Source organism: Sus scrofa, chromosome X (assembly GCF_000003025.6).
Source record: "Sus scrofa isolate TJ Tabasco breed Duroc chromosome X, Sscrofa11.1, whole genome shotgun sequence".
In the NCBI taxonomy this organism is placed as follows: Eukaryota; Metazoa; Chordata; class Mammalia; order Artiodactyla; family Suidae; genus Sus; species Sus scrofa.
This window is the reverse complement of record NC_010461.5, coordinates 48366684-48438772: the sequence shown is the minus strand read 5'-3', so window position 1 is coordinate 48438772 and position 72089 is coordinate 48366684. Positions and strand designations below refer to the sequence as shown.

The window sequence follows — 72089 nt, the reverse complement described above, 5'->3', positions numbered from 1 at the left end:
GGGTTCCCTTTTCTCCACACCCTCTCCAGCATTTATTATATTTAGACAATAATGATGGTCATTCTGACCAGTGTAAGGTGGTACCTCATTGTAGTTGCGATTTGAATCTCTCCAATAAATAGTGATGTTGACCATCTTTTCGTTGCTTACTGGCCATCCGTATATCTTATTTGGAGAAATGTCCAGTTTCAGTTGGGTTTTTCTTTTTTTGTGGTTGAGCCGGATAAGTTGTTTGTATATTTTAGAGATAAGGGCCCTGTTGGTTGCATCATTTGGAATGAGCTTACACCATTCTGTGTGTTGTCTTTTAATTTTTTTAATAGCTTCCTTTGTTGTGCAAAAGTTTTGAGTTTAATTAAGTCCCATTGCATTATTTTTGTTTCTATTGTCATTACTCTAGGAGGTGGATGAATCAAGATGTTGCCATGATTTATGTCAAAGAATGTTCTACCTATGTTTTCCCCCAGGAGTTTAAGAGTATCTGGCCTTACATTTAGGTCTCTAATCCATTTTTAGTTTATTTTTGTGTATGTTGCAGAGAGTGCTCTAGTTTCATTATTTTACATGTAGCTGTTCAGTTTTCCCAAATCCACCTATTGAAGAAACTATCTTTCTTCAACTGTATGTTCTTCTTTCTTGTCATAGATTATTTGACCATAGGTGCTTGTGTTTATTTCTGGGCTTTCTATCCTGGTCTATTGAACTATATTTCTGTTTTTGTGCCAGTACCATGCTGTTTTGATGACTGTAGCTTTCTAGTAGAGTCTGAAGTCAGGGAGCCGAATTCCTCCAGTTCCATTTTTCTTATTCAAAATTGCTTTGATTATTCAGGGTCTTTTGTGTTTCCATACAAATTCCAAAATATTTTGTCCTATTTCTGTGAAGAATATCATTGGTAATTTGACAGTGATTGCATTGAGTCTGTAGAATGTCTTGGATAGTATTGTCATTTTGACTATATAGATTCTTCCAATCCAAGAGTATAGTATATCTTTTCACATGTTTGTGTCATCTTTGATTTTTTTCATCAGTGTCTTACAAGTTTTAAGTGTACAGGTCTTTTTGTCTCTTTATTACTAGGTATTTTATTCTTTTTGTTGTGATGGTAAATGGGATGGAATCCCCAATTTCTTTTTTTTTCTTTTTTTTTTTTTTGTCTTTTTGCCATTTCTTGGGCTGCTCCCACAGCATATGGAGGTTCCCAGGCCAGGGGTCCAATTGGAGCTGTAGCCACCAGCCTACACCACAGCCACAGCAATACGGGGATCTGAGCTGTGTCTGCAAACTACACCACAGCTCATGGCAACACCAGATTCTCAACCCACTGAGCAAGGCCAGGAATCAAACCCGCAACCCCATGGTTCCTAGTCAGATTTGTTAACCACTGAGCCACAATGGGAACTCCCCCAATTTCTCTTTCTGATTTTACATTGTTAGTATATAGACATACAATTGATTTCTGTGCATTAATTTTGCATGCTTCAAATTTACCAAATTCATTAATGAGTTCTAACAGTTTTCTGGTAGTATCTTTAGGATTTTCTAGGTATACTTACATGTCATCTACAAATAGTGATAGTTTTACTTGTTCTTTTTCAATTGGGATTTATTCTATTTCTTTTTATTCTCTGATTGCCATGGCTAGGACTTCCAAGACTATGTTGAATAACAGTGGTGAAAATAGATATCCCTGTCTGGTCATGATCTTAGCAGAGATGTTTTCAGTTTTTCACCACTTCAGATGATGTTATCTATGGGCTTGTCATATATGGCCTTTATTATGTTGAGGTAGGTTCCCTCTATTCCCACTTTCTGGAGAGTTTTTATCAGAATTGGGTTTTGAATTTTGTCAAAAGCTTTTTCTGCATCTATTGAGATGAATATATGGGTTTTTTTTTTGTCTTTTTTTTTTTTTTTGCCTTTTCTTGAGCCACTCCCATGGCATGTGGAGGTTCCCAGGCTAGAGGTCTAATGAGAGCTGTTGCCGCTGGCCTACACCACAGCCACAGCAACTCAGGATCTGAGCCGTGTCTGCGACCTACACCACAGTTCATGGCAATGCTGAATCCTTAACCCACTGAGCAAGGGTAGGGATCGAACCCACAACCTCATGGTTCCTAGTCAGATTCGTTAACCACTGTGCCACGATGGGAACTCCACATATGGTTTTTATTCTTCAGTTTGTTGATGTTGTTATCACACTGATTGATTTGCAGATATTTAAGAATCCTTATATCCTTGAGATAAATCCCACCTGATCATGGTGTATGATCCTTTTAATATAAGTTTGGATTTGGTGGCTAATACTTTGCTGAGGATTTTTGCATCTATGTTCATTAGTGATATTGGACTATAATTTGCTGTTGTTGTTGTATATTGGCCTGGTTTTGGCATCAGGGTGATGATGGCCTCATAGAATGAGCTTGGGAGTGTTCCTTCCTCTGCAATTTTTGGAAGAGTTTCAGAAGAATAAGAGTTAACTCTTCTCTGACTCTTTGGTGGAATTCGACTGTGAAGCCATCAGGTCCTAGATTTTTGTTCTGGGGAAGTTTTCTAATAAGTTTCAATTTCAGTACTTGTGACTGGTTTATTCATATTTTCTCTTTCTTCCTGTTTTAGTCTTGGTAGGTTGCACTTTTATAGGAGTCTGCCCATTTCTTCAAGGTTGTCCATTTTATTGGTATACAGTTGCTTAAAATAATTCCTAATGATCCTTTTTATTTCTGTGCTGTCAGTTGTAACTTCTTATTTTTCATTTCTAATCTTATTGACTTGAACACTCTCCCCTTTTATCTTGGGTGACAAAAGGTTTATCAATTCTGTTGATCTTTTCAGAGAACCACATTTTGGTTTCATTGATCTTTTCTATTGTTTTATTTCTCTATATATCATGAATTTCTGCTCTGATCTTTATGATTTCTCTCTTCCTATTATTTTTCAGTTATTTGATCTCACTTCTCTAGAGGTTTTAGGTATATATTTAGGTTGTTTATTTGAGATTTTTCTTGTTATCTGAGATAAGATTGTATTGTTATAAACTTCCCTCTCAGAACTGTTCTTGCTATGTCCTATATGTTCTGGACAATTGTATCTTTTTTGTCATTTGTCTCTAAGTATCTTTTGATTTCCTCTACGATTTTTTTTCTGCGATCCATTTGCCATTTAGCAGCACATTATTTAGCTTCCAGGAGATTTTGTTTTTACTATTTATTTTCTTGTTATTGGATTTCTAGTTTCATAGCTTTTTGGTCAGAGAAAATTCTTGAAGAAATTTCAATTTTTGAATCTTACCAAGGCTTGATCTGTGGCCCAAGACATGACTGATCCTGAAGAATGGCCCATTTGCACTTGAGAATAATGTATATTCTGTGGCTTTGGGATGGAATGTTTTAAAAATGTCACTTAAGTCTTTCTGATCTGGGTGTCATTTAAGTCCTGTGTTTCCTTGTTGATTTTCTGTCTGGATGATCTGTCTGTTGATGGAAGTGGGGTGTGAAAGTCACCATTAATCTGTAGCTTTCAATTTTGACTTTTATGGCTATTAGCAACTGCCTTATATATTGTGGTGCTTCTATGATGTGTGTATATATATTTACAATTTTAATATCTTCTTCTTGGATTGATCCTTTGATCATTATAGTGTCTTTCTTTGTCTCTTGTGACCATCTTTATTTTAAATTCTATTTTTTATATAAGTATTGCTAGTTCCACTTTTCTATGATTTCCATTTGCATGTAATACCTTCAATCATCCCCTCACTTTCAGTCTTATATGCCCTTTAGTCTGAAGTGGGCCTCTTAAAAACAGCATACATATGGATGTTGTGTTTGTATCCATTCAGCCCATCTGTGTCTTTTTGTTTGGACACTTAATCTGTATACATTCAGTGAAATTATGCATAAGTATGAATTTATTGCCATATTCTTAATTGGATAGGGTTGTTATTTTGGGTCTTTTTTGCCTTCCTCTTTTGTTGTTTTCTCTATTTACTGACAACATTTAGTGTATTGTTTGGATTGCTTTTTCTTTTTCATCTGTGCATCCATTATAGTTTTTTAGTTTATGATTACCATTAGATTTTGATATCCCATTAGATCTTGATATATACAGAATTGTTTTTGGTTGCTAGTCTCTTAATTTCAACTGCGTTTTCAATATCCTGCCTCCAACCTCTCTTTTCATGCTTGCTAGTTTTGATATCATATTTGTCAATCAGTGATTTCATAATTTTTTGTGGTCCCAATAAAACATTTCATTTGCTTATTTTTTTATTTCCCCATTACATTATTTTTTCTACTGGAGAGAATGGTGACCCAGTTACACATACATATATACATTCTTTTTACTCACATTATCATGCTTCATCATAAGTGACTAGACAGAGTTCCCAGTGCTACACAGGATCCCATTGCTAATCCATCCCAAGGGCAACATTCTGCATCTATTTACCCCAAGCTTCTAATCCATCCCACTCCCTCCCCTTGCCCCTTGGCAACCAAAAGCCTATTCACAAAGGCCATGGTTTTCTTTTCTGTGGAAATGTTCATTTGTGCTATACATTAGATTCCAGATATAAGTGATATCATACGGTATTTGCCTTTCTCTTTCTGACTTACTTCACTCAGGATGAGAGTCTCTATTTCCATCCACGTTGCTTCAAATGGCATTCTTTTGTTCTTTTTTATGGGTGAATAGTATTCCACTGTGTATATATATAAAACCTCTTCCTAATCCAATCATCTGTTGATGGACATTTGGGTTGTTTCCATGTCTTGGCTATTGTGAATAGAGCTGCAATGAATGTGTGGGTGCATGTGTCTATTTTAAGGAAAGTGTTGTCTGGATATATGCCCAAGAAAGGGATTGCTGGGTCATATGGTAGTTCTATGTATAGTTTTCTAAGGTACCTCCATACTGTTTTCCATAGTGGTTGTACCAGCTTACATTGCCACCAACAGTGCAGGAGGGTTCCCTTTTCCCCACACCCTCCAGCATTCGTTATTTGTGGACTTATTAATGATGGCCATTTTGACTGGTGTGAGTTGGTATCTTGTGGTAGTTTTGATTTGCATTTCTCTGATCATCAGGGATGTTGAGCATTTTTTTTCATGTGCTTGTTGGCCATCTGTATATCTTCCTTGGAGAAATGTTTCTTCAGGTCTTTTGCCCATTTTTCCATGGGGTTGTTGGCTTTTTTGCTGTTGAGTTGTATATATTGTTTTTATATTTTAGAGACTAAGCCCTTGTCACTTGCATCATTCAAAAGTATTTTCTCCCATTCTGTAAGTTGTCTTTTTGCTTTCTTTTTGTTTTCCCTTGCCTTGCTGTGCAAAACTTGTCATTTTGATTAGGTCCCGTTGGTTTATTTTTGCTTTTATTTCATACTCTTATATTCCACTTGCCTTTACCAGTGAGCTTTCTCATTTGTAATTTTCTTGTTTCTAATGTTGGCTTTTTCTTTTCTGCTTAGAGAAATTCCTTTAATAGTTCTTGTATAGCTCATTTGGAGGTGCTGAATTCTGCTAGCTTATGTTTATCTGAAAATCTTTTTCTGTCTCCAAATCTCAATGATGGCCTTGCTGTGTAGATTATTAATTCTAGGTTCCTCCCCTTTATCACCTTAAATATATCTTGTCACTCACTCCTAGCTTGCAGTTTCTGCTGAAAAATCAGATCTTATCCTTATGTGGGTTCCCTTGTAGGTTATTTGTTGTTTTTCCCTTTTGATTTTTAAATATTTTTTCTTTGTATTTAATTTTTATCAGTTTGATTAGCATGTGTCTTGCTGGGTTTCTCCTTGGGTTTCTCATGTATGGCATTCTCTGCTTCCTCAACTTGTGTGTTTCCTTTTCCATATTAGGGAAATTTTCAGCTATAATCTCTTAAAATATTTTCTGTGGCCCTTTCTCTCTTCTCCTTCTGGAATCCCTATTGTGTGGCTGTTGGTACATTTAATGTCCCAGAGGTCTCTTAGAGTCTCATCAGTTCTTTTCATTCTTTCTCCTTTATTATTTTTGTGGCAGTGATTTTCACCACTCTGCCTTCCAACTTTTTATGTGATCTTTTCACTCCATTATCCTTATGTTTATTCCTTCTAGTGTATTTTTCTTTTCAGATATTGTGCCCTTAATCTTAGTTTTCCTCCTTGTAAATCCTCTAGCTTTTTGTTAAACATTTCTTTTAACTTCTAGATCTGTGTCTCCATTCTTTTTTCTGAGACCTTGGATCAACTTTACTATCATCACTCTGAATTCTTTTTCAGGTAGGTTGCCTAACTCTTTTTCATTCAGTTGTTTTTGTGTATTTTTATCTTGTTTATTTGTTCAAAGGCTATTTCTTTGTTGTCTCATATTGTTTAAATTTCTATGTTTATCATCCCTTTGATAGCAGGTGTGTAGATGCAGCAGCAGGTGCTCAGTTCTGGAGTTCTCATGGGTGGTAGTGGCCTATATGTACTCAAAGGATGTGTTGGGAGCAGCAATATCATGCTACCTCTCCTGGATCCAGGTGGATCTAGGGACAAGGTCCAGGAGGGATATGGCAGTGATTCATGATTCATGAGAATGTGTTTGTAGCAGAGGAGGTAGCAGTGGTTCCTGTGACCCCTCCAGCTATCAGGTAGATCTCAGGACCACCTCCTATAGGTGGCAATGGCAGAAGTGGTTCCTACAGCCCCTCCCTTTGCTGGAGAGGCTCTTGGGACTTCTCTCTATAACTGCAAGGCAGGTAAAGATCCATAGTCACTCCTTTGTTTGGCTGCTCTTGGGAGACCTATCTGTAACACCAAGGGCAGGGGTTGAGTCCTCACTGTTGCTAAACGGCTCTCTCTCTAGCCACAGGACATATCCCATTCCTGCTGCCCCTCCCCCTGATGGAGTTTCTGGCAGGAGTGCTCTCTGTAGCCACTACAGAGCGTGTTCTATTCCCATGGTCAATCCACCCCCTCTGGATTCCTTGCAGATCCTGTCCCAAGCCATGTAAAGTACGTACACTGGCAGGTTGCTCATGGTTCCTTTGTCCAGCCATGGAATATTACTGGCATGCTGCTTGTGTCTGCTTGTGGCCAGCAACCCATATGTGGCACTCCTTTGGTCTCCTGGCAGGAGCTGCAGAACTTGTTGCTATTCCCATGGTCACTCCACCCACTCCATGTTCTCTATAGCCCTAAGTGTAGGCAGCAGCTGCTCCTGAGAGGCTCAGGGAGCCAGAACATTAGGTTTACAGCAGCCTGAGAGCATACACAGGAACAAAGCTGTAGTGGTGGATCCCACCTCTTCCCTCCAACACACCCAAACAATGTCACACAGCCTCCAAGCTTATACCCTCGAATGTGATCACCCTAGATTCTAGTCCCTCCAGGCTTTTTCCACATGGCCAACCCGTTTCTTCCCATGTAGCCAGTCCCAGCTCTCTCTGAGTCTAATCTTCAAAGCCAGAGGTTCAGTTCCTGACTTCTGCTCATATCAGCTTATGGTTGAGAAGTGCAGGGCGGTAGCACTGACCACTTATACAGGACTTTTCCATTTTAACTTCTTCGTATGAATTGCTCTGTTCTCTTCCAATACTCTAAAGTTCCTTCTCTATTCTGGCTGATCTCTTCACTAGTGGGGGGACTTCCCATGGTGGAGGAGCTTTTCCTCTTTCCTGCTCCCTCTTAGGGGTGCAGGTCCTCTTCCTTTCTCAATTTCTCCCTGTCTTCTTTCTTATTTTGTCCTACCCAGTTTGGTGAAGTTTTTCTTGCTCTATCAGAATCCAAAGGTCTTTTGTCAGTGCTCAGCAAGTTTCCTGTGTGAATAGTTCCACATGTAGATGCATTCTCAATGTATTTGTGTAAGAAGAACAAAAAAGACCTAAAGTCAGCAGAAGGAAGGAAATCAATGTATTTGTGGGAGTAAGTGAGCCTAACATCCTACTACTTCTTCATCTTCTCTCCTTGCTCCTACACTGTCAATTTATTTTTTGATATTTCCAAAAATAAAAGGTTGGAATAAAAAAAATGTCTTATAGAGTTAGGGTTTAATAAAAGCAGTGATATATGAACATATAGGTACTGCTGCCAATATAATGTAATTAATTAAATAGTTAAATTCCCGAACTATGACTACTAAATATTGTTCTGGAGAAGTTATTTTCTTATCCAGAAAACTAAGTGGATTGCAATATTCCCTCAATCACCTACTTTTGAATATTGCCATTATTTAAAATAATTTTTTTGTCTATTTAGGGTTACACCCAAGGTCTATGGAAGTTCCCAGACTAGGGGTCGAATCAGAGCTGCAGCTGCTGGCCTGCACCACAGCCAAAGCAATGCCAGATCTGAGCTGCATCTGTGACCTACACTGTAGCTCACAGCAATACTAGATCCTTTAACCCACTGAATGAGGTCAGGGATCGAACCCACATCCTCATGGATACTAGTCAGATCCTTAATCCGCTGATCCACAATGGGAATTCCACTTAAAATAGTCTCATCTCAAAACCTCAAGTTATAAATAGAGGTAGTGGGTTGTAGTTAAAAAAAAAAAAAAAGAGCCTGAGCTTTAAGGACAAATAGCAGCTCAAACATTTATTAGTTGCACCATGTGCCCTCAAAGCCCATACTCTACTACATGGCACTGCTTCCTTTTAGATTGCAAAAATGAGGAATGATACTGTGGTCTTAAGAACAATTGGTTCAACCATGCCTTTCAGCCTAGGAATTATTAAGCCGAACCTAAAATGTAGGATTCTGTAGTCATTTGTCATTTCCCATAGTGGCATCCAAGTATGCAGTATGAAGACTGCCAGGGGCAAGGATGACATTCAAAATATTTAATTTAATGTAATTTAATTTAATTTAATTTAATTGAGCATTAACCAATCAGAATTTATATCACAGGGTATATCAGTGTATACTAATCTGCCTCAGAGCAGAAATGACCCCAAGCTCAATATGACCCAAACCGAGTTCATCATTCCCTCTACTCCAGCTCCAAATCTTACTTTTGTTACACTTCCTATGTATGATCAGATTGTCCCCATATGAGGGGTTAACTATGTGAGACTCAGAGAAATTTATATCTATCGAGAAATAAGTGAGTTAAATTATTTCTGACTTATAACAAGCACTCAGTAAATACTAGTTTTTCTTCTCATTTCCTGAAACTATTGTTACTACACAGTCTTATCCTCCTAAACTCCTAAATTCTCCCACTGAGCCTCTCCCACAATGCCTCCTTTTAGTTATTATTCTGATTTCCAGTCCCTCAGCATGTGCCAGTTCCATCAGTTAATCAGCCCTATTGAAGCCTCACTTGCCTTCCTTCTAGCACAGGATTAGTTACTTCAAAGGTATACTTACTTGCACCTTATAATCCTTTCTACTTTGACTCTCCCCAAGCTCTGAGTAACTGATTCTGTTGGTATTGCCTATTCCTGTCTGATGAATATTGACATGGAGGATCTGTGAAGAGCCAACTTTCTCATGGTGTCTCCATCTTAGTGCATGTCTGCAGTATCTATGCAGTCAAAAATCTGTGTTATTCTTTACTCTATCTCAGCTTTCACATCAAATTTGTCATGAAATCCTGTTGAGTCAATATCAAAATATCTCTTAAATCCAACCTTTCTCCATTCCCACAGCCACTGTCCTACTCTTAGAAACCATCTCTTTCTGGACTATAGTGGTGATTTCCTAACCAACTGCCCTGCCTGCAGCCTCAGTTCCTCTTATCCAGTCTCCATACTGATGACTTATAAAGGGTAATCTTATTAAAGCTGGCCATACCAATTGCTTAAAATTTATCAATATTTATTTGCTACCTATAAAGATACTACAAAGTCCCAAATAAACCATACAGGGTTCTCTGTGATTTGATCACCTTCTTTCTATATTTTACATCTTTTTTTTTGTCTTTTTGCATTTTTCTAGGACCACACCCACAGCATAGGTGTCGAATCAGAGCTGTAGCTGCCAGCCTACGCCACAGCCACAGCAACTCAGGATCTGAGCCATGTCTGCGATCTACACCACAGTTCACAGCAACGCTGGATTCTTAATCCACTGAGCAAGGCCAGGGATCAAACCTGCAACCTCATGGTTCCTAGCTGGATTCATTAACCACTGAGCCATGATGGGAACTCTATATTTTACATCTTTATCTCGTACTATCCCTGCCCCAGTTTTAGTTTTATGGAAACACGTACAAGTCCTTGAAGCAGATCAAGTTATTTCTTTACTCTATATCTTTATTCATCAAGTGTCATCTATGTATAGTACCAAAATCTGAAGACTCCAAAAGTCTAACTTTAAAAGTCTTTCAAAAGAAGTCATCCTTTTGCCATCCCATTTTCTATCTCAGTAAACACACCATTTCCTTCCTTGTAGCTTCACTATAATCTGAAGGTTTTTATCTCCTGGAAGCCATAAACTTAAATGCTTTCATTTGCTTCTAGGTTTGTACCCAGTATTAGAATATGAGACAAAAATATGAACCAGGGCCAACACTGCACAGATGCTATTTCAGCTCAATCGAATGATGTTCTTTAGAATAAAAACTCAGGTTGCTTCTATGTATGCAGGTAGTTTCCCTCTGAAAAGGGCAAAAAGATAAGGATTGTGGACTTCTCAAAAATTTTTTACTATGATGGAAGTGTTCTGAAAGTTGATTTATTGGTGTATACACTTACCAAATGACATCAAATCATAAACTTAAAATTGATGAAATTTATTAATTGTAAGTTTTACCTCAATAAAGCCATAAGAATTTTTTTTTCTTTTTAGGGAATCCTGTGGCGTATGGGATTCCCAGGACAGGGATCACATCTGAGTCACAGCTGCAGCAACAACTGTGCTGGGCTGGGTATTGAACCTGTGTCTCAGTGCTCCAGAGACACTGCCAATCCCATTGAGCCACAGTGGCAACTCCAAAATAAATTTTCAATAGCAAAAAGAAATTTGAAGGTGCTTCTTGGCAAACATTCCCTCCTGGGGAACTTCTAAAGCAGAAGGTAACTAGTATAAATGAGATTTTACAAGTGGGGTTACAAGTTTCTTGAACTGCAAGCTCTGTCACACTTAATATTACAAGTTGGAAGGGAACAACTTGTACACCTATCTTAATATCACAAGTTGGAAGGGGAACTAAACATTGTGGTGGCAAGATCGTCCAAATAAAAATAATGGAGAATAGTCCATATTTTTTTATGGTTAAGAGGGTAGTAGAAAAAATAAGCCACAAAATGGTAATGGTACTTATATGGGATTGAGGAGAACTGAGAGCAAGGTGGAACCATATAAAAAGAGAGAGAGAAAGTGAGTAGAAAGCCCTTGAACCACTCTAGCTCTCAGATCATCAATATCTCTACCCACTGGAAAATAGCCCACAATTATAATGGAGACTAATAAAACAGGCAATCCAGCACAAATAAAAATCATCTCTGAAAAGCAAAGTTCTCCCTGCCCTTATTGTATAAAGAGGTTCCTGTAGATTCAATGCAATCCCTATTAAGACTCCAATGGTATTTTTTACAGAAATACTAAAAACAATCCTAAAACTCAAATGGAATGACAAAGAACCCCAAACAGCCAAAGAAAACCTGAGAAAAAAGAACAAAGCTGAAGGTACTTATTGATTTCAACCCATATTAAAAAGCTTCATAATATAAAAAATTATGGAACTGGCATAAAAATAGGTAAACAGATGAATGGAACTGAGAGCCTAGAAATAAACCCTTGTTTATATAGTCAACTACTATTCGACAAAGAAGCAGATAATTCTCAATAGAGAAACAGTACTCTGTTCAATAAATGGTGTTGGGAAAAATTGGATATTCACATGCGGAATAAAAAAACTGGAACTTATCTTACACTACTCACAAAAACTCAAAATGGACTAAATACTTAAGACCTGAAACCATAAATCTCACAGAAGATAGCATAGAGAAAAAGCAATGGTTTCATGGATATGACACCAAAGCACAAGAAACAAACACAAAAATAATCAAGTAGAACTACATTAAACTAAAAAATAAAATAAAATAAAAACAGCAACATGAAAGCAATTTACACAATAACAGAAAGTCTTCGCAAACTATTTTAAGTGTGTTTATTATCCAAAATATATAAGGAATTATATAATTCAATAGAAAAATATAATCCAGTTAAAAATGGGCAAATGACATGAAAAGACGTTTTTCCAAAGAAGATATTCAAATTGCCAAAAGGTATATGAAGAGATGTTCAGCATCACTAATCATCAGGGAAATACAAATGAAAACCAAAATGAGATATCACTTCACAACTGTCAGAATGGATATTAACAAAAAGACAGATAAAAATGCTGGTAGCAATGTGAAGAAACAGGAACCCTCTACACTATTATTAGGATGTACATTTGTACAGCCACTATGTTAAAGAGTATGGAGATTCCTTAAAAAATTAAATTAGAACTTCCATCACTCCAATGTTCATTACAGCACTATTTACAATAGCCAAGACATGGAAGCAACCTAAATGCCCATCAACAGAAGAATGGATAAAGAAGATGTGGTACAATATATACAATGGAATATTACTCAGTCATACAAAAGAATAAAATAATGGCATTTGCAGCAACATGTATGGCCCTGGAGTTTATCATACTAAGTGAAGTTAGTCAGACAGTGAAAGACAAACATCATCATATGATATCACTTACCTGTGGAATCTAAAAGCAGAATACAAATGAACTTATTTGCAGAACAGAAACAGACTCACAGACTTTGAAAAAAAACTTATGGTACCAAAGAGGTCTGGCTGGGGAAGGGATTGATTGAGGGTTTGGGATTAGTATATGAACACTGTGGAATATGGAATGATTGGCCAACAGGGACCTGCTGTATAGCACAGGGAACTCTACCCAATATTCTGTGATAATTTATGTAGGAAAAGAATCTGAAAAAGAATGGATGTGTGTTTATGCATAACAATCATTTTGTTGTAAAGCAGAATTTATCACAACATTATAAATCAACTATACTTCAATAAAATGTTTAAAAATGAGATCCTGCTGTATAACATGGGGAACTATATCTAGTCACTTGTGATGGAGCATGATGGAGGATAATGTGAGAAAAAGAATGTATGTGTGTGTGTATGTATGTGACTGGGTCATTTTGCTTTACAGTAGAAAACTGACAGAACACTGTAAACCAACTATAATGGAAAAAATAAAAACTAAAAATTTTTTAAATGTTTAAAATGAAAAAACTACAATAAAAATCCAGGAATTCCACTTCTGTTTACACGTCTGAAGGAAATAAATCGCTACTATGAAGAATACACCTTCATGATTATTGTATTAATCTTATTGTGTTGATCACTTCACAATATATACATATATCAAATCATTATGTTGCACATCTTAAACTTACACATTACATGTCAATTATATCTTAAAGCTATACAAAAGACACTCCTGGACTGATGCGACTCCATTCCAACTGGTCTCCCTACTTCTACTCCTGTCTCTTACAATCTCAACTCCAACCAGTAGCCCAAGTAATCTTCTTAAAAGATAAATCAAATAATGTCTGTACTTTTCCTTAAAATTTCCAATAGCTTCCCCATAACAATCAAAATAAAATCCAGGTGAACTTCAGCTAGCACACATGATAAAAATTGCATTTGCCCTATCATGAAAGGACATATGTTTATTCAAGTCTATATGTGATACTTAGGTGAAAGAAATTATACAGGGCTTACCCACCCTCAGGTGGGCCAAAAGATTAAAATCAGAAAAGTATATACATTAATAAAAATAAATTTTGTTACAATTTATTTTCCTAAAAATTCTGCCTACCTTTCAAATCTCCCCCCTTTCCCTTTTGTTCACTGCGCTTCTACCATACTTAGATCCACCAACATGACAAGTGCATTCTCTCCTCAGGGCTTGCACTTACCCTGTTCCTGTCTGGAACACTACTGCCCACCACATTTGTATTTATTGGTTTGTTCTTAGCTTTCATATATCAATTCAAATGTAATCTCCTCACAGAGGCCTGACCACCTTAAGTGACCCCAGTAATAATTCCTGCGTTTCACTTTAATTCCCTTCATAACACATCTCTGAAATAATAGTTTTTAGTGTCCTGTTTGTTTATTCATTAATTTTCTATTCATCTTGTTTGTTGTCTGTCTCCCTACACTAGACTGCAAGTTCCAAAAGGGCAGGGAAAAACATATCTTGTTGATGCAGTACTCTAGCACCTAGTTCAGCACCTGGCACATAGTGGTTAAAAAAATATATTGAATGAATAAGTGAATACCACTCATCAGAACACCTTTTAGCAAATATTATCCCATGTTTTATTTTAATCCATGTGATTTTTAATAAATTATCAAACACAATGTATTCAATATTCTTCATAAGACATGTACAGCACAGGAAGAGTCTTCATTAATCCACCTCAAATCTCTGTTCTACTATTGCACTTAATCATAACCTGAGTTGACAGAAATCTCCTACACTCTACTCAGTGCCTAAACACTCTCTATAGCAGTAACAAGTGATTTGTTTGCCATTGAAAAATGTTTATAGACAAGTTTGAGAAATTTATAATCAATCCACTTGATCATGACTTTTCATCCCTTTTCTTTTTACTTTTCTGACTAGATCATTTCCATTGAGCTTTCTTTGAGCTCCCTGATTCTTGATTCTGCTTGGGGAAGGCTGTTGCTGAAGCTCTATACTGAATTCTTCAGTTTAGAAAATGTACTCTTCAGCTCCAAAATTACTGTGGTACATTTTATGTTTTCTAACTCTTTATTGAACTTATTTTGCTCATGTATTTTTTTCCTGATTTTGTTACATTGTTCATTTATGTTCTCTTGTAACTCTCTGAGCATCTTTAGAATAATTATTTTGAATATTCTAGGCAACTCATGGATATCCATTTCTTTGTGGTCCATTACTAGAAGTAAACAGTGTTTCTTCAGTGGTGTCATGTTTCCCTGATTCTTCATGATCCTTGTAGTGTTGCACAGGTGTCTGTGCATTTGAAGAGGCAGTCAGCTCCTCTGGATGCTATGGACTGACTTTGGTAAGGAAAGACCTTCACCTGAGAGTGGGAGCAAACTGGAGTGTGCTGTGAACCCATGTCAAGTGGTGCAGGGTGTCAAATTCAAGAGTATGTGGTACCTCCAGGTCTAGTGGCTAGGGATCAGGGTAGGCAGAAGTCATGGTCCGAGCTGGTGGTATGCACAAACTCAGCTGTGGGGACCCAGTTCAGGTGCCTGCATAGGGGTAGGGACCAGTTGCAGACACATGTAGCAGGAGGAGCCAGGACTAGCAGCAAGAGTTAAGGCCAACTATGAGTGTAAAAGTATCTGTAGGGACCCTGTGCATTCACTGCTAGGTCTCACCTTGGGTGCACTGCAATGGAAGGTGGTGTGCGGGTCGGGCCAGGGACATGTAGATATACATTTGGAGGGGCTAACTCTGAGTGTGTACATATTCATGGGGGACAGCTGTAGGGGTCTAGGTTGTTGTGTTGTACTTGCAGAGTTTCAGAGCCCTTGGGTGGCTGCCACTGCAGGTCTTGGCTCTAGAGGTTGGAGGAGGAAGCCAGAAGGGACTCAGGTATCTGGTGACAGTGAATGTGAATACCTGTGGGGAAAAATTCCAGGAAATCTGCAGGGTGTCCATAGTGGCTGTGCTGGTTGCAGTCTCTCTTTTTTTAAATATTCTTTTTTTTTGTTGTTTGTTTTTTGTTTTTCTAGGGCCACACCTGCAACATATGGAAGTTCCTAGGCTAGGGCTCAAATTGGAGCTACAGCTGCTGGCCTCCACCACAGCCACAGCAAGGCAGGATCCCAGCCGCATCTGTGACCTACCCCACAGCTCATGGTAATGCTGGATCCTTAACCCACTGAGTGAGGCCAGGAATCAAATCTGCATCCTTATGGTTACTAGTTGGATTTGTTTCTGCTGTGCCACAATGGGAACTTATGGCCATTCTTCAGTGTAGAAAGCTGCTGGCTTCATCTGCAGAGCAGGTCATTGGGAACAGTAATCATTCTCACTGAGTGGTTTATATTGGTAGTTCCTGCTTTTCTTCCTTGTTCCTAGCCATCTCTATTCACCTCTGCTTTTCTGGTCTCTGAGTGGGGTGAAATTCCAGGGGGCCCTTTGTGGAGTGCCTCAAAAGACTAGGAAAAGATCACTCACTCACCTCTCTTTTTCCAGTTTCCAGTGAAGATAACTCTTTCTAGCTGAAGAGTTAGCTCTTGGCACTGACCAATGCTGGCCAGTGGGATGGGATGATTCAGGAAAAATAAAACTGTTTTCCTTTCATTTTTGTGTAGTTATTCTCCAGTTTTTTTGCTCCACTGTGTTGCTGAAATTTCTAAATAGACTCCAGATATCTCCCAGAGCTGTTTTTGTTCATGGACAGCAGTGTAATTATTGATCTTAGTCCTGTAGAGTAGATGGAATAGAGAACGTGTGACTTAGAAGAGAGGAATTTTGAAATACAGTTAAAGGAGAACAAAAGAAAAAACTGAAAAGAGCAAAAAAGCCCACATTATCTGTGGGACTCATCAAAAGAAAAATATTAGAATAATAAGGATTTCAGAAAGAAAACAGAATAAGGGGATAGAAAGTTTATTTAAAGAAATAATAGTGGGAGTTCCTGTCATGGTGCAGTGGTTAATGAATCTGACTAGGAACCATGAGGTTGTGGGTTTGATCCCTGGCCTTGCTCAGCAGGTTGAGGATCCGGCATTGCTGTGAGCTGTGGTGTAGGTTGCAGTCGCGGCTCGGATCCCGCATTGTGTGGCTCTGGCTTAGGCTGGTGGCTATGGCTCCAATTAGACCCCTAGCCTGGGAATCTCCATATGCTGTGGGAGCAGCCCTAGAAAAGGCAAAAAGCCAAAAAAAAAAAAGAAGAAAAAAAAGAAATAATAGTGAATTTCCTAAACATGAATAAAGACTTGTACATCTAAATTCATGAAATAAAGATCACTCTATTACCTCAATGTCAAAATGCGTTGTCCAAGACACACTATAATGAAACTGTCAAAAAGCAAAGATAAAGAAAGAATCCTAAAGGCAGTCATGAAAAAAAAAAAGTGTAAGCTTCAAAGGAATCACTATTATGCTATCAGTAGACTTCTCAGCAGAAACCCTACAGGCCAGAAGAGAGTGGAATGAAATATGCAAACTGTAGAAAGATAAAACCTGCCAGCCAAGAATACTCTATCCAGTAAAGTTAATCTTAAAATATGAAGGAGAAATGAAGACTTTCCCAAAAAAACAAAAGCTGAGGGAGTTCATCACCACTAGCCCTGCCGTGCAATAAATGCTGAAAGGAGTTTGTTAAGAAATAAAATGATATTAATCAGCTATATGAAAACATACAAAAGAATACAATACAATGGCAAAGATGAAAAACATATAGTTAGATTTAGAAAATTAATTCTAAAATAGATTAGTACATTAACCATTTAACTACAGTATAAAAGTTAAATGAAAAGATTATTTAAAATAACTGTAGCCACTATAATTTGTTATCAAACACACAACATAAAAAGAGGTAAATTGTGACACCAAAGTGGGGACATAAAAGGGTGGAACCATTGTAAGTGATCAAAGATAAGTAGTTATGAGCATAAAGTTTTATCTATTAAATGTTTTATGTAAGCTTCATGGTAACCACAGAGTAAAAATCTAAACTAGATCCAGGAAAGATTAGAAAAAGTGGAAACCAAGCATAATACCATGAAAAATCACACTTTACAAAGGTTGGGAGAATCAGAGGGAAAAAAAAGTGATGTAAGTACAAAGCAACCCGAAAGCAATCAATAAGGTGACATTTTTGAGTCCTTAAGTATCACTAATTATTCTAAATGTAAATTGATTGAATTCAGCAATGAAAAGGCTGAACAGATTTTTTAAAAAAGTAAAAAGACCCAGATATATAGTGCCTACAAGAGATTCACTTCAGATTTAAGACACACATATGCTCAAAGTGAAGGGCTGGAAAAAGATATTCCTTGTAAGTGGAAACCTAAAAAGAGTGAGGGTAATAGATATACTTACATCAGGCAAAATAAATTTTAAGCCAAAGATGACAAGAGACAAAAAAGGTCATTATATAGTGATAAAGTGGTCAGTTCATCCATAGAATATAAAAATCATAAACATGTACACACTCAACATGGAGCAACTATATATATTAAGCAAACAGTAACAGATATAAAGGGAGAAATACAAAATAATTCAATAATTGTTGGGAACTTCAATGCCCAATATCAGCAATGGATACACCAACCAAGCAGAAAATTTGAAAGGAAACATGGATTGAACCATAAATTAGATTAATAAATCTGACAGAAATTTATAGAACATCCCATCCAACAGCAGCAGGATACACACTCTTCTAAAGAGCACACAGTAAATCCCACAACATAGATCATATGACAGGACACAGAATGAGTCTTAGTAAATTTAAAGACTAAAATTGTAATAAGTATATTCTCTGACAAAAATGGAATGAACGAAATCAACAACAACAGTACACATGGAAAATCTACAAATATGTGAAAACTAAATGACACTCTCAAACATCCAATTGGTCAATGAAGAAATCAAAGGAGGAATTAAACAATATCTCAAAACAAATGAAAATGGTTTGTAACATCGTTACAGTGCACATATTGAGAAAATAGACATAAAATAAAAAAACTAACTTTATACCTCTAAGAACTAGAAAAAAAGGGACAAACTAAGCCCAAAGTTAGCAGAATGAGGGAAATAATAAAGATCAGAATGGAGATAAATGAAATATACCAGAAAAAATAGAAAAGATAGAAAACCCTAAGATCTGAGCTTTTGAAAAGATAAATAAAACTGATAATTATTTTTTGTTAGACCAACCAAGAAAAAAGAATGGAAGCTCAAATAAATAAAATTAGAAATGAAATAGGAGATATTACAAGTGGTAATACAAAATACATAGGATCACAGGAGACTGCTATGACTAAATGTCATACTATATGTCAAAAAGATAATCTATAAGAAATGAGTAAATTCCTAGAAACACAAAACTATCAAGAGTGAATCAGGAATAAACAGAAAGGCTGAACAGATCAAGATCAAGTAAGGATATTGATTCAGTCATCAATAAACCTCTCAACATAGAAAATTTCATGACTAGATATCTTCACTAGAGAATTCTACTAAACATGTAAAGATGAGCTAATATGAACCATTCTCATACTTTCTATAAAATTAAAGAGCAGGGAACACTTCCAAACTCATTCTATGAGTCCAGCATTACATAGGTACAAAATCAAGATAAGACTATAGAGAAAAATATAGACCAATATCCCAGATGAATACAGATGCAAAAAAATCCCAACAAAATATTAGCAAACTAAATTCAATGATGCATTAAAAGGATTATGACTACATGCAATTTATCACTGGGATGCAATGATGTTTCAACATACACAAATCAATAAAAGTGATACATCATATTAATAAAATGAAAGAAAATACCACACAATCATCTCCATAGATGCAGAAAAAGCATTTCGCAAAATACATCAACCTTTCATGATAAAAATCCTTGACATGTTGGTATATAAAAACATACCTCATTATAGTAAAGGCCATATATGACAACCCCACAGGTAACATTATACCCAATAATGAAAAATTGAAAGCTTTTTGTCTGAGATAAAGAACAAGGAAAGGGTACCAACTCTCATTACTGTTATTCCATATACTACTAGAAGTCCTAGCTAAAGCAATTAGGTAAGAAAAAGAGATAAAAGTTATCTAAATCAGACAGGAATAAGCAAAATTGTCATTATTTACAGATGATATAATCTTATATATAGAAAATCCAAAGACTCAACCAAAAAAACTGTTGGAACTAATTAATGAATTCAGTAAGTATGCAGGATATAAAACAAACATCCTGATTCTAATCCACTAGCTATCTAATCAGCTGTATGACCTTATGTATGACACTTAATTTGTGTTTCAGTTTCCTCATTGGTTCAACTTATGTCTCAGCTTCTTCATTTATACAGTTTAAAAATAAAGCATCTAACATAGAAAAAAATTCTGAAATCTGTTGCACTTCTATACACTAATAATGAAACATCTGAAAAAGAAATGAGGTAATCTTTCCCATTCATAATAGTATAAAAGTAATAAAATGTCTAGGAATAAACTTAACCAAGGATGTGAATGACCTGTATAATTAAAATAACAAAACTTTGTTGAAAGAACTCAAAGATGACACAAGCAAATGGAAAGACATCCCATGCTGATGAATTGGAAGAATTAATATTATTAAAATATACACACTTACCCAAAGTGTCTATACATTCAATGTGATCCCTATAAAAATACCAATGTCATTTTTCTCAGAAATATAAAATAAAATCCTAACATTTGTATAGAGCCCAAAAAGACTCCAAACAGCCAAAGCAATCATGAGAAAAAATAACAAAGAAGCAAGACATCACCACAGCCTGAGTTCAAACTATAATACAAAACTATAGTAATTAAAACAATATGATACTGACATAAAACTAGACACATAGACCAGTGGAACAGAATAGTGAGCGCAGAAATAAATCTTCGCATATATGGTTGACTAATTTTTATAAGGGAATCAAGAACATTCAACAAATGGTATTGGGAAAACTGGATAACCACCTGCACAAATATGAAATTCTATCACTATATTAATTACTCTACTTACAAAGACTATTTGACCACAATATTTTTTAACTCATAAGACAAAATGCATCAAATTTCCAATCTGAATGATCCTCTTCCAAGTTTAGTATAAATACTAGGAAAATGGTTTGGCTTAGGAAAATTTTACTAATAACATTGTTATTCCAATTGTCAATTTTGATCACACATATAGTTCTCTATAAATGAACATGCACAATGCACATGCAAGGTAAAATCGCATAACTCCTATTGGACAACTTGGAATTGACCATTAGTCCATGGAAGATATCTTACTAGTACAACTCTCTAAAAGGATAAAAAGAACAAAGCCATTAAGAGCCGATATTAAACAACATGATGGGCTCAGTGCAGGTAAGCAATGACCATGGCATTGAGGGAGTAAATATTTGAGCACCCAAAGCTTTCTACCAAATGATTAATAATCGAAGGGGGAAAATTGATGAAATAAAATTCATATTTTATGGAAAGATAAGAAAAATTTAAACATAAATTTTTTATTTTCCCATTTACGCCTCCTCCCTTCCCTTTAGTGTGTGTTGTGCATCTGCATTAACCAGACTCCCCTTCTTAACTCATAAAGAGTCACAACTCCTTAGGAGGTGATCTTCATTCTTAATCTTGTAAGGGGCCACGATTATTTGTGACCAACTTTGCGTGTATAGATCTGGATTGTGTAAAAATCTCATTAAGTCATCTGACATACAATCCTCTGTCTCAAAAACATGTAACTGTGATTTGACCTCTAATGGGCAGAAGAGTCCTCAGAGCTTTCTGAAAAACTGTCTTTTGGGTTATAACCCTCAGGTTGATGTATATATAAAATTTCCCATTTCTTTCTTAGGTCAACTATTAATATTTTTCATAAACACTTGAAATCTTTTATTTATCCTCTAAGACTCAAACATCACCTCCAGCAAGTCTTCTCTGACCTTTTCACCCTAAATCTCACCTACATTTTTCTGCTCATGTTAATGGTTTGCTTACTGTCAATTTCCTCTCTTCTGCATTTATTCAACTTCTCTCTAACCTCAGTGTCCTTATTTTCAAAATAGGTATAACCCCACGTGAATTTAAATGAGAAGCATGCAGGAGCTCCCGTCATGGCTCAGTGGTTAACAAATCCAACTAGTAACCATGAGGTTGTGGGTTCAGTCCCTGGCCTTGCTCAGTGGATTAAGAATCCAGCATTGACGTGAGCTGTGGTGTAGGTCACAGACATGGCTCTGATCCCATGTTGTTGTGGCTATGGTGTAGGCTGGTGGCTACAGCTCCAATTGGAACTCTAGCCTGGGAACCTCCATGTGCCATGGGTGCAGCCCTAGAAAAGGCGAAAAAAAAAAAAGACAAAAAAAAAATGAGAATCATGCCAAGAGTTTAGAAATGTCTTTGGCATAGAGTAAGTGATCAACAAGTACTAGATATTATCTAGAGCTTTGTCTATTTCCTAGCTAAGCTCCAGGGCAAGGCTGAGGTCTTATATTTGTATATTACCAGCCTGTAGTACAGATCGGTCCACATAGAGGGCTCTCAGGGCACATATGTTGAATAAGTGAATGAGATTAATGAATGAATTTTTCTTCCTCCTTTCAAAACCATCTGCCTTCGGAGTTCCCATTGTGGCTCAGTGGAATTGAACCCGACTAGTGTCCATGAGGATTTAGGTTCAATCCCTGGCCTCACTCAGTGGGTTAAGGATCTGGCATTGCCCCAAATTGTGGTGTAGTTCACAGATACGCCTCAGATCCCAGGTTGCTGTGGCCACTAGCTGTAGCTCCTTTTCAATCCCTAGCCGGGGAACTTCCATATGCCACAGGTGTGGCCCTAAAAAGCAAAAAAAAAAAAATCTGCCTTATGTAAGTGGCGATGGTTAATATACACAGACAGGTTTACATAGACTAGAGCAGGAAAGTACTCTGCACCCTGATGAGTATTTTCTGCTCTACTACCATGCCATCTTTGACCAGCAAAATCCCCAGGTTCAGGGGAATATTATACAGAAAAGCTTTCCAGGAGTCCCCTTTGTGGCTTGGTGGGTTACAAACCTGACTAGTATCCATGAGGATGTGGATTCGATCCCTGGCCTTGCTCAGTAGGTTAAACATCCAGCACTGCCATAAGCTGTGGTGTAGGTAGCAGATGCAGCTTGGATCCCACGTTGCTGTGGCTGTGGCATAGGCTGGCGGCTGTAGCTCCAATTTGACCCTAGCCTGGAAATTTCCATATGCTGCAGGTGTGGCAGGAAGGAAGGAAGGAAGAGAAAGAAAAGAAAGAAAAAGAAAGAAAGAAAGAAAGGAAGGAAGGAAGGAAGGAAGGAAGGAAAGAAGCAAGCAAGTTTTCCAAGGAACAATACTTGGCTAGCTTAGCATCAAGTGACATTAACTAGATATTAACATTCTTTGATAACTTGCTGTTTCCCTGACACACTATGGAGGAAGAATATTGATCTTGTTGCTTCTCTAGAAGCTTCTCTGATCCCATTTATATTATCACCAAAGCCAAAGAATTCTCTAACTTAACCTTTTTCTCTTACTCCATCCCCCTCTATTGCATATGTTCATGCTCATTACTGCCTTTGGTTATATGGTTCTTCTTGCTCAGAATAACCTTTCTCCTCCACTCTGGCTATCCAAATCTCTCCTATATTCCAAGGTGCAGATAGGCTTCACAGAGAAAATGAATTGGGTATCATTCTATGTATAGGAGTTTACCAAAAAGAGAGGGATGGAGTAAAAGGAAAGGTGGAAGTGGAGTAGTACAATTTGTAAGAGGAAGAAGGACATTTATGTAAGTCCCGCTGGCATGAACAAAGGCATGGTGTTTGTGAAAGACCATGGCACGTTTGAGAAGTAGCAGTTAGTTTAATGTAGCTCCCGTGATAAGAAAACATCATATGCAATAAACATGACAGGTAGGTTGATGAGAAATTGTGAAGTGTCTTACTAAAAAGCAAATATTTAATCCTATTAATCCTAAACATAGGATTGACAAGATAAAAACATGTATTTTAGAAATATCCTAATATGTACACTAGATTGGAGTCTACATTGGTTTGCTAGGACTGCCACAGCAAACCAGGTACCTTAAAAAATAAAAATTGATTGTCTCATCATTCTGGAGGCTATCAGTCTGAAACCAAAATGTCATCAGGGTTGATTCCTCCTGAGGCCTCTGAGGGAAGAATTTGTTCTAGACCTTTATCCTTAGCTGGCAGATAACTGTCTTCTCCCTATGTCTCTTCAGATCATCTTGCTTCTACAAGTCACTCTTTCTGTCCAAATTTCCCATTTGTATAAGGATACCACATAGTCCTTTTGGATTAGGGCCTATCCTAATGACTTCTTTTTAACTTGATTACCTTTGTAAACACCCTGTGTCCAAACATAGTCACATTCTATGGTACCTAAAATTAGGATACCAAGATATTTTGTGAGGGACACAATTCAACACATAACAAAGGATATAGAGACCAACACTAAAGGAGCTATGTTAATAGGACAGTTCATACATGGTATAAAAAAGTAAAGACATTACAAGTAGGATGGAGAGGACACAAAGATTCACAAAGCAGAATCTAGAAGTTAGGGAGAAGGAAGCGTCATAGACAACTCTAGACTTTATTGCTGACTATATGACTATTAGGGATAGGAACTGGAGTGGAGGGTTTGATGACGAATTCAGTTTTAGACATTTTAAGTGTGAGGTGTCAAGATGTCCAATTAATGGACAAATAGGTTGGTCAAGGCTCAGAAAAAAAATTCAGCTTGGAGATGTGTACTTGTCATACAAGCCTTTATCAGTATATAGATGGCAGTGGAAACTCTTAAGTAGATGAGATAACCAAAATAAGGAGTATAGAATAACATGAGAAGAGAATGAAAAGAGCAGTAGGTAGAAATTCAAGATAGAGTTATCATCACAGAAGACAAGAAATGGAAGGTTTTAAAGATGTAAGGAAAATACAACAGCCCCAAATGTAGTAGAGTCAAGTATGTTGAAGACCTAAAAAGAAAGCACTTGACATGACATTTAGGGGATCTTTAGGTAACTCTGGTGAGAGCAGTTTCAGTAATGATTAAATTATTGGAAACATCAGAAAAATAGGGTGGTAATTTGAATAAAGGTTGTTAAAGAAAGATTGATTTAGGTAAAAAATGTATTTGCAAGGTGAAGGTTAGGCAGTATAGCATAATAGTCAAGATGTAGACTTTGTAGACTTGGGTTCAAATCTCAGCTCTGCTACTTCCTAGCTGTGTAAACTTGAGCAAGTTGCTTGATTTTTCTATGCTTTGATTTCCCTAACTGAAAAATTGGGAAAACAATAGTACTTATTTCACAGGATTTTTGTAAGCATTACGTGAATTGATAAGTGCAAAGTGTTCAATAGAGGACGTGGCACAGAGCAGGAGTTCAATAAATGTTAGCTATATTAGGTGAGGGTGGATGAATAAAAGAAGAAGAAATTGAAGAAGCTTGGAGAGAAGGAAGCTGATGGAACAACTTCAGGAGGTATAGGAGAGAATGGATCTTCTGCTCTTCTGACCTTGGGTAAGTTTCCTAGTCTGTAAAATGGAGATGATGACAGTGCCTACCTCACAAGGTTGTTATGAGGATTAAATGAAATGATATATGAAACACACTTGCCTACTGGAAAGGATTTGAGAAGAATAGTGTATAGATTACATGAAATCATGTGTAAGGTTGAAGGTTAAAAAAATTTCCCAGTGAATAATTTTCACAATTTCATGATAGGGTAAAACAGTGCTACAAAATCTTGCGATGTTTTCTTAAAAAGGTTAGGCATTCTTCTAGTGCCAATAAATTTGTGATTTTTAAAAATTAAAGTATGCCAAAAATATTTTTTGTATGTAAGTAGTTTCAAATGTGTTTGAAACCTTTTACAGATAATTATGTTATAAAAAAATGGTTAGTATAAAATTAACTTTTATTAGTTGACATGAATTCAGTAATAATCTTACTGTTTTGCTAATGAAGCATTGTTATCCAAATTATAAAACATAAACCACCTTGATTGTGTTAAGATGTGAACAACTGAAGATTCATCCTCTTTACTGGAGTAGAATTTTAAACATGATAATTGTTGATTACTTATCTTCCTTAAAAATGGCATACTATTTTATTCAGAAGGAAAGCCAAAGCCTTTATAAGGTCCTATAAGATCTGGCCCTTTCTGTCTCTCTGAAATCATGCCCTATCACTCTCTTCCTCTCCATTCCAATGATACTGGTCTTCTTGCTATGCCTTGAACCCACCAAGCCTTTTCACGTCATATTTTCTCTGTTTATAATATCCTTTCCTTAGATATTCTCATGGCTAGCGCTCTCATGTCATTTTTTTTTTTTTTTTTTTGCTTTTGCTTTTTAGGGCCATGCCCACAGAATATGGTAGTTGCCAGGCTAGGGGCTGAATCAGAGCTGCGGCGACAGCCTATGTCACAGCAATGTGGGATCTGAGCCACATCTGTGAACTACACCACAATTCATAGCAGTGTTGGGTCCTTAACCCACTGAGCGAGGCCAGGGATCAAACCCAAATCCCTATGGATTCTAGTCAGGTTCATTACTGCTGAGCCACAATTGGAATTCTTTATATATATATATATATATATAGTCTTTTCTAGGGCCGCACCTGCGGCATATGGAGCTTCCCAGGCTAGGGGTCAAATCAGAGCTGTATAGCTGCTGGCCTACACCATAGCTCACAGCAACGCCGGATCCCCAACCCACTGAGCGAGGCTAGGGATCGAACCCGCAACCTCATGGTTCCTAGTCGGATTCGTTAACCACTGAGCCACGACGGGAACTCCTCATATATATTCTTAAATATCACCATATCAGAGAAGTTTTCCTTTTCTGCTCTAGAGCAAATAGCCATCCCTCCCCATCCTTTCTCCCATCTTATTCCCACTCAACAAAAACCTTTATTGCTTATTGTCTTTCCCTCCACTAACACACCCTTATGAAACTGCAGTCTCCCAAAGGGTAAGCTCCTTGTCTTGTAGATTCTCCAGGGTCTTATGCAGTGATGGTACAGATTATTTTCTCAGTATTTGTTCAATGAATGAATCAGTGAAACTGACAACACAGTGTACTTTCGTGTTGATACCTTTGTCTATCACAGGTCCTTACCCTTGAAGGCTGAGCAAAAACTAGGAAGGAATTCAGACCAAAGTAAATGCAGGGGTAAGCTGTTCTAGTCTCGGCAAGAACAGTCTAGCTCACCAGATGCGGGAATTCCAGAAGGGGAATTGGGGGGTCAAAACTACTGCCTGTAAAATAGAGTCAGAGAGCACAAAGTGTCCTTTTTGCAAGTATCCCTCATGAAACCATTTTGCCTCTGTAGATAGAAATTCTCTGCAATCTCAGGAAGCAAAATTAATGACAACAAACAACTTAAATTGCTCTGGGGAAGCCACTTGAAACCCCTGTGGAGGGCTTCTATTGCTTGCCTATAGTTATTGTTAGTGGGTTCACAAACTTTTCGTTGTCTTAGGAATAGAATAACCATATTTCAGCAACCTTATGAGAGCTATATCCTGCATCTAGAAACTCTTTCAAAGAAAAGTCCACATAAATGCAAAGGGACAATCAAATATTAAAATGGAAGCAGAGTAATCCCTAAAATATCCCATGCATACCAAATGCAGGAGGCTGGCTACAGAATCAGCACATAGTTCCTTCCCCGCCCTCCATGCCAGAGTTTGGATAACAGGATTTAGTGACCACATGTACAAGTGACTTTTGGCTGTGGGGCAACACTGTACTCCACTGATGAAAGCAACCAGAAGAATTCCAGTTGAATTCATGTTTCCTGTGTTTTTAGGACCCTATGGGCAAGGGGCTTTAGAGTGAAAGAACATTAAGTGAGGCTTTCTTCTTTATCTGAATCTAGTGGACTAAATGATATGGCCATTCAGAATAAGATTGTTTTGAGGTTTGGAAAGCCAATTGAGGAGAGAAGAGATGGAGAAAGGAGCTTTAGCTAAATGGTGCACAGAAACCTAGAACCAACACATGCCCTTGATGGAAGCTGGCACTAGAGATGCAATGAAACCTGGCACATTAAAGAAGGGAAGGGGTAGTTCCCGTCGTGGCGCAGTGGTTAACAAATCTGACTAGGAACCATGAGGTTGCTGGTTCGATCCCTGCCCTTGCTCAGTGTGTTAATGATCCGGCGTTGCCGTGAGTTGTGGTATAGGTTGCAGACGTGGCTCGGATCCTGCATTGCTATGGCTCTGGTGTAGGCTGGCAGCTACAGCTCTGATTGGACCCCTAGCCTGGGAACCTCCATATGCTGCGGGAGCGGCCCAAGAAATGGCAAAAAGACAAAAAAAAAAAAAGAGAAGGGAAGGACCCTGTGCCTTGCATTTTATATCAGAGACAGCTAAACTGGTAAATTGCAGAGCACTGGAAGCTGTGGCATTCCATTGACCAGAGAAATAAATATATGTGTACAAACATACATACATACATGCAGATAGTGCATATCTTAAAAAAAAAAAAAAGTGAAACACTAGACCTAAAACCTCAAACACCATGTTTTCATCTCTTTGACTTGTGGGATATCATTAGGCTCTATTAAAGGCCTGCCACCTACCCTAAGCAGAAACATAAAAGAAACACACTTGGAAGAAATGTCAGTGATCTGTATGCGGCCTTCTAACAAGTTGTCACCACCCCATCAGTTCTATTTAACAGCAGAAGGGAACTGGTGAAGCCCTCCTCCTCAATATAATCTTCCAGACTGGACATGGACCTGGGAATGATAGATCAGCCAAGGAGGTCTCAAGCTTCACTATTGAAGCATCCTGACCTTCTCTTTTTGCATGCCATTTTTACTTGAGTTCCTATCTCTTTCTGCTGTATCTCCCAGTCCCTTGGGCTTGGGCATATGGATACCTGGTACTAATGAAAAGACAATAAAGATGAACAGTGGAATTTTCATATGACTTATGCTTGGTAAATTTTAGAATCAAATTCAGTATTAATTCTGTATTCTAGAAAGAAACCTTGGCCACCAATCTGTTAAGAAAGGAGTCAAGTGACACCACTTTACATGGTCTTGATATATTTACAGATACCACTCAGCAGTGGGATCAGCCACAGGCAATAAATCTGACATTCAATAAATATTTGTGGAATAAGTGAATTTTTTCATTTCATCTGCACTGCCATGGTACCTCTCAGGAAACAGAAGTTTTCCCCTTGAACTAAAACTGCAGAGCTAATTGACTCTGCAGTTAACTAATGTGCAATTTGAAAATATTGCCCAGGATGCACCTCCTGAGAATCTACTTGATATTAGAACATGTTTGGAGGCAAATATGAGGGACAAAAAGTTGTCCTTTCCATAAAAGTTCCCCTAACCTACCTAGTGTCATAGTAAGGTAAGTCAGTGCCATCTTTCTCAATATGAATTTCCAGGATTTATTTCCCTCAGTTGAACTAGTGCACTGTCCCTTTAAGAAGCCTGGCAAGATGGAGCCCTCCCAGCTCCAGGCTAAAAGCTTTAAGCAGCCAGATAAGGATGCAGGAGTGTGACAAAAAGAAAGGACGCCTGGAGGGGGTAAGTCGAGGCTCTAAGGACAGAAAAGGAAATCGAGGCTCTAATCCTAAAACCAGCAAACTCTGAGTGCACCTATCCCGTGGTGGCAGCTCCCCTAGGCTTTAAAGCACCACCTCTCCTCCGTTCTCCTCCCCTTCCTACCCCACCCTGTCCTGCTCCACCCTCCGGATCCTTCTTGAAAGAGCCTCTTTCTGTAAGCTAGCTCTATGCCGCCCAGCGGGGGCCCCAGTAAGGGTGGAAAAGGAAGGGGAGCGCGTGGATGGGCAAAATGAAAGGGACTTACTTTCGGATTCTGCACCTCCAAAGGCATCCTCTCCTCCCAGCCCAGGGCCTGGGCCGACGGGGCGGGGCCGGAGTTGAGCTGGTGGACCCAGGGTCCTCACTCCCTCATACTACAAACCTAGTTCAGTGGAGAGTTAGAGGGAATAGGCACCGACTAGGGCCGGTATACAGTCGATTTTGATTATCTCATAAGGAGACAGAGGGTTTGTGAAAGTTGATCGGGGTAGGAATGGAGGTGATCTCTAAAACCCTCCTGTCCTCCCTTTCTGGCTAGCTTCTCCCGCCTGGCTTTAGCGGTATCAGGGGCAATGGTTTTCTTTTTTCTTCCTTTTGGTTTCTCTCAGCTGCCTGTCCCAGACCCCACCCAGCGGCTCCACCCCATCCACTGCTGCACATTCTGTCAATCACCAGCCCCTTTAAAGCTGCACCGCACAACTTGGGTCTTCATTTCTCTTTGGCGAGCCGACAGAACTACTGGGCTCCTGGCCTTTCCAACAATACACTCGGCATTTCTGCTGAGTTTCCGAAGCAGACGTTAGTTGCTAGTGGCCACCTCCCCTCCCCCTCTGCCCCAAGCATGTTCCGTCGGCTCCACCCAAACTCCTTCCGGCTGGGCTGGCCTGGCCCCCAAACCCCACCCCGTCTTTACCTTGTTTCTGGTAAAAAGTGGTCCCCTAGGCTGCCAGAAAGCCAAGAAAGTTCCTGCAGCGCCCTCAGGGGCACTGCCCACCCTCCACTCTCCTACAGTTTCTGTACTCAAGTGGTTACAGCAGATTTCTTGTCCCTGGAGTCTCTCAGTTTTGCCTGGCCCAATATACTGACCCTTCTGTATCTCTCCTCTGTGTTAAGTCTCCAGGTTTATGAGTAGAACTAGGAGGGAGAGGATGAGGATTCCCAGAAATGTGCTTTCTTCCTCTGACTCACTCAAAACAGTAGCCCCACACCAGTGCCCCACTCCATAACTAGGCAGTTCAAAGTTGAAGAAGGGCTTAGAGGTCCCATCCATAGGTATTAGTGGAACTCCATAATGACCCATCAGAAATCATATTTAGTGCTGTTCTCCATTCCAGTTAATGGGAACATCTGGTTGTTCAGGCCAAAAATCTTGGAGCCATCCTTGAATCCTCTTTTTCATTAATGATTCAAATCCAATTCTTTAAGAAATCCTGTTGGCACTGTCTTAAAAATGTGTCAATAATCTGACCACTTCTCACCATTTCCACTACTACCACCTTGGTCCAGCCACCACCATCAATAGATTCATCTCCTGCCTACCTTTTTGATTTGATTTATAAAAACCTTGTTCACTCTTCTCTAGCAACACTGATCCCCTTTTAATTCCAATATGCTAAGATCTGTCTGACCTCAGAGACTTTGCACTTCATTTTCTTTCTATCTGGTTCTACCCTTGGTGTGTCCCAATATCCTTCAGATCTCAGGGAAGCATTCCACAACCACTTAGATTAAAATAACTGATGGCCCAGGTACTTTCTGTGACCTCGTCCTTTTTTTTTTTTAATCACAAAACTGATCACAATCTAAAAAAATCTTATATGTGTGTTTGCTTCTGTGGTAAAATGTCTCTCCCACTAGAATATAAGCTCAGTAAGAGCAGGGACTTCATCTATTTTGTTCTCTGTTCTTTCCTCAGCATACTAAACAGTGGCTGCCATATAGTAGGGACTCAATTAATATTTGTTGAAAGAATGATTGAAGGCAATATCTTCTTGTGTCTGTCTGGATGATATCTGTTTTTAAACAGCAAATAAACCCCCAAAAAAGGCAACAAAAAGAAATGCACCTGTTATGAACCATTGGCCCTTAGAATATCCATCCGGATACTTTGTCTCTGGGATGAGTTAGCAATGACAGTTGGAGCAGTAGTAGTGTGCTTTTAGGTTGGCTTTTAGGATTTGCAGCTAATTGCCGGTGGTTAAGTATTCTTAGTTTTGTCAGTTAGTACTAGAGAGCATAGTTCTTAAGGGCCTGGTTTATCTGAATTACTAGAATCTTTGTCTATAGATATGTTCCTTTTTTGGACTCAGATTATTTGTATATATATATTCTTTCATACTTCCAAGGATGCTTTAACTCATTTTATCCTCACAGCTTTCCTATGAAGTAGACATTATTTTATCCTCATTATATAGGAAGGATAAAAAAAAGCCCAGGGATATAGAGTGATTTACCAAAAATCACACCCCTGGGTGAAGCTGGGATTTGAACCCAGGGAGTATGGCTCTGGATATACACACTTTCCCATCACACCATACCTGTTTCCTAAACTAAACTTATAGTCAATCATGGTATTGGAAAGAAGAGACACCTCAGTTTGCTGAATGTTAATTGGTTAAAAGCTGAAGGCAAACAGCTAAAAACAGACTCATTGGTTACATAAAGCTAGAAGGATGACTGGAGCAATTCCGTAAGATATGACCTCTATGCAAGGTCATATGAGGCAGCCACTTCTCTTTTCCAGTAGAAGGACATAGGGCTGTTTAGCTTCAAGAATATAAAACTCAGGAGGACAAGAATACTGTATTTTTGGCCTGTCTTAAACTGTCTTGACATGTCCTTTATTGCTTATCCGTCATATGTTCTAACCTCAGCTATCTGCCTATTCATGGAAGTTGCTCAGTTCAGCTCAATTCTCTGGACATCTGACCATGGATGATAGATATCTCTTGGTAGGTTGCTGCCTATACCTGAGCCTGATACCATAGGGAAATATGAAATATTTTATATTTATGTTCCCTGCACAGTGCTAACCACTATAGAGCATTGGCAGAGAAAGGACCCACAGGATCAAAGGTCAGAAGTTTCCTGTATACTCAGTACTACCACTTATTTGCTGTGTGACTATATGTAAGACCACATGCAAGACCACATGCAAGGGCCTCATATTCCTCATTGTACAATGAGGAAGTTGAAATAATAGTTACTAAAGGCTCCTTCAATCTCAGTTCCCTATGGTAAGCTCACTGATGTCAGAAAATACCTATGGTATTTGTCTTTCTCTTTCTGACTTACCTCACTTATCATTAGAATCTCTAGTTGTGGAATCTAAAATATGGCACAAATGAACCTATCTACAAAATAGAAATAGACTTACAGACATCGAGAAAAGACTTGTGGTTGCCAAGGGAGCAGGGAGGGAGCAGGATGGATGGGGAGTTTGGGGTTGGTTAGATGCAAACTATTACATGTAGAATGGATAAGCGATGAGATCCTATTGTACAGCACAGGGAACTATATTCAATCTCTTGGGAGTACATGATGGAAGATAGTATGAGAAAAAGAATGTATATATATATTTATATGTGTTTATGTGTGTATGTGACTGAGTCACTATGCTATATAGCAGAAGTTGGCACAACACTATAAATCAACTATAATGCTTTCATAATAAATATATAAAATCAATATTCATAAAAATATAAAAGAAAGTACTTATGACAGGAAAAGACTTGGAAATATTAATCTTCTTGGAGATGAACACATTCCTTTAATTTCATTCTTCTGGATATTAGATTTTAGTAGATAACAGGGATTTACCAATTTTTGGAAGTTGTTTGAAACCATAGGTTGTGCTATAATGGCCATGGCTGATGTCTGTGATATGTGAACCTTTTTCCCTAGTGACCATAATAACTTATTCTATGGCAAGATCCCTGACATAACTGGGACAATTAATTTCTTTCTCCCAGGAACATGACATTTTGAATTGAAACAGAGATTGGGATTGGGGGTGGGAGTCATTTTAAAGTGGAGAGAAGATTTATAAATTCATATTATTTTTGTACCCAGAGCTGACATGGTTCCTGCACTTCCTGAATAAACTCTTCCTATAACTCTGTCAGATATCCTGCTTTCCTTTCAATAAGTTCCCTATTTCCCTGATTCTTTTAAACTATTATTACTTATGCTAGCCAGAGTCTACTTATTACTGCTATAATCACAATGTGCCTGGCAAAAAGTTGGTGTTCAATACTTGTTATAACAAGTATTATTGAGCACTTTTTTTTTTGGCCAGGCAGATGATGAGTTATATAACAGTAAATAGGGAGATGAACAAGTTCTCCTGTATCAAGTCATTGGTCCAAAACTAATCCAAATCCTCATTTTTCTGTGCTTCTATTACTCCACATTGTCTTAGGATATAGTTGTATAGATGCTGTACAAGCTCTTTGGGAATGTGATCTGTATCTTTTTCATCTTCAAATCTTTTACAATGACTACCCCAGAGTTTTGTACATAATAGACAATCCAGCCATGTTGGAATGAATTCAGTTTTGCACTACAAATGGAACATCAGTAACTCATGTAGCAAACCATAAAACCGCCCAGATATGAAAAGCAGCTGTGGTGTAGCAGATTTGGAATGAGAAGATTTCTATTTCCAATTTTGTCATTCCCTAGCTGGTTTACTTGAGGCAAGTTGCCTAAGTCCCTTGAGCTCTAGCTTCTTCACACATAAACACAGAGACAATAATAATACTTCTCTCAAGCACTTCTGTGAATGCCCTAAGATCATTAAGGAAGTAAAGACTGGCCACTTCCATGATACTAAAGCAAGTGGCCACTTTTCAGTTCTTAATTCACTTTATCTTTCAGCCACATTGGGCATAGTTGACTGATGTTGCTTTAACAAAGCAATTATTTTTTTTCTCTTGACTTCTGTGTAAAAATACTTCATGATTTTACTCTGGCCTTACTGACTGCTTCTTTTTAGCCTCCTTTCCTCCTCCTCTAACTAAGTCTGATATATTAGTGTACCTCAAGCCTTAACCCTCTTTTCTTTTCCATCTATGTTTCTCTCACTTTGTGATCTCATTCAGTTCTGTGGCTCTGACTAATCTAATGAATACCTAGAACTATGTCTCAAAACCAAACCTCTGTGAACTCTAGATCCATATACAGATTCTCTCTGAGCCTTAGTTTTCTTACCTGTAAAGTGGGGATAATAATAACACCCACCTCAAGACTGTATTCTTGTGACTTTTCAGTCTATGAGAATATATTCTTTAAATTCTTTTAAAATTGGCCAACTAGAGCATGTCATTCCTCTGCCTGATGACTTCCATTGCACTAAGGGCAAAAGCCTAGATCTTCACTATGACTTAAAAGGACTTTATAGTCTGTCCCTTGGCTGCTGCTCCTAACTCATCTTTAATTACTCTTCTCCAGAGTCATTCATGTTCCTTTCTATAGTTCCTCAAGATTGGTATGCATTTCTCCATCTCAGGACCTTAACACAAGCTATTTTTCCACCTGAAGTGCTCTTCTACTCACTCTTTACCTGGCTTGCTTCTATTAATTATTCATATGGAAAGTAACTATAACTTAATGCAGCACAGTGACCAAATTTTAATAACATAATGTTAAACAAAGTTCCAGAATGCAGATAACACACTGTTTAATATCAATTTATGAAGTTCAAAAATAAATTAAACTTAGCAATATGTTGCTTATTTACTTATATATAAAAATAAAATTGTATATTAAATATATATAAATAATATATATTTATATGTAAATATCAATAAATAAATAACTATATATATGATAAAACATCTTAAGGCAAGGGAATGACATACACAATATTCAGGTCACTACTGGGGAAGGAGAATGGGATAGAACACACACCCAGAGGTAGATATGAGTTATTGATAAAGTACTAGCTTTGGGTTGAGTGATGGGTCCCCAGGTATTTGTTGTAAATAAATGTAAATAAGTGATGTAAAAGGACAGATAATGATAATGTGTCAAAAACCAAAGATTGTCATTAATCTATTTCTGCATAACTGAAGTCCATTCAAATGTTTTAAAAAACTGGATTTTCCCTTGTATCTCAGTGTGTTGAGGACACAACGTCGTCTCTGTGAGGATCCAGGTTCGATCCCTGGCCTTGCTCAGTAGGTTAAGGATCTGGTGTTGCCACAAGTCATGACACAGGTCGTAGCTTTGTCTTGGATCTGGTGGCTGTGGTGCAAGCCTGTAGCTGCAGCTTTGATTTGACCCCTAGCCTGGGAATGTCCATCTGCCACAGGTGCAGCTGTTAAAAATAATAATAATACTTTTTTAAAAAACTATAAATGGCCAGAGAAAGATACTGGACTTCTTTTGAAATGAGAAAGTGTTAAAACATAACAGCAGTGGAAAAACCACAAAGGTCAGTAGATTTATCAACAGCCAAAAAGTTAAATCTTCCACCACATGTCATAAGTAAAGGTAAAGGCAAAAGATAAATTTTGTGCAAGTATTTGAAACATATGCAAAGGAAGATTAATTCCCTTAATATATAGTGTTCATATAAATGTTAAGAAAAATAGACATCAACATGGAGAAAGTGAGTCATCTTAAAGCAAATTTTATTTTATTTTTACCTCTGAAGTCTAATTGACAAAATTTGTATATGTGCAAAGTGTACAATGTGACAATTTGATATATGTATACACTGAGAAATTATTATCAGAGTCAAGTAAATTAACACTCAATATCTACTTTCTTAGCAAATTTCAAGGATACAATACAGTATTATTAACTATAGTCACCATGCTATACCTTAGATCTTCAGAACTTATTCATCTCGTAACTGAAAGTTTGTACACTTAGGCCAACATCTCCCCATTTCCTCCCAAGCCACTGGCAACCACAATTAGCTTTTTTCTATGAGTTTTACTTATTGTTTTCAGATTCCACATATAAGTGTTACCATACACTATTTGCCTTTCCCTGTCTGTCTTATCATTATGCCCTACAGGTTCATCCATGTTGTTGCAATTGGCAGGATGTCCTTCTTTTTATGGTTTAAAAATAGTCTATTATATATGTATAATAAACTACAAAAGACCAGAGAAGGATCCTGGAATATTTTTCTTTATGCATTATTTGTCAGCAGACACTTAGGTTCTTTCCAAACCTTAGCCATTGTGAATAATGCTGAAATGAACATGGAAGTGCAGATATCTCTTTTAAATACTCATTTTGTTTCCTTTGGATACATCCCCAGAAGTGGAATTGCTGGATCATATAGCAGTTCTATACTTAATTTTTTTGAGAAACCTCCATATTATTTTCCAAAATAGCTGTATCAATTAACATTTCATCAACAGTGTTCAAAAGTTCCCCTTTTCTTCACATCCTCAATATTTGTTATCACTTGTCTTTTTGATAATAGATGTCATAAAATGTGTGAGATGGATTGCTCATTGTAGTTTTGATTTGTATTTCCCTGTTGACTAATGATACTGAGCACATGATCAAGTATCTTTTAGTCATTCGTATGTCTTCTTTGGAAATATTTAGGTTATTTGTCAATTTTTTAAATCTTTTTGTTTTATTTGGTTTTGTTTTTGTTGATATTGTTGTGTGTTTGTGTTTTTCCTATTGAGTTGTGTGAATTCTTTATGTATTTTGGATATTAACTTTACCAGAAATGTGGTTTGCAACATTTTCTCCCATTCTGTAGTTTGCCTTTGCTTTTTGCTGATGTTTTCCTTTGCTCTGCAGAAACATCTTAGTTTGTTGTAGTGCCACTTGTTTATTGTTACTTGTGCTTTGGGTGTCACATCCCATGAAATTATTCCCAAAACCAATGTTGAGGAGCTTTTTTCCTACATTTAAATATTTAATCCATTTTGACCTATTTTTTTTTTTTTTTTTTTTTTTTTTGCTTTTTAGGGCTGCACCCATGGCACATGGAAGGTCCAAGGCTAAGGGTCTAATATGAGCTACAGCCTCCAGCCTACACCACATCCACAGCAATGCATGATCCGAGCCACATCTGAGACCTACACTACAGCTCATTGCAACACTGGATCCCTAACCCACTGATCGAGGCCAGGGATTGAACCTGTAGCTTCATGGTTCCTAGTCAGATTCCTTTTTGCTGCACCATGATGGGAACTCCTATTTTGATTTAATTTTTGTAAGTGGTGTAAGATAGGTAGGGGTCTAATTTCATTCTGCATGTGAGCATCTAGTTCCCAACATTTATTGAAAAGACTATCCTTTCCTCATTGTGTATTCTTTACTCCCATTGAAAGATTAGTTGATTTAGTTTTGTGAACTCTATTCTGTTCCCTTGATCTATGTGCCATTTTTATGCTAATACAAAACTGTTTTTATTACTATATTTTTGTAATATATATTCATTTCCATACTTCAGGCAATATTGCAAAGCTATAGTAATCAAGACAGTGGGTTACTGGTACCAAAACAGACAAACAGACCAATGGAATAGAATAGAGAACCCAGAAATAAACCCAGACACCTACAGTTAATTAGTCTTCGAAAAAGGAGGCAAGAATATAAAATTGGAAAAAGACAGTCTTTTCAGCAAGTGGTGCTGGGAAAACTGGACAGCCCCATGCAAATCAATGAAACTAGAACACACCCTCACACCATGCACAAAAATAAACTCATTTGTGCTGTACATTAGATACCAAATATGAATGATATCATCTGATATTTGTCTTTCTCTTTCTGACTTACTTCACTCCACAGAAAAGAAAATCATGGACTTGGAGAATAGACTTGTGGTTACCCCAGGGGAGGGGGATGGAGTGGTAGGGATTGGGATCTTGGAGTTAATGGATGCAAACTATTGCTTTTGGAATGGATTAACAATGAGATCCTGCTGTGTAGCACTGAGAACTATGTCTAGATAATTACAAGGCAGCACAACAATGGGAGAAAAAATTATGTATACATGTATGTGTAACTGGGTCCCCATGCTGTACAGTGGAAAAAAAAAGTGTGTTGGGGGAAATAACAATAAAAAATAAATTTTAAATAAATAAATAAATAACAAAAATAAACTCAATATGGCATAAAGACTTAAATGTAAGACAAGTCACCATCAAATTCCTAGAAGAGAACATAGGCAAAATATTCTCTGACATCAACCATACAAATGTTTTCTCAGGTCAGTCTCCCAAGGAAACAGAAATAAAAGCAAAAATAAACCAATGGGACCTAATCAAATTAACAAGCTTTTGCACAGCAAGGGAAACCATTAAAAAAATGAAAAGACAACTTACAGAATGGGAGAAAATACTGTCAAATGATTCAACTGACAAGGGCTTAATCTCCAAAATATACAAACAGCTCATACAATTCAAAGACAACGAAACAAACAACCCAATTGAAAAATGGGCAGAAGACCTAAATAGATATTTTTCAAAAGAAGACCTATGGATGTCCAGTAGGCACATAAAAAAAAAAATTCAACATCACTAATTATTAGAGAAATGCAGATCAAAACTACAATGAGGTACCACTTCACACTGGTCAGAATGGTCATCATTAATAAGTCTACATATAACAAATGCTGGAGAAGGTGTGGAGAAAAAGGAGCCCTCCTATATTGTCAGTGGGAATGTAATTTGGCACAACCATTGGGGAAAATAGTATTGAAGTTCCTTCAAAAACCAAATATAGAACTATAATATGATCTAGCAATCCCACTCCTGGGCATATATCCAGACAAAACTTTCGTTCAAAAAGATACGTATACCTACATGTTCATAGCAGCACTATTCACAGTAGCCAAGACATGGAAACAATCTAAATGTCCATTGATAAATGAATGGATTAAGAAGATGTGGTACATATATGGAATGCTACTTAGCCATAAAAAAAGAACAAAGTAATGCCGTTTGCAGGAACATGGATGCAACTAGAGGTTCTCATACCAAGTGAAGTCAGTCAGAAAGAGGGAGACAAATACCATATGATATAACTTATATGTGGAATCTAAAATAGGGCACTAATGAACCTATCTATGAAACAAAAACAGACTCACAGACATGGAGAACATACTTGTGGTTGACAAGGGGGAGGAGGAGGGAGTGGGATGGACTGGGAGTTTGAGGTTAGTAGATACAGACTATTACATTTAGAATGGATAAGCAATGAGGTCCTACTATATATCACAGGAACTATATCCAGTCTCTTGGTATAAATCATGATGGAAGATAATATAAGAAAGGAAATATATATGTGTGTGTATGATTGGATCACTTTTTGGTACAGCAGAAGTTGGCACGACATTGTAAATCAAATACACTTTCCTAATCTAGAGAGCCTGTGAGCCCACAAGGAATATTATACTGCCTTTCTCTTTGCCTTATGATGAAACAGACCTGCTTTTATAGGAGAGAACAGGTTTGCTAGTACTTCCTACTTCTGAGTGGCCACCAGTATCTGGAATTCCCGCCATTAGAAATCCAATACTTCAAGAAACAACCAAAGCAAACTCTTTGGTAAAAAGATAGTAAGAAAAAGGTGAACTGGTTTGTGATCTCAGGGCCAGAGAAACAACGTGTCAGCAGGTCATCTTATGTACCTTCCTACATACAATAAAGAAGGTGACCCAGAACCAGAATTTCCTGACCTCCAACATGGCAAAAAAGGACAGTCCAAGTAAGAATATTTCTCCCCAAGATTAAAGAGAATTCTTCTGATACCACTAGCAAGGGGGAATCCATTGGGTGCCCCACCAAGTATAAGAGGTCAAGGAAAGTCCTTTCCTTCCCTGTAGGTCCTGAGACTGCTAAGATACCCACGGCAACAGGCCAAACTAACAAGAGAGACCCAGCCACAACAAGCAGCCTGGCATGAGGGGTTTCTTTTTCCCCATTGTTCATGAGACCATGCAAGCAGAGCCTTCCTTAATTCTGCAGGCCTGAGAATTTACTCACTTGCCCAAACACACTAGAGAACCCAAAGAGCACAAATAGAGGAATCCCACAAGTGTCTAGCTCAGGAAATAGTTTCCATCAGCCACTGTAGGGCATTGGTTCCTGACACAGAAAAGTACCTGCCAGGCAAGCATCTTTAACCTTATAGCCACAAGACTTCTCTTTCCTACCCAAGGATGCCAGGAAATCTAGAGACACCCAGAAGCCTGGCCTGTGAACCCTTTCTGCCTCTTCAAGTACCACCACCAGGGTCCAGTGGGAGACCTAATTGCACCAAATCAATCAGAATAAAACCAGAATAGCTGTGAAATTAAACTGTTATTAAAACCTCAGGCAACCAAAGTAGACCAAGACCTGTGTGATAAACCTAAACAGAGTAACTGTTTCTAAAATAAATTCTATTAATCTAGTAGATAAAAATTTCAGGATATAGTAGAAAATCACTTGTCATACCAAAAACCAAGAAAATCACAACTTGAATGAGTAAAAGTAATCAACGTTTAACAACACAGAGATTTTGAAATGTTGGAATTACCTGGCAAGAATTTTTAAGTAGCCATTAGAAAAATGCTTAAATAATTATAAATTCTCATGAGATAAATGAAAAAATAGAAAATCTCAGCAAAGAAATAGAAGTTATTTAAAAATTGAAATTACACGACCAATGATACAATAGCAGAATTAAGAGAAAAATACTAAGCTGTATGGGCTCAATTTTAGAATGGAGATAGTAAAGGATAGAATCAGTGAACTTGAAGACAGATAAATGGACTTTACCCAACCTGAACAACAGAAAATAGAAAATAGAGGGGAAAAATAGGAACAGAGCCTCAGGGATATGAGGGACAATAGCAAAAATCCAATTATTTGTATCATTAGCATTTCAGAAATTGGAGAAACAAATGAGTAAGAAAGAGTATTTGAAGAAATAATGGTTGAACACTCCCCATCTTTTATTAAATCTATAGATTTAAAAGATGAGTGAAATCAAAATAGGAAAAGCCATATAAGACAACATTATGATTAACTTATGAAATCTAAAGACAAATAAATAATCTGGATAGGAGCTAGAAAGAAAGAACACATTACTTATACAGGAATATCAGTTCAAATGAAAGTGAGGTTCACATCTGAAACCATGGAATCCAAGAGGAAGTAACACTTCAGGATTTTTCAAGTACTGGAATATAAGAGTTGTCAATCATGATTTCTATATGTGGCTAAATTGTCATTTAGAAATTAAGGGGAAATAAAGACATTCTTAGACAAAGGAAAACTAAAAGAATTTATTGCTAGAAGACCTAACCTTCAAGATTGGCTAAAGGAGGTGCTTTAAACAAAAAAGAAATAATGAAAGAATATTGTTGCATCAGGAAGGAAGAAGGAATAACAAGAAGAGAAGAAATATGGGTACATGCAACAGACAATACCTTTCTTGAGTTTTAAAATTTATATTCAATAATGAAATAAAATTTATAATACTGTCTAATAAACAGAACAGTATTGTTTAAAGGTTGGGGAAGTAAAGGTACCTAAATGATGTGAGGTTTCTATACTTCACTCAAAATAGCAAAATGCTACAACATACCAAAAAAATTATACACCATGACCAGGTTGGGTTCATCCCAGGTTCACAAGGATGGTTCAACATACGCAAATCAATCAGCATCATACACCACATTAACAAAAAAAAAGTCAAAAATCATATGATCATCTCAATAGATGCAGAAAAAGCATTTGACAAAGTCCAACATCCATTCATGATCAAGACCCTCGCCAAAGTGGGTATAGAGGGAACATTCCTGAATATCATCAAAGCCATTTATGATAAACCCACAGCAAATATAATCCTCAATGGGGAAAAACTGAAAGCCTTCTCACTCAAATCTGGAACAAGACAGGGATGCCCACTCTCACCACTGCTCTTCAACATAGTTTTGGAAGTCTTAGCCACAGCAATTAGACAAACAAAAGAAATAAAAGGCATCCATATAGGAAGAGAAGAGATCAAACTGTCACTGTATGCAGATGACATGATACTATACCTAGAAAACCCTAAGGACTCAACCCAAAAACTCCTTGAACTGATTAATAAATTCAGCAAAGTGGCAGGATATAAGATTAACATTCAGAAGTCAGTTGCATTTCTGTATACCAGCAATGAAACATTAGAAAAGGAATACAAAAATAAGATACCTTTTAAAATTGCACCTCACAAAATCAAATACCTCAGAATACACCTGACCAAGGAGGTAAAGGACCTATATGCCGAGAGCTATAAAACTTTAATCAAAGAAATCAAAGAAGATGTAAAGAAATGGAAAGATATTCCATGTTCCTGGATTGGAAAAATCAATATTGTGAAAATGGCCATACTACCCAAAGCAATCTACAGATTCAATGCAATCCCTATCAAATTACCCATGACATTTTTCACAGAACTAGAACCAACAATCCAAACATTTATATGGAACCACAAAAGACCCAGAATCGCCAAAGCAATCCTGAGAAACAAAAACCAAGCAGGAGGCATCACTCTCCCAGACTTCAAGAACTACTACAAAGCCACAGTCATCAAAACAGTGTGGTACTGGTATCAAAACAGACAGACAGACCAATGGAACAGAAGAGAGAATCCGGAAATAAACCCTGACACCTATGGTCAATTAATCTTTGACAAGGGAGGCAAGAACATAAAATGGGAAAAGGAAAGTCTATTCAGCAAGCATTGCTGGGAAACCTGGACAGCTGCATGCAAAGCAATGAAACTAGAACACACCCTCACACCATGCACCAAAAGAAACTCCAAATGGCTGAAAGACTTAAATATACGACAGGACACCATCAAACTCCTAGAAGAAACATAGGCAAAACACTCTCTGACATCAACCTCATGAATATTTTCTCAGGTCTGTCTCCCAAAGCAATAGAAATTAGAGCAAAAATAAACCCATGGGACCTCATCAAACTGAAAAGCTTTTGCACAGCAAAGGAAACAAAAAGACAACTTACAGAATGGGAGAAAATAGTTTCAAATGATGCAACTGACAAGGGCTTAATCTCTAGAATATATAAACGACTTATACAACTCAACAGCAAAAAAACCAATCAATCAATGGAAAAATGGGCAAAAGACCTGAATAGACATTTCTCCAAAGAAGATATACAGATGGCCAACAAACACATGAAAAAATGCTCAACATCGCTGATTATAAGAGAAATGCAAATCAAAACTACCATGAGATACCACCTCACACCAGTCAGAATGGCCATCATTCATAAATCCACAAATAACAAGTGCTGGAGGGGCTGTGGAGAAAAGGGAACCCTCCTGCACTGCTGGTGGGAATGTAAACTGGTACAGCCACTATGGAGAACAGTTTGGAGATACCTTAGAAATCTATACATAGAACTTCCATATGACCCCGCAATCCCACTCTTGGGCATCTATCCGGACAAAGCTCTACTTAAAAGAGACACATGCACCCGCATGTTCATTGCAGCCCTATTCACAATAGCCAAGTCATGGAAACAATCCAAATGTCCATCGACAGATGATTGGATTCGGAAAAGGTGGTATATATACACAATGGAATACTACTCAGCCATAAGAAAGGATGACATAATGCCATTTGCAGCAACATGGATGGAACTAGAGACTCTCATCCTGAGTGAAATGAGCCAGAAAGACAAAGACAAATACCATATGATGTCCCTTATAACTGGAATGTAATATCCAGCACAAATGAACATCTCCTCAGAAAAGAAAATCATGGACTTGGAGAAGAGACTTGTGGTTGCCTGATGGGAGGGGGAGGGAGTGGGAGGGATCGGAAGCTTGGGCTTATCAGACATAACCTAGAATAGATTTACAAGGAGATCCTGCTGAATAGCATTGGAACTATGTCTAGATACTCATGTTGCAACAGAAGAAAGGGTGGGGAAAAAACTGTAATTGCAATGTGTACATGTAAGGATAAACTGACCCCCTTGCTGTACAGTGGGAAAATTAAAAAAAGAAAAAGAAAAGAAAAAAAAAAGTTACAGTCATTAGGCATTAAAAAAAAATTAGCAAAATGCTGATTCCAGTAAAGGCTGTGATAAATCACTTAGGTAAATTTTAATAGCCAAAATAACACTATGAAAACTACACAAAGATATCTACTCAAAAATATTATAAATAAGTCAAGGTGGAATCCTAAAATATCCAATTAATCCATTGGGAAGGCAAAAAAAGATAATTTAGAGCCAGAGACAACAAAAAACTAGTGATAAAATTACAGACTTAAGTGACAATATATCGATAATCACCTTAAATTTAAATGGTCTAAAGACTAATAGTCAAAACCTAGAAATAATCGGAGTAGACTGAAAAAAATATGTAACCCATATGCTGCTTATGAGCAACTCACTTAAAATTCAACATAGGTAGATTGAAAGTAAAATGATGATGTTATGTGTTGAATTGTGTCCTCTAAAATGCGACGTTGAATTACTAACCCCAGGAACATGTGACTGTAACCTTATTTTGAAATGCTGTCTTTGCACATGAAATCAAGTTAAATTGAGGCCATATGGGATCAGGGTGAGCCCTAATCTGATGATTGGTGTCCTTCTAAGAAGAGGGAAATTTGGATGCAGACACGCAGGGAAGAAGGCCATGTTGATATGGACACAAAGATTGGAGCGATATATCTAGAAGCCAAGAAACACCAAGCATTGCTAGCAACCACCAGAGTTTGGAAGAAGCAAGTAAAGATTCTTTCCTTACAGGCTTCAGAGAAAGCATAGCCCTGAAAACACCTTAATTTCAGACTTCTGGCATCCAGATCTGTAAAAGAATATTTTCTGTTGTTTTAGGTCATCTAGTTTGTGGTATTTAGTTACAGCAACCCTGGGAAACTAATACATATAAGTAAAGACATACCATGTAAAAAAATTTTTTTAAAACAGGAGTAAATATGTTAATGTCTGACAAAGTACACTTTAGGACAAAGGAAATCAGTAGACAAAAAATATATTACATAAAAGATGAATAGTCCACTATAAAGACATAATGATCCTACATCTATATGTACCAAAAACGAGTCTCAATATATATGAAACAAAAATAATACAAGTGATGAGAGAAACAGCCCAATCCACAATTGTATTGGAGAACTTCAATACCTCCTTTCAGAAACTGGTAGAACTATTAGGCAGAAAATCAGCAAAGGTATATGTGAATTAAAACATAATCAAAAAAACATATTTAATTGCTATATGTAAAATGTTCCACACAACAGCAAAATATGTTGACTTCAATTACCCATGGAACCTTCATCAACTGAGACTAAATCTGGGGCCATAATGAAACCTCAACAAATTTAGAAGAACTTCAATTATGCAGAATGTGTTCTCTGACCAAAATAAAATTAGAGATCAATAACTGAAAACATCAGGAAAATCTATAGACATATGGAAATTAAACCAGTCTATAATCCATGGCTCAAAAAGGTGGTTTCAAAGGAAATGAAAAATGTAAAGAACTGAATGAAATGAAAATATATCACATTGACATATATCAGGGCTGAGGGAATTTTTATAGCACTAAATGCTTACATTAGAAATGAGGAAAGATCTCAAAAAAATCTAAGTTCCTACTTCAAGGAACTAGTAAAAGAAAAATAAACCAAAAGCAATCAGAGAAAATTAAATAATGATGATTGGGATAGAAATAAATAAAATCGTAGTAGGAAAATAGGTAAAAATAAATGAAATATTTTCCCTTTTTTAAATTTTATTTTTTATTAGCATATAGTTGATTTACAGTGTTGTGTCAATTTCTGCTGCACAGAATAGTGACCCGGTCATACATGTATATACATTCTTTTTTTCATACTATCTTCCATCATGTTCTATCCCAAGAGATTTTATATAGTTCCCTGTGCTGTACAGTAGGACCTCAATGCTTATCCATTCTACATGCAATAGTCTGCATTTACCAACCCCAATTCTCCAACCATCCCACTCCCTTCCTGCCCCCTTAGCAACCACATGTCTGTTCTCTATGTCAGTGAATCTGTTCCTATTTTGTAGATAAGTTCATTTGCGCCATATTTTATATTCCACATATATGTGTTATCATTCACAATAGCCAAGACATGGAAATAACCTAACATCCACTGACAGATAAATGGATTAAGAGATGTAGTACATATATAAATGGAATACTACTTAGCCATAGAAAGAACAAAATATTGCCATTTTCAGCAACATAGATGCAACTAGAGAGTCACACTAAGTAGAGTAAGTCAGAATATCAATGAAACTTTTAAAAGAAGTTTCAGTGAGAAAACAATAGAATTAATAATCATCTAGAAAGTGTTCAAAGTCAATAGATAAAAGATACAAATCACAATATCAGGAATGAAGTAGAGAATAACAATACAAATCTCCCTACAGGATGATATGGGTATACCATCGACAACTACATTCATGTAGTTGACAACTTAGAAAAAAAAGTTTGAACAATTCTAAAACCACAAATTATCTAAACTCACCAAGATGAAATAGATAATATATATGGCCTCCTAATCTTTAAATATGTTGAATATGTAATTAAGATTCTTCAAAAAAAAAAAACCTCCATTGCCAGATGATTTCCCTGGTGAATTCCATCAGGGAATTAAAGATGAAAAAACAACACTTTTACACAATCTATTTCAGAAAACAAGAGAGGAAGGAACATTTCCCAACTAATTTTATGAGGAGAGTACTACTGTGATACTAAAACCAAAAACGTGAAAATAAAAACTATAGGCCAATATTTCTTGCGAACTTAGATATAAAAAAATTGAATCCAAGAATTTATAAAAGAATATTCCACAACCAGATAGGATTTATATGAAGTATGCTAGACTGGTTCAACATTTTAAAAACCAAAAATATAATCTACCATATCAACAGGCTTATAAAGAAAAAAGAATATGGATCATACAAATTGATTCAACAAAATCCAATAATATCCAGTTATGATTAAAAAAAAAACTCTCAGCAAGTTATGGATAAGGGGAATAAACTCAAACTGATAAAGAATAGCTATAAAAAACTACAGCTAACATCACATAATGCTAGAAGACTGAATGCTTTTTCACTAAGATTATGAAAAAAGCATTCATGTCTACTCTTCCCACTCTAATTTAACATGATACTGGAAATTATATCTGCCTAAGTCAAGAAAAAGAAATAAAATATGTGCATATTTGAAAGGAAGAAATAAAACTGTCTATCTGCAGATGTCATGATTGTTTATGTAGAGAACCTCAATGAATCTACCCCAAAAAGAATCTTAGAACTAAATAGTTAGTTCAGCAATTTTCAGATTAAAAGGTCAATATGCAAAAGTCAATTTCATTTCTGTATACTAAAAATTAATATGCATAAACTGAAAATAAAGCTCAATGACATTTTCAGTCACTCAGAAGAAAATGAAATTTTACTTACAGTTCATACATTTTGCAAAATACATACACCACCTGTTTGCTAAAAAAATATAAAATGCTAATGAAATAAATCAAAGAAAACCTAAATAAATGGAGAGACACACAGTATTAATGGATTGCAAAACTCAGCACAGTAAAAATGTCAGTTCTCTTAGAGAACCTATTGGTTCATAGGTTTAATTTGATTCCTATCAAAATTACAGCAAAGTTTTTGTAAGCAAGAGTATTCTAATATTTATATGGAATGACATAGGACCTGAAATAGCTGCAAAAAAAATCTTGACAAAGAAGAATGAAATAGGAGAAAGCACCTTGTCCAGTATTAAGACTTACCATAGGCTACCAACATCATGGTAGCATAAGCCATTCCCCTCTCCTCCTCCCTTTTTAGGTCATCCTAATTAGACATCCATAACCAAATAAAAGTGCCTTTGTACATCAAGGGACCTGGGATGTTTCTAGTCCACCAGTGCATCTGAAATAAGCAAATGGACTTTGGTGGTTGCTGCACATCAGAGGGAGTCAGGAAATATGCCCTAACCCACTTATTTAAATTGGGAAAGAAAGAACCTATAGAGTGCAAAACTGGGCAGGCTACCCACAGGTGAGAAAGAATTTGTGGAAGTTCAGTCACTTGAGGGGCAGGATGCCAACAGAGCAAGATAGGACTTTAGAGGTAGAGGAGAGAGAAACTCAAAAAGGTGATCCTCTTGTCAGGGCCACACTACAAGGACAGGATTTTAGCAGTAGCAGCAGCAGTCACTTCCATAAAGGAGGAAAGTGTAAGTGGTGGGCTAATTGTAGTAACCAGATATCTGAGGTGAGGCCTACATGACTGGATAGAGGGAAGAGAAAGGGAAGGAAGAAGATAAGAAAATGAAAGGGCATTAAAAGAACACATTCACTGCCATTGTTTCAGGATTTCAGCAGCAAGTGCACCTACAAAACCTCTGTAGGTACCCACCTCAGTGAACCTCCTGCCTGCTCTTGGGTACCCCTAAAATGTTGAGGCTGCACTCCCCTCCAATTTGCTGCCTGCTCCTTGTGCTCACTCCCTAGTATGTCCACAAAGGCGAGCTCCAGTAGAGAGGTAGCTTGCACAGAAAATAGGTCCAGTCAGTGTGCAAGGGAGAAACCATAAGCTTGAGCACCACCTTCTGGAATACACAAGAAAGGTTTCAAATAGCCAGCTTGATTAATGGTAAGAACCAAAGACATAAAAGCTACCTCACACCAGTCAGAAAGGCCATCATAAAAATGTCTACAAATAATAAATGCTGGAGAGAGTGTGGAGATAAGGGAACACTCCTACACCACTGGCAGGAATGTAAATTAGTGCAGCCACTATGAAGAACAGTATGGAGGTTCCTTAAAGAACTAAAAATAAAGTCACCATACAATCAAGCAATCAAGGAAGATTTTTTAAAATGACATGGTCATTTCATAGACACAGAAAAAGCATTAGACAAAATTTAACATCAATTCATTATTAAAAAAAACCTCTCAGCAAAGTGGGTATAGAGGGAACATATAATATCATAATAACAGATATTTACGACAAGCCCACAGCTAACATCATAATCAGTGGTGAGAAATTGGAAGCCTTTCATATAAAACCAGATTTAAGATAAAAATGCTTGCTTTTGCCACTTCTATTTAACATAGTTTTGAAATGCCAGCCACAGCAATCAGACAAGAAAAATAAATAAAATCATCTAAATTGGAAGGGAAGTAAAACTGTCACTATTTTCAGATGATATGATACTTTATATAGAAAACCCTAATGTCTTCACCCCAAACCATCAGGACTAATGAATTAATTCAGTAATGTAGCAAGACGCCAGACTAATATACACAAATCTGTTGTGTTTCTGTACACTAATAATGAAATATCAGAAGGACAAAGTAAAAAAAGGATTCCATCTACAATCACATCAAAAAGAATAAAATATGTAGGAATAAATTTAACCAAGGAGATGAAAGACTTATACTCTGAATACTATAAAGCATTGAAGAAAATTGGAGCTTATACAAGGAAATATAAGCTATCCCATGCTCTTAGATGGAAGAATTTTTTTCAAAATGTCCATACTATGTAAAACAATGTAAAGATCTATTGCAAGCTCTATCAAAACAGTCATGACCTTTTCCACAGAACTACAACAAATAATCTTCAAATTTATATGGAACCAAAAAAGGCCCTGAAATGCCAAAGCAATCTTGAGAAAAAAGAGCAAAGCTGGAGGTTCACAGTCCCTGAACTCAGACTATACTACAGAACTACCATAATCAAACTAGCATAGTCCTGGCACAGAAAACAAAATGTAGATCAATGAAAAAGAATAGAGATCCCAGAAATAAAACCATATACTTATGGTCATTTAATCTACAAAAAAGAAGGTAATATGTAATAGAGAAAAGACAGTCTCTTGAATAAATGGTGCTGAGAAAACAGGAAAACTACATGTAAAACAATGAGATTAGAAAATTTTCTCACACTATATAAAAAATAAACTCAAAATAGATTAAAGACTTAAATGTAAGAACCAAAACAATAAAACACCTAGAAGAGAATATAGACAGAACATTCCTTGACATAAAACATAGCAATATTTTTTGGATTGTCTTCTCAGGCAAAGGAAATAAAACCAAAAATACACAAGTGAGACAATTAAACTTAAAAGCTTTTGCACAGCAAATAAACCATTGGCAGAATCAAAATACAACCTGGTAAATTGGAGAAATATTTGTGAATGATATGATTGGATGATCTCTCCATTGGTATAAGTTGGGTGTTAAAGTCTCTCACTATTATTGTTGATTTCTCCTTTTATGGCTATTAGGAGTTGCCTTATATATTGAGGTGCTCCTATATTGGGTGCATATATATTTACAATTGTTATATATTCTTTTTGGATTGATCCTTTGATCATTACGTAATGGCTGTCTTTTCCTCTTGTAACATTCTTTATTTTTAAAGTCTATTTATTTGATATGAGTATTGTTACTCCAGCTTTTCTTTGATTTTCATTTCAGGGAATATCTTCTTCCATCCTCTAACTTTCAGTTAGTATGTGTCCCTAGAACTGAAGTGGGTCTCTTGTAGATAGCGTATATGTGTATCTTGTTTTTGAATCCATTCAGCCAGTCTGTATCTTTTGGTTGGAGCATTTATTCAATTAATATTTAAGATAGTTATTGATATGTATGTTTTTATTGTTATTTTCTTAATTTTTTGAATTTGTTTTTGTTGGTCTTCTTTTGTTTTCTTCTCTTTTAGTTTGATGACTCTCTTCAGTGTTGTGTTTGTATTGCTTTTTCTTATTTGTGTTTATATATACTGTGGATTGTTGATTTGCAGTTACCATGAGGTTTTGATATAGGTGTCTGTATATATATACACAAGATTGTTTTAATCTGTTGATCTCTTAATTGTAAATGCATCTCCAGTATTTATACCTTCTTCTGTTCTCACAGTTGCTGAGTTCGAGATCAAAAGTGTGTGTGGACATTTTCCTACCTTTACTACATGTTTTTCCTTATAGGTGCGCCTTCTCATTTATATTTTTCTTGTCTCTAGTTGTGGCCTTTTCTTTTCCACCTAGAGAAGTTCCTTTATTATTTGTTGTAAAGCTAGTTTAGTGGTGTTGAATTCTCTTCATTTTTGCTTGTCTGTAAAGCTTTTGATTTCTCCTTGAATTCTGAATGAAAGCCATGTTTGGTAGCATATTCTTGATTGGAGGTTCTTTTCCATCCATCACTTTAAGTGTATTATGACCATCCATTCTGCCCTGCAGAATTTCTGCTCAAAAAGATCAGCTGATAACCTGACTAGCATTCTCTTGTATGTTAATTGTTTCTTTTCCTTATCTGCTTTCAAAATTTTCTCTTTGTCTTTAATTGTGGTCAGTTTGATTAATATGTGTCTTGGGATGTTCCCCTTTGGGTTTATTCTATATGGTATTCATTGTGCTTCCTGCATTTGAGTGAGGTGATCTCTTTCTCATGTTAGGGAAGTCTTTGGCTACTATCTCTTCAAATATTTTCTCTGGCCCTTTCTCTCTCTCTCCTTTCCTTCTGGCACCCCTGTGATGCAAATCTGGGTTCATGTAAAATTGTCCCAGAGTTCTCTTAGATTGTCCTCATTTCTTTTCATTATTTTTTCTTTACTGTGTTCTGCATCAGTGATTTCCACCAGTCCTCTGATTTGCTTATTTGTTATTCTGCCTCCTGTATTCTGTTCTTGATTCTTTCTATTGAATTTTTTACTTCAGTTATTATATTTTGAATCTCTGCTTGTTTAATCTTTAAATCTCCTATTTCTTTGTACAATGTTTCTTGTAGTTTATCAATCTTTACCTCCAGGTTTTTCTGAGATCTTGGATCATCTTTACTGTCATTAGTCTAAAGTGTTTTTCGTGGAGGTTGCTAATATCTACTTCATTTATCTATTTTTCTGGGTTTTCATATTGTTCCCTCGTTTGGCTCATATTTCTCTGTCCTTTCACTTTGTGTAGATTTTTTTTGTGGTCTCCTTTTTTTGTAGGCTAAAGTGTTGTAGCCTCTCTTGATTTTGGTGTCTGCTCCTTTTAGGGTGATGTTGATACAGAGGCTTGTGGCAGTCTTCCTGATGGAGGGGCTGGTGCCTTCCCACTTGTAGGTAGAGCTGAGTCTTGTCCATCTACTGGGTTGGCTTTGATTCTGGGTGTGATTAGGGGCAGCTCTGTTCCAAGGAGGACTTTAGGCAGCTTATTTGCTTATAGATGGGGCTGTGTTCCCACCCTGTTTGTTGTTTGACCTGGTGCTTCTCAGCCCTGAAGGATGGAGCCATATTTTTCCAAAATGGCAGCCTCCACGTGATCTTATGCAGATGATTCCTTGGGACTTCCACCTCCAATGTCCTGCCCCCACACTGAGCTACAGCACCCCCCCTGCTTTACCAGAAGACCCCCCAAGACCCCCAGGTAAGTCTAACCCAGATTCATATAGAGGCTCTTCTTTGTCCTGGGACCCAGTAGACATGAACCCCTATGTGTGCCCTCCAAGAATGAAGTCTCTCCCTCAGTCCTATGGAGCTCTTGTGCTCACCCCTGTTGACCTTCAACACCAACTGCTCTGGAGAATCCTCCTCCCATTGCTATACCCCCAGGCTGGGGTACCTGACATGGCATTCAGAACTCTCACTCTTTTGGGAGACCCTATGAGATATAGTTATTTTCCAGTCTGTGGTTCACCCACCCAGTGCATAGGTGATTGCTTATGTCATGAAAGCACCCTGCCTCCCATCTCAATATGGCTTCTTTGTTTTTGGGTGTAGGATATATTTTTGGTAGTTTACAATCTATTTTTTATACATGTTCAGTAATATAATTTTGGTGTTTTTTTTTTGTGAGCAGACGTGAACTTGAGTCCTTCTACTCTACCATCTTGTCTCTGACTCCTGCTCCAGGGATTCCCAGGAAACTTGGGTTAGGCATTGAAAGGAAGGTGATGAAGATCTCACATTGGTCTCTGTTTGAAGCAAGGTCTTGGAGTGACATCCCACTGTGTGCAGCAGATAATAGGCAGAACAGCATGCAGGATGTGGTAGCAAGCTTCCATCTCTTTCCCTTTTTTAAAATGTAGTGTATCACATTGATTGATTTACCATCCTTGTATCATTGGAATAAATCCAAGTTGATCATGGCATATGCACCTTTATATGTATTCTTGTGTTTGGTTTGAAAATATTTTGTTGAGGACTTTTGCATCTGTTCAACAAAAAAATTGGCCTTTGGTTTTCTTTGTTTGTAATATCTTTGTCTGTTTTTGGTGTCAGGCTAATGGCCTCATATGATGAATTTGGGTATTATATTCCCTTCGATTTTTTGGAATAGTATGAAAAGTATAGGTATTAGTTATTCCTTTTATGATTGTTATAGTTCTTCTGTGGAAGCTATCCATCCCTAGAAACTTGCTTGCTGGGAGTTTTTAAATTACAAATTCAATTTCACTATTAGTGATTGATCTGTTCAAATTGTGTGTTTCTTCTTGACCCAGTCTTGGTAGGTTGTGTGTTTCTAGAAATTGGTCCGTTGCTTCCAATTCTTTTGTATATAATTTCACAGTGTTTTCTTAGGATGCTTTGTATCTCTGTGGTATCAGTTGATATTTCTCTTATGTTTCTTATTTATTTGAGTCCTCTCTCTTTTCTTCTTGGTCAGGCTGGCTAAATGTTTGCTGATTTTGTTTACCTTTTCAAAAAGCTAGGTTATGCTTTTATTGATCTATTTCTGATTTTTTTTATCATTTATATATATATATTTTTTTTCTACTGTACAGCATGGTGACCCAGTTACACATACATGCATACATTCTTTTTTCTCACATTATGTGTTCCATCATAATTGACTAGATGGAGTTCCCAGTGCCACACAACAGGATCCCATTGCCAATCCATCCCAAAGGGAAAATTCTGCATCTATTTACCCCAAGCTCCCAGTACCCCCGACTCCCTCCCCTTCCCCCTTGGTAACCACAAGTCTATTGTCTAAGTCCATGATTTTCTTTTATGTGGAAAGTTTCCTTTCTGCTGTGTGTTAGATTCCAGATATAAGTGATAACTTATGGTATTTGTCTTTTGCTCTGACTTACTTCACTCAGGATGAGAGTGTCTAGTTCCATCCATGTTGATACAAATGGCATTATTTTGTTCTTTTTTATGGCAGAGTAGTGTTCCATTGTGTACATAGACCACCTCTTCCTGATCCAATAATCTATCAGTGGACATTTGGGTTGATTCAATGTCTTGGCTATTGTGAATAGTGCTGCAATGAACAGGTGGGTGCAAGAGAGTGTGGTACTGGTACCAAAATGACAGACAAACCAATGGAACAGAATAGAGAACCCAGAAATAAACCCTGACACCTATGGTCAATTAATCCTTGACAAAGGAGGCAAGAACATAAAATGGGAAAAAGAAAGTCTTTTCAGCAAGTCGTGCTGGGAAACCTGGACAGCTGCATGAACATCGATGAAACTAGAACACACCCTCCCACCATGCACCAAAACATAAACTCAAAATGGCTAAAAAAACTTAAATATAAGACAAGACACCACCAAACTCCTGGAAGAGTACATAGGCAAAACATTCTCTGACATCAACCTTACAAATGTTTTCTCTGGTCAGTCTCCTAAACCAACAGAAATAAAGGCAAAAATAAACTAATGGGATCTAAGCAAACTGACAAGCTTTTGCACAGAAAAGTAAACCAAAAAGAAAACAAAAAGACAATTTACAGAATGGGAGAAAATACTTGCAAATGATGCAATGGACAAGGGCTTAATCTCTAAAATATACAAACAATATATACAACTCAACAGCAAAAAAGCCAACAACCCAATTTAAAAATGGGCAAAAGACCTGAATAGACATTTCTGCAAGGAAGATATACAGATGGCCAACAAGCACATGAAGAAATGCTCAACATCCCTGATTATTAGAGAAATGCAAATCAAAACTACCATGAGATACCACCTCACAACCGTCAGCATGGCCATCATTTTAAGACCACAAATAAATGCTGGAGGGGGTGGAGAAAGGGGAACCCTCCAGCACTGTTGGTGGGAATGTAAGCTGGTACAACCACTGTGGAGAACAGCATTGAGGTACCTTAGAGAACTATACATAGAACTACCACATGACCCAGCAATCCCACTCTGGGGCATATATCCAAACAAAATTCTTCTTTCTGCTGTTTTTTATTATCTATTTTTTAAATTTCCACTTTGACTTTTATTATTTCCTTCATTCTGATGACTTTGGGCTTTGCTTTATTTTCTTTTTATAATTCCTTTAGGTGGTAGGCTAGTTTTTTTTTTATTTGAGATGTTTCTTGTTTCTTCAGGAAGGCCTGTCTTGCTGTAATCTTCCCTTTGAGAACTGATTTTACTGAATCCCATAGGATAGGTTTAGTATTGATGAAATCCTAGTTTTTCTTGTCTGAGAATTCTTTATCTCTCCTTTGATTCTAAATGACAACCTTTCTGGGTTGGGTATCAAAGGTGCAGGTTTTTCCCTTTCAGCATTTTAAATATATCATGTCACTCCATTCTGGCCTGCAATTTTTCTGAAGAGATATCAGCTGTTAGACTTATGGGGATTCACTTATATATGACTATTTTTATCCTGCTGCTTTTAGAATTTTATCTTTATCTTTAGCTGTTGTCATTTTAATTATGATATGTTTTGATGTAAGTCTATTTGGGTTCACCTTGTTTGGAATCCTCTCTGCTTCCTGTTTCTGGATATCTCTTTCCTTTTATGGGCTTGGGAATTTTCCAACTATAATTTCCTCACTCCATTTTTGATCCCCCCTCTCTCTTTTTAACTTCTGGAAATGCTATAAAGAAGTTGGAATTTTTAATCTTATCCCATATGCCTCTTAAGTTGCTTTCCTTTCTTAAAATTTGTTTTTCTTTCTGCTGCTTTGATTATTTCCATTATCCTTTCTTCTTGATCACTTATGCATTCTTCTGTGTCACTTATTTTGCTATTCATTCATTCTAGTGTGTTTTTGTTATTGTTGTTTCAGCTACAGAATTATCTATTTTTGATTGTATATTTTTTATATTTCTAGTTCATTATCAGAATTATTGCTATTTATATCTATCCCTTTCCTTAATTCATTTTTATTACCAATATTTTGAATTTTTTATCTGATAAATTGTTTATGTATGTTTCATTATCTTTTCAGTTTTTTTTCTCTTGCTCTTGAATTGAGAGCAATTTCTTTGCTTTTTCACTTTAACTTTCTCTGCCTCTGTAAATTTAGGTGGAACAGTTACCTATTGTGGTCTTGATGGGGTGTACTTACATGAGGCTCACCTATGGAGCCTGAATATGTCCAATGCCTTTGGTGGGAGAGCTGGTTTGAAGTGGTTGAAAATCACATCTTTCCTCATAGTGTACTGGCAGCCATCACCTTAGCAGGCAGTGAAGCTGGAGGTGGAGGGGCTAGAGCCAGAGCCTGGGACTTCCTCTCTGTTCAGTGGCTATCACCACCCTTTTTGGGGTCACATCTATTCCTAAGTTGCTTGAGCAGAAAACCTGAGTTTTGGGCCCAAGAAGACTCTGTTCTCTTTAAGTGCCTATTTTCCCTCTCCCCATACCATGACCTTTGCATCAGAGAAGGGGACTAATGGAGTATGTTTGGGCTGTGCTCAGACAAAGGTCCAATGCAATGTTCTGCCTATGTTGGAGCCCATGAATCCACTTGAATGCAGCCTTAGTGCAAGTCACCTTTGTCCCTTATGGTCAATCACTCCCTCCATCCTCCACTGTCCCTGACATGCTGTGGAACCACTTCTTAGTGGTCATAGTGGCCCTTCTGGTATTTCAGCATATATTGTGAGGTGAGGTGTGGGCAGAGATCTGGGCAGATTTTGAGGTATCTCTTGAGTAAGCACCAACAATGGCCTCTGCTGCTCTACTCAGTCTTTACCTCAGGACATGGTTGCCTCTGTATCCCATGATTGAATCTCTTTCCTGGGCCATAGATCTAGTGCTGTGCTATGGCATGGAGTGAATGAGGCCAGAGTATTTTTTCAGTTTGGACTAGGGTAGATGACAAGGTCATTGCAGGAAACCCAGAATCTTCTACAGAATACCTGTCCACCTGCCTCAGGTCTAGTGCATGCATGTGCATACCTCTCAGGAGAGTAGCCAATCTTCCCCTAGCCCTTCTATTTTTCCTTGTAGTCTTCCAATCAATCAAGTGTGTTTGCATCTTTTTTGCATGACCCTAGGACTGGTATGCCCAATCTGTGGCTCAAGCTGTTTAGTCCCCCAGGGCGAGTATCTGTCTATGTAATCTCCCTTTCCCTCTGAGTCCCCTCCCAAGAGCACAGGTCCTTAACTGAGCTCTTTTACCTTCCTACTTGATTATGTATGTATCTTTCTTACAGCCTTGCTTGTATATGAGTACTTCTGCCAGTTTCCAGTTAGTTTTCCATTATACGTTTTCCACATGTAAATGTATTTTTGATTTGTTCATGGAGGAATATGAGTTCCATATCCTCTTACTCTGTCATCTTGGTCCCTCTCCCTAGTTTGAGATTTCTCATGTTTTCTGTCTCTTTGTCGAGTTTTCCCTGTGTTCATCCATTCTTTTCCTATATCTGGTGAGCATTTTATAAACATTACTTTGAGATCTTTATAATGTAAGTTACTTATCTCCTTTCATTAAGTTGTTTTCTGAAGTTGTGTATTTTTTAAATTGAAGTATATTTGCTATACAATAGTATATAAGTTACAGGTTTATAATATAGTGATTCACAGTATTAAAAGGTTATACTCCATTTCATGGTTATTATAAAATATAAAATATGGGCTATTGTTTTTTTTATTTAGAATATGTTCCTCTATTTTCTCATTTTTCTTAACTCTGTGTTTGTTTCAATATATTCAATGAAACAGCCACCCCTCCCAGTCTTGAAGGAATGGTCCTGGATAGGGGATAAACCTTATTTTTCAACCTTGCCCTATCTCTTGGTCATCTCTTGAACTTTTGTTATTATCCATTAAGCCTGTTTATTATTTTATATAATTTTTATTTTTTCCCACTATACCTGGCTTACAGTGTTCTGTCGATTTTCTACTGTACAGCATGGTGACCCAGTTATACATACATGTATACATTCTTTTTTCTCACATTATCATGCTCCATCATAAGTGACCAGACATAGTTCCCAGTGCTACACAGCAACTAATTTGCATCCTTTAAAAGCTGCTGCCTGAGGTTCTGGCTTCCAATTAGTCTGATTCTAAATGCTGAGTGAGATTCCCTCTTTTGGGACACTGACAGGTCTTAGCACACCCTTAACAACTGTTTATTTTTAATAGATACCAGTTGGTAAGGGTGTGCCAAGACCTGTCAGTGTCCCAAAAGAGGGAATCTCAATAGCTTCCAGTTGTAAAGGCAATGTGAAAATGGTACCCCACAGAAGGAAAAATGCTCTTGAGTTAAAGAAAAAATATGTGTATTTACACACCACTATATATAAAATAGCTAACAAGGACATACAGTATAGCACAGGGAAATTTACTCGATACTGTGTAATAACATATATGAAAAAATAATCTGAAAAGGAATGGATATATGCATATATATATAACTGATTTACTTTATGCCTGAAATTAACACAACTTTGTCAGTCAACTGTATTCTAATAAAATTTAAAAAAAAAGATGGTACCCACATGCACCTCCATCCCCAGAGTATATCTCAATAGTTCCCAGCCCCTCAGGCTGATGCTTTAAGATTAGCAAATTAATTTATTTCAAAGTCTAGGTACTTTATAAACAACTGCTTTTGCACTTGGCCCTGCAGCAAGTGAGTCTGTGTGTTAGATCTTTAAGAGATGTTTCTCAGCTCACTACAGCCCTTTGCATCTTATGGACATTGGCCCTATTGGTTTTCAAAGCCAGATGTTTTGCAGGCTTATCTTCCAAATGCATGTCTTAAAAGTTAAGATGTCTGATGTGTAGTACAAACCCTTCACTCCTCGCTTATAGTGATGTTCCAGATTTGTAAGTTTCCTCCAATTGTGAGTAATCATGCTAGAGGTAAGTTTTATGGCAATATTGTGTCTTAGCCTTGCTTATCTGCCTTGATGTGACCATTTTCTTGTTTGCAAAACATGAATGAGCTTGTCAGCTAGTTTTCAGTTATCAGAAGGCTGTTATTTTATATGAAGGTGTAGATTCAGTATTTATGTGGGAGGAGGTTAGTTCAGCATCTTCCTGCATTGCCATTTTGGACTGCCTTTTTTGAAAAAAATATTTATAAAGGTAGGCAAAACTCCTATAACTTAGAAGAGTCTTCTGAAATGGCAAATGTCATAGAGATATCAAAAGAACCCTAAGGAAGAGAGTGTAGGTGATAATTACACCAAATGTTTGTTAACTACACCTAAGGGTTCCAGGTAGAATACGAGATACATATTTAAATTTGAATTTCAGAGTGGCAGAGCGAGACAGCAGAAGAGTAAGAGGTCAAGTTCACCCTCTCCCACAAATACATCAAAAAAAACAAACAAACAAACACATCTACATGCAAAACAACTTACACAGAACATCAAATGAATGCTGGTAGAAGAACTTAAACCTCCAAAAAGGGCAAGAAACTCTACATAACTGGGTAGAACAAAAGAAAAAAAAAGAGAGAGAGAGAGAAAAGGAATCAGTACTACGCTAGCATTCCAGAGAGGGAGGTGTGAAGGAGAAAAAGAACCCACACCCTGGGAAGCCACCTAACTGATGGAAAGATCATCCAAGTTGGAGGGACCTCAAAGCGCCAAGAAAAGTGCAGCAGCAGGTCTGAGAACAGAAAAGATTGAGAGATGCACAGATCATCTGAACCACCGGCCTGGACACCACAGCCTGAGACGCTTGGGTGGGGGCTGGGCACTGAGACTTAGGCTCCGGAGATCTGTCTCCAGGAAATGGCTAGGGAATGTAAAGGAGCAGTGAGCCATGGGCAGAGGACTGGTATGCTAAGGGCTGGGGAGTTTAAAGCCATGGCAGAGGGAACCTAGGAGAAGGTCTGTACCTGCAGGAGATGCAAGGTGCCATTGTTGGGGAGGACAAGAGGAGGAGGTGTGGGCCAAGCTTGCATGTGTGCCTGCCAGCTTGCAGAGAGTGGAGCATCCCCAGTGCATCCCCCTGCAGCCAGAAGCTGCTTGCTAGCCCACGGTGGACCAGGCATCTCTGGCACAGCCTCCCCCACAGCCAGAGGCCACTTGCTAACTCATTGCAGACCAGGCGCCTCCAGCTGTGGGAAACCACTTGCTACCCTGCCACAGACCAGGCCTGCAGGTGACAGGAGCAAACCACCACAGTTAAACCTGAATCCAGAGGTGGGAATGGCCCATGGCCACTGGGGATACTTGAACAAAAATCATATGCAGCCCCAACCACCTCAGAGGGCACCACAGAGAAGGACATTACAACAGAACATCACATGATGTTTCTCTCACTCCTCCATGAGCACACCTGCCCTGCAGCTGCCACAGCCAAATGTTCTGGGCAGTGCCCAGATGCTTGATCACTGTCTCTTCCCAGGAACCTACAACTAAGAGTGCCTTGGGCAGCACATCCTGTGGGGGCTAAGCAGGACGAGGTGCTTCTTGCATGGCCAACAGGAGGCAGGGGCAAACCACCATAGTTATCTCTGGCTCCAGAGGTGAGAGTGGCCCGACACCACTAGAGGTCAGTGAACAGGCACCACTCATAGCCCCAGTAACTTCAAGGGCACCACAGAGGAGGACATTGTGATGGAACACCACCTGTGGGTGCTCTTACACCCTTGGGAACACGCCAGACCTGCTGCTGTCACTGCTGAATATTCTGGGAAGTACCCACATGCCTGATCTCTGTCACTTCCCAGGATCCTACAACTAGGATCAGCCTCTGCAGCACTTCATATGTGGCCCAAGTGAGACAGATTGCTTCATGCATGGTCTACAGGTGGCAGAGGCAAACCACCACAGTTATCACTGACGCTAGAGATTGTAATGGCCCACTCCCTCTAGGGGTCCCTGAACAGGCATCACCTGTGGTTCCAATCACCTCAGAGGAGGGCATTGCAATCAAACACAAGCTGTTGTTACTTTAATCCCCATGGGAACTCACATACTCTGCTGCTGCTAATGCCAAATGCTCTAGTCACCTTGCAGATTCTCCTAGAGCTCATTATCACCTCCCAGAATCCTGCAAGTAGGAGTAGCCTGTGCCACCTTCCTGCAAGTCTTTGCTTCTGTTGAAAACCCAATGACCAGGCACTGACTGCTGGCCCTGCCCATTGCCTCCTTCTCCCTGAAAACACACTGAGCATCCTGGGGATAATAGCCTGCTCACACCAAGGAAAGAGACAGCAAAGATTCAAACTTCCACACCAAAAATAAATAGTAAGCCCTCCCATCCAAAGTACAAATGTGTATTCTTGCATAGAAATAGCATTACAAGACCATGGTTTGGCTTCCCCAAATTCACAGAAAAAGAAAAAAACACAAGCAAGATGAAGAAGTTCAGAAACCATTTCTAATTAAAGCAACAGGAGAATTCACCTAAAGCAGTCAACAATGAAATAGGCCTTTGCCCTCTGGCAGTCTTTGAGTCCAAAAAGGAGATAATGAAAATACTGAAGGAATTAAGAGAGGATATGAACAGTAATGCAGATTCCTTTAGAAAGGAACTAGAAAATATTAGGAGGAGCCCCAAAAAATTGAAAATTCATTTGCAGAGATAAAGACTGAGCTAAACACAATAAAGAGCAGAATGAATAATGCAGAGGAATGAATTAGTGATGTGGAAAAGAGAATAATAGAAATCACCCAAGCAGGACAGCAGACAGAAAACCAAATGAAAAAACATGAAAGCAATATAAGAGAAATATGGGATAATATGATGCAGGCTAATCTACATATAATAGGGATACTATAAGGAGAAGAAAAAAAAGGGGGGATTGAAAATATATTTGAAGAAATTAGGGCTGAAAACATTCCAAATCTAAAGGAAACAGATATCAAGATACAGGAAGCACAGAGGGCCCCAAAAAAGTTGAACCCAAATAGGCCCACACCAAGACATATTATAATAAAAATGGCAAAAGTTAAAAATAAAGAGAGGATTCTAAAGGCAGCAAGAGAAGAGCAAAGCGTTAATTATAAGGGAACCCCAATGAGGCTATCAGCTGATTTCTCTACAGAAACACTACGGGGCAGAAGGGAGTGGCAAGATACATTTAAAGTGCTGAAAGGAAAAAACATGCAACCTAGAATACCCTAACCCTAACCCTAACCCTAACCCTAACCCTAACCCTAACCCTAACCCTAACCCTATCCAGCAAGACTATCATTTAAAATAGAAAGGGGAATAAAGAATATCTCCAACAAACAAAAGCTAAAAGAGTACAGCAATACTAAACCCATTCTAAAAGATGTACTGAAAGGGCTTCTCTAAATTAAAAAAAAAATAGAAGAACTAGAATGTAGAAAACCACAATTGGAAAGCAGTCACTTAATAAGCCAGTATACCAATCTAAATATAAAGATGTTTAAAAAAGAGACATAATAGTCATACAATGAGGGGAATGGAAGTTAGAAAATATAGATTATTTTTTTTATTTAAATGATATGTTTCAGCCTATATGACTATCAGGCCAAAGCAAGCAGATATAGGAAGGAGTTAACATACTTAAAAAACTGGGCAACCACACATCAAAGCCCAATATAAAATTCACGAAAAATGAAAAGAAAAGTACTCAAGCATAAAATAAATGGAAACCATCCATCCAAAAGAAGAAAAGAGAAACATAGAATCAACTGAAAAACAAGGTTTAAAATGGCAGTAAATACATATCTATCAATAATCACCTTAAATGCCAATGGACTGAATAGTCCAATCAAAAGACACAGAGTGGCACATTGGATAAAAAAGCAAAAGAAACACCTTAGGGCAAAAGTCACATATAGATTGGAAGTGAGGGCATGGGAAAAGATATTTCATGCCAATGGATGAGACAGGAAAGCAGGATTTTCAATACTCATATCAGACAAAATAGACTTTAAAATGAAGGCCACAAAGAAAGACAAAGAAGGACACTATTTAATGGTTAAAGGATCCATTCAAAAGAGGATATTACAATCATCAAGATATATGCCCCTAATATAGGAGCACCCAGATACCTACAACAAATACTAACAGACATAAAAGGAGAAATGGATGGGTATACAATAAGAGTAGGAGATTTTAACACCCCATTCAAATCAACGGACAGATCCTCTAGACAGAAAATGAATATAGCAACAAAGATCCTAAGGGAAACAATAAAAAAGTTAGACTTATTTGACATCTTCAGGACATTACATCCAAAAAATCAGGATATACATTCTTCTCAAGTGCACATGGAAGACTCTCAAGACTTGATCACATACTGGGGCACAAAGCTAACCTCAACAAATTTAAGAGTATAGAAATTATTTTAATTATTTCTTCACTGACCACAATGGCATGAAACTAGAAATCAACCACAGGAAAACAAATGAGAAAAAAGTGACTACATGGAGACTACATAACATGCTACTAAAAAACCAGTGGGTCAATGAGGATATCAAGAAGGAAATTAAACAATACTTCAAGAAATATGATAATTAAGACACAACCTCTCATAATCTTTGGGATGACTCAAAAGCAGTGTTCAGAGGGGAATTCCTAGCAATAGAGGCCTTCCTCAAAAAAGAAGAAAAATCTAAACTTGACAACTTAACCCACCACCTAAATGAATTAAAACAAACAAACAAACAAACAAACAAAAAAAAACAAGACCTAGAGTCAGGAGAAGGAAGGAAATCATAAAGATCAAAGAGGAAATCAATAAAATAGAGATTCAAAAAAATAAGAGAATAAAAAACAATCAAACCAAGAGCTGGTTCTTTGAAAAGATAAACAAAATTGAAAAACCTTGCTAGACTTACCAAAAAGAGGAGAGAAAAAACCCAAACAAACAAAATAAGAAATGAAAAAGGAGAAGTCACAATGGATACTACAGAAATACATAAAATCATGCAAAAATACTATGAACAATTGTATGCTAACAAATTTGACAACCTACAAGAAATGGACAACATTCTAGAGACTTACAGACTGGTAGAACTGAATCAAGAAGAAACAGACCAAATGAACAGACTGATCACTAGAAATGAAATTCAATATATAGTAAAAACACCCCCTGAAAATAAAAGTCCAGGAACAGATGGCTTCACAGGAGAATTCTACCAAATGTACAATGGGTAACTGATACCCATCCTTCTTAAACTTTTTCCAAAGTTTGAAGAAAAAGGAAATGTCCCAAAGAAATTCTATGATGCACCGTCACCCTAGTTCCAAAACCAGACAAAGATATCACCAAAAATGAAAACTATAGGCCAATATCTTTGATGAATTTAGACTCAAAAATTCTCAACACAAAATTTTAGCCAATGGAATCCAAAAACATATTAAAAATATCATAAAGCAAGAACAGGTGGGATTTATCCCAGGTTCAAAAGCATGGGTCAATCAATGTCATACATCACATTAACAAAAGAAAAGTAAAAAACCACATGATCATCTCAATAGATCCAGTAAAAGCATTTGACAAAGTCCAACATCCATTCATGATCAAAGCTCTCACCAAAGTGGGTATAGAGGGAACATAGCTTAACATAGTCAAAGCCATTTATGATGAACCCACAGTAAATATAATACTCAATGGAGAAAAGCTGAAAGCCTCTCCAATAAAATGTGGAAAAAGACAAGAATGCCCACTCTCTCCACTGTCATTCAACATAATATTGGAAGTCCTAGCCACAGCAATCAGACAAAAAAAAAAAAAAAAGAAATTAAAGGCATCCAAATAGGAAGAGAAGTGGTAAAACTGTCACTGTATGCAGATGACATGACACTATATATAGAAAACCCCAAGGACTCAACCAAAAAACTACTTGAACTGATCAACAAATTCAGCAAAGTAGTAGGATACAAGACTAACATTCAAAAATCGGTCACATTTCTGTATATTAACAATGAAATGTCAGAAAAGGAATACAAAAATACAATGCCGTTTAAAATTATACCTCAAAAAATCAAATATCTTGGAATACACCTGACCAAGGAGTTGAAAGTCTTTTATGCTGAGAACTACAAAACATTAATCAAAGAAATTAAAGAAGATGGAAAGAAATGGAAAGACATTCCATACTGCTGAGTTCGAAAAAGTAATACCATAAAAATGGCCAAACTACTCAAAGCAATCTACAGACTCAATGCAATCCCTATCAAATTACCCATAACATTTTTCACAGAAAGAGAACAAACAATCCAAACATTTATATGGAACCACAAAAGACCCAGAATTGCCAAAGCAATTCTGAGGAATAAAAACCAAGCAGGAGGCATCAGTCTCCCAGACTTCAGGCAATATTACAAAGCCACAGCAAGATAGTGTGGTGCTGGTACCAAAACAGACAGACGGACCAATGGAACAGAATAGAGAACCCAGAAATAAACCGAGACACCTATGATCAAGTAATCTTTGACAAAAGAGGCAAGAACATAAAAATGGGAAAAAGACAGTCTTTTCAGCAAGTCGTGCTGGGAAACCTGGACAGCGGCATGCACATCAATGGAACTAGAACACATCCTCACACCATGCACCAAAATAAGCTCAAAACGGCTGAAAGACTTAACTATAGGACAAGACACCATCAAACTCCTGGAAGAGAACATAGGCAAAACATTCTCTGACATCAACCTTACAAATGTTTTCTTAGGTAGGTCTCCCAAGGCAACAGAAACAAAAGCAAAAATAAACTAATGGGACCTAAGCAAACTGACAAGCTTTTGCACAGGATAGGAAACCATTTTAAAAAAAAAAGGCATCCTACAAAGTGGGAGAAAATAGTATCAAATGATGGAACTGACAAGAGCTTAATCACTAAAACATGTAAAAAACTTACAAATTTACCGACTTTTAAGCAAACTTATGTACCAAAGGGGATAGGTTGGTGGCATGGAGGGAAGGACAAAGGTTTTGGGATTGGAATATGCACACTGTGGTATATGGAATGACTGGCCACCTGGGACCTTCTGTATAGCATGGGGAACTCTACTGAATATCCTCTATGAAATCCATAGGGGAAAGAATATGAAAGAATGGTTGTGCATGCCTGTGTAACTGAATCATTTGTTGTACAATGGAAATTATCACAGCATTGTAAATCAACTATTCTTCAATAAAACTTTGAGAAATGAAAAAAAAAATCATTGTTCAAGTATAGCATAATGGGCGTTCCCCTTATATTCCCAGTGAGTTATGATCTGGAATTGTCACTGTAGTGGCTTGGATCATTGCTATGATGCAAGTTTGATCCCTTACCCAGGAACTTCGTCATGCTATGGGCAAGACAAAAAAAAGTATAATGTAATGAGTCTTGTGGGCTAGATTCAGCCAAAGTGCCACCATTTTAAATTCTAGGAATGTAAATGAGCATAATGGCCTCTGGAACTGGATGAACCTAGTTGAATCTCAGCCCCACTACTTACTATTTGTGTTAACTTTAAACCAGTCAATTAACCTTTATGTTCTTCAGCATTCTCATCCATAAAATGAGAATAATTATAATATTTGTTGCACAATGTTGTTGCGAGAATTAGACTTAGAGCCTGACACACTGTAAACCCTGAATAAATGTCAATCATAATTATTAATATGTCTTTCAACCAATATATGTAAAAAATATTTTAAACATAGTTATTCCTGAAAGCCCTGGTCAATGGATGGAGGAGACATGGAATTAGCTTGCCACTTTCCACCATGAGTGTTCCCAGGAAAAAACTTGCCTAAATAAGTGACTGAAAAACGTGGTAGCTCTAACCTCTACCTTCCTCCTGCAGAGTATAGCCAGGTTACTTTGATGACTTTCAGATTTTTGATTCCTGGTCTCCACTCTAGATTCCTACCAAGACTATAGTCTGGACTATGAATTTATAGCCCATTTAGCTAGAAGACCTGACTATGCTCCACTTCCAAAAAACCTAAATATAATTTGGACATTCATCTGACTCCAAGAGCTGCTAGGAGCTATTTCCCAGCCATTCAGACCTTTGGACAATGAGGAGTCTCTGCATTCCTATTGGATTTGGTGATTTGAAGTTCTGGCCACTTCCTATTGGTTACCAGCACTTTTCCAGTCTCTGTCTCTCCCCAGTAGATTTCAGTATGTTCCCTCTCCCAGCATGCCTCCTAGGAACATCCACCATGCCTACAGCTAAGTTATAAAAATACTACTATAACAAGAAGCATATGGCAACTCTAACCATTCTATAAATCACCATTTTTATCTCATTAAGAAAACTTGATGACATAATACTGTTTCAAACATATATAATCCTTGAAATAGCCTTTATTACTCAGTCTACCTTGAAGTGAAGTTCTCTTTTTTTTATTTTTTGCACATATTATTATCATTATTTGCATTTTCTATTTTTATTTTTTAATTGTTATATCCCCGATACAGTTTTTTTTTCTACTGTATAGCATGGTGACCCACTTACACATACATGTACACATTCTATTTACTCACATTATCATGCTCCATCGTAAGTGACTAGAAATAGTTCCCAGTGCTACATAGCAGGATCTCATTGCTAATCCATCCCAAAGGCAATGGTGTGCACCTATTAACCACAAGCTCCCAATCCACCCAACTCCCTCCCCCTCCCCTTCCCCCTTGGCAGCCACAAGCCTATTAATGAAGTCCATGATTTTCTTTTCTGTGAAAAGGTTCATTTGTGTTGTATATTAGATTCCAGATATAAGTGATATCATATGGTTTTTATCTTTTGCTTTCTGACTTCACTCAATATGAGAGTCTCTAGTTCCATCCATGTTGCTCTAAATGGCATTATTTGGTTCCTTTTTATGGCCGAGTAGTATTCCATTGTGTATATATACCACTTCTTCCTAATCCAATCATCTGTTGATTGACATTTGGGTTGCTTCCATGCCTTCACTGTTGGGAATAGTGCTGCAATGAACATGTGGATCCATGTGGTTTTTTAAGGAAAGAGTTGTCTGGATATATGCCCAAGAGTGGGATTGCTGGGTCATATTATAGTTTTGTGTATAGATTTCCAAGGTACCTCCATACTATTCTCCATAGTGGTTGTACCAGCTTACATTCCCACCAACAGTGCATGAGGGCTCTCTTTTATCCACACCCCCTCCAGCATTTGTTATTTGTGGACTTCTTAATGATGCCCATTCTGACTAGTGTGAGGTGGTATCTCATGGCACTTTTGATTTGCATTTCTCTAATAATCAGTGATGTTGAGCATTGTCTCAAATGTTTATTGGCCATCTGTTTATCTTCCTTGCAGAAATGTCTATTCAGGTCTTTTGCCAATTTTTCCATTGGATTGTTGCCTTTTTGGTGTTGAGTTGTATATGCTGCTTGTGTATTTTAGAGATTAGGCCCTTGTCAGTTCCATCATTTGAAAGTATTTTTTCCCATTCTGTAAGTTGTCTTTTTGTTGTCTTTTTGGTTTACTTTGCTGTGCAAAAGCTTGTCAGTTTGCTTAGGTCCCATTAGTTTATTTTTGCTTTTGTTTCTGTTGCCTTGGGAGACCTACCTAAGAAAACATTTGTAAGGTTGATGTCAGAGAATGTTTTGCCTATGTTCTCTTCCAGGAGTTTGATGGTGTCTTGTCCTATAGTTAAGTCTTTCAGCCGTTTTGAGCTTATTTTGGTGCATGGTGTGAGGATGTGTTCTAGTTCCATTGATGTGCATGCCGCTGTCCAGGTTTCCCAGCACGACTTGCTGAAAAGACTGTCTTTTTCCCATTTTTATGTTCTTGCCTCTTTTGTCAAAGATTACTTGATCATAGGTGTCTCGGTTTATTTCTGGGTTCTCTATTCTGTTCCATTGGTCCGTCTGTCTGTTTTGGTACCAGCACCACACTATCTTGCTGTGGCTTTGTAATATTGCCTGAAGTCTGGGAGACTGATGCCTCCTGCTTGGTTTTTATTCCTCAGAATTGCTTTGGCAATTCTGGGTCTTTTGTGGTTCCATATAAATGTTTGGATTGTTTGTTCTCTTTCTGTGAAAAATGTTATGGGTAATTTGATAGGGATTGCATTGAGTCTGTAGATTGCTTTGAGTAGTTTGGCCATTTTTATGATATTAATTCTTCCAAACCAAGAGCATGGAATATCTTTCCATTTCTTTGCATCCTCTTTAATTTCCTTGAATACTGTTTTATAGTTCTCAGCATATAAGTCCTTTACCAAAACTGTTACCTAAGTGGGTATAGAGGGAACATAACATAATTAAAGCCATTTCCCACAAACTCACAGTAAATATAATACTCCATGGAAAAAGCTGAAAGCCTTCCCCTAAAATCTGGAACAAGGCATGGATGCCCACTCTCACCACTCTTATTCAACATATTGCTGGGAATCCTAGCCATAGCAATTGCACAAACAAAAGAAATAGAAGGCATCCAAATAGGAAGAGAAGTGGTAAAACTCTCACTGTATGCAGATGCCATGAAATGCCTCAAGGACTCAATCCAAAAACTACTTGAACTGATCAACAAATTCAGCAAAGTAGCAGGATATAAGTTTAACATTCAGAAATCAGTCGCTTTTCTGTATACTAACAATGAAATATTAGAAAAGGAATAAAAAAATACAATACCTTTTAAATTTTCACCCCCCAAAATCAAATACCTGGGAATACACCTGACGAAAGTGAAATTTCTTAAGCAATTGCACAATATCGCTTCTCAACACAAAATTTTAAAATATTTAACTATCCTGATATTTTTATTTTAAACACATTTCAATAACTTGATATAGTTTTATTTACCATTCATTCATTCAACAAAAAAATCAGTGAAAACTTACTGTTATGCTCTGTGTTGTATGCTACATGTATTACTCTAAGTGCTAATAACAAGAAAATAGTTTTAACATCATTTCCATTATAATATTGTAGGCTGCTACCTTCAAATGTTAATTGGTGCTCTAAGAATAAAGAATTCTGTCCTCAAATAAGCTTGCCACTTGAAGCAGCTCATTATAATTTAGCATATGAATGTCTTTGAGAAGTCCGAAAGTAAAAAAAAACAAAAACTTTTTAATTCTAAAAAAAGAAAGTAAACATTTTCCTTTGCACTGTGTTAGCTTCCTCTCCCAAATCCCTCATTCCTTCAAATTTTTTCCTTAACATTGAGAAAGGACTAGAAGCAAACATAGTAAAAGTTGTTCTGGCTAATTATTTTCAGAATGAGTAAGTGTCAACTCATTTAAGATAAAGACTGTTATATGAGAATCTCTTATCTATAGCATTTTATCAATGTGCTTAGCAGTGAAAGGAACACAATTTCAATTAAAATAATAATTTAGGTGTCAACTTTGATGTGGAGAAAAATTCACTTTTGTGTTAAATTGTGGTTGTTTGGTGTGAAGAATAATATTTCACAATAAATGAAAGACAGATTGAAGAAACAAATACATGTATATGACAGACACACATGCACACACGCACATTTTTATTAAGGACTGAGTCTGATGACCTTACTCATTAAGCTCATAAACCACAGAGATATCCCTTTATTACCTTTTTCTCTTCTTTAAGCTGTTTAGCTACCCTCCAAGAGAAAAACAACTTCTAACATCAAGCTCTAGCATTTCACTTTTAATGTCCACCAGGTTCTCTGTGAAGTGCTTTTGACACACTAACAAGTAAAATACAAAAATTTGAAGTTGGCATTGTCATATCATATAATTCCCTGAGGTTACTCTGCTGCACAACTACATTACCTATACTTTAAGCCAGCATTTTCTAACCTTTTTTAAATTGTCATTTCCCTAAAGAGAAATTAAATACTAAGGAATAAGACTTTGTCAGGTAGGGTTGAACTTTGAAGAGTCCCAAGCCACTGTAAAATCTAAGATTTTTTTTCACTTTCTAGGAACAAGTTTTTGACCCCTTGGGGGTGACATTATCTCATTAAGAATGTATGAATTCAAGTTTAAATTACAAACAGATTCTGGCTGCCATAAACAACGATCAAGGAGTCAAAACATGAAAATGAAAACATTTCTATTGAAGGAGAAAAAGATGGTGGAGGAGGAGTAGGCTATGAGACTCACCTACTCCCACAAATTTATCAAAAATATATCTACATGTGGAGCTATCCACCCAGAAAACTTGCTGAATGCTGACAGAAGACCCTAGGGTTCCAATAGCGGAAGAAAAACTTCCTGACTGGGTAAGACAAAAAAAAAAAAAAAAGAAGAAGAAGAAGAAGAGAAGAAAAGAAAAGGAAAAGCAAAGCAGTTCAGGAAGTGTGCCTCTGGGAGGTGTTACGGCAGCTACCCAGCAGCCCTGTGCTGCAGCACATCAGCTCTGGCAACAGCCCTGTGGCTGTAGCGTACTAGCTCCAGCAGCTCTTTTACCCTGTGAGAAACCAAGCGAGCACATGGAGAGTTGGAAAACTCAGGTTTATTACGCTGGCGGGCTCAGAGGAGATCGATCTCCAGAGTCTGAGCCCAGAAGAAGAGTTTCACAAGGCTTTTATGGGCTACTTCTTCCAGGTCCATGCTTCGCTAGTTGGACCAGAGTGACGTCAGGCAAGGTAGTAGATGCAGAAACAAATTTACAGAAGCAGGTGCATGGGGGAGGGGTGGTTGGGGCAGTTGGCTAGACTT

The 72089-nt window shown here is 37.4% G+C and overlaps 1 long non-coding RNA gene across 1 annotated transcript; it reads left to right on the top strand.

The window, feature by feature from the left end:
- On the top strand, positions 28569-71704 carry LOC110257736. The gene is made up of 2 exons (XR_002340676.1): positions 28569-29321; positions 71351-71704. It is a non-coding gene; the product is annotated as an uncharacterized LOC110257736 (long non-coding RNA).